Raw genomic sequence first — 72089 nt, 5'->3', positions numbered from 1 at the left:
ATATTATGAAAAGCACCTTGAACAACAACTTCTCAGCAAGAGTCCTCCATAAGCTCCATCCTTTGCTGAATGAGCCTATCACTCAGCTCAAGGGCATCTGAAGCTTGGTGCATCTCCCCGCACTGCATCTCAAAGTCTTGCAAGAACAGGGCAGTGACTCTGGGCACTATGTGGGAGATGAGTGCTGCCAAATCACAGAGTTATTACAAACAACAAGGGGCAATGCAAGGCAGCTCCTCCCTGCAGCCACACTCACCTGCCAGCCTGCAGCAGTACCTCATAGAAATACAGCTATTTAAGTTCACAACATGCTTCAGCACTGCCAAGTGAGCAGTGGTGCCCAAGCTGCTTCTGGGTCTCACTGAGGTTTTCAGGTATTGTTTCACTGTACCCTTCTTACATGCAATTGGGATGTGGTTTATCTTTTTCTTTCCCCAAATAAGGTTTTCCTGTTGAAACCTTTATTTTCTGGTCAATATAAAACTTAAGAGTTAGTTTTATTTTTAAGGAATTGTGAGAATAATTAGCACTGGCTATCCACCAAAAATGTACATATCTGCTAGTGTCCACAGAGATAATCTGTTGGGGTTTTTTTATAAAAAGCCTTTTCCTGTCCTAAAGTCTTTCCTTTCCAGTATTTCAACTCTTCTCACATGCCTGTCAAGGCTTTACCTGTCGTCTTCTTGTCTCCTCTGACACAGTGCCACGTTCCTTGTGTCTTCCCACCGTTTTTGCTTGGGAGAGTTGCATTCCCATCATCCTTCTGACTGCAGGCACACAAATCACAGCAACCAGGAGCAGGAGGACCAGTGGCCAGCAGAGACCATTAGATCATCTTGCTTGACCTCTCCCTGACACAGGGCTGAGTCTGGCATCCAATTACTCCTGTACTGAGCCTGGTAACTCCTGCTTGGCTAAAGAGAACAGTGCAGAAATGCATCCGGTCTGGGTCTAAATATATCAAAGGCAAGGGAATGTGCTGCTCTCCTGGGTAGTTTAATCTTTATTAACACTCACTTTTTAAAACGTCTGTTTGATTTCCAATTTGAATTTGTCTGGCTTCAGCTTCCAGGCATGGGGATGTGTGATGCCTTTCTCCTCTAGATTAAACAGCCCTTTAATACCTGCATTTCTCTCCCCGTGAAGGCACCTCACACAGCACAATTAAGTCACCTCTTGATCCTCTTTTTAATAAGCTAAACAGGCTGAGCTCCTTTGGTTTTGCACTGTAAGGCATTTCCCCTAGCATCTCCCAAGGATCAAGTCTCTAATACTGCCTGATTCTGTTGGGGGGATGTGTGGCAAAGCTGTCCTGTGCAGAAGATGAAATAAAGCAGCTTGCTGAGAGGCAAAATGCCTTTGCCCCTCACCTACTCCCTCAGCCAGCCCATATTTTTGACAAGGCTGCTTCGGGGTGTCTGGTGAGGTTTCACACATCTCCAGCCACCTCCGGTGTCCCACATCCCAAGCCACAGAGTGATGGGGAGGCAATACTGCAGCTGTCCCCACCTGTGCATACAAGATGCTCAAAGAATGACAACACTGAGGACTCCTTCCTAATGTGGGGATTTGGGTGTGCCCAGAGCTACCCTGTTGTTTCACAGCCACAGTGGGAGAGGAGCCAAAGTGCCACATCAAGTCATGCCCATTGACTTTAGCCATCCACAAAATTTGCAACTGCTTGTGGTTTTAAGTGCCATGAGTCCCTTTGCTTATCTCCAAGACATGGCTCAGGACACCTGGGTCCCGGATGGCAGGCAGCAGTGCCTCCCACCCAGGGCATTCATTGCATTTACTGACTGAAACAAGCAAAGGGACAAGGCCTCTTCTCATTCAAAATTTACCTGAAGAAACAATAAATTTCAGCATTAACAAACAAAACGGAAGTCAAAGCACATGCCATGCCACACACATCATTGGCGAGAGTCATCACTTTTGATCCAATTTTTAACACACTTCCTTCAGAACTGGAACCCGCGTGCCCCAGCCAACACATCAGCAATAGGCATGTTTTGGGTGACACGATTTTGCAGCCAGCCAGACCACAAGCTGGATTGTAGCCACAGGCTTCAGCAATACCATTTCACACCCCATTATAGTGGTTTAGCTGAGAGAGTGCGCAGAGCCCCTTGCACTCTCCGCCAGGTATTTGTCCTGCCTGCGAATCAGTTACAGCAGACACCGCATGCATTAGGATTGCTGCTTGGCGTGGATTTCAGCCATGATATATGTTGCTCTGCTCTGCAACAAATGACTTAGACCTCCAGGAGGTTGTGTCCGTCAGCAAAGATTTTATTAGGTGAGCTGTGTCCGTTCTCACAACGGCAGAAAATTGTAAGCTGTTTCCCTCAGAGGGGGCAAGCCCTAAATGAGTTTCCTGGTCTCACTTTGGGAACGTACTCAGATATTAAAGGGACCAGAGAGTGTCATTACTGCCAGGTGATAAAAACAACCACTGTTTGGGAAGACTGATGGCCTTTGTAAAACCTCCCAACAGAAGCTTCATTCTGCACAGTGGATAATAACAGTAGTCTTGGGCTGAAATCCCAAAGCAGCTGCATTTTCCAAGGCTACAAAAGTGACTTCAGGATTCCTGGCGCCACGTTGCTCAAGCATCACTTTTTGGCAGTCACAAAGCCTGAGATCAGTTAATATTCTTCAACAATGACATCTCAAAGATGTCATCTGCTCTTTCCTTGCTTGTCGCTCTGCTTTCTGTTTTGCCTCCTTGGCTCAGCAGGGTGAGATGCCAGTGAGAGCAGAGGCTACTTTGGGCAGGAGAAGCAGCAAGCAAAGTTCCTCCTTTTATCTTCCCCTTTACAACAGGATAGAAAGCCTTAAGATGCACTTTCTGACACTAAAATAACTGCCAGCTTGCATTATGACATCACGGAGACGTCATTGCATCACACTGCAGACATGACCTTGCAAGACAAGTCATTGTGCTCCAGGAGCAGCTGTACTTTCCAGCACTATCTCCAGCCCATTTTCATCACAGCTGGCAATCACAGGCCCCTAACAGACTGGGGCTGGCCCTGGGGCGAGGCACAGACTGAGACATTCTCATTCACCTGCTGCTTTCTTGGTCACAGCCACTCTCCCTGTCTCTGGGCCAGAGCTCCACACCAAGCACAGAGCTGCCACCAGCTCAGCTGGGATCCAGTCAGATCCCCATTCATCTATTGACCAGCTTTAAAGATTGTTACTATGAGAGGCCAGAGGGAAGGCAACATGGGGTTATGGTGAGGCTGTGACGTGCCATCACCCCATCCACGGGGCTGTCCACCGTGTCAGATCCAACAGGTCAGAGCAGGGTCTCCCCGCTCTAGAGCAGAGGCTGAGATAGTAGCACATTCACCAGAGAGCAAATAAAAAAACGGTAGTGCGTTTGAGCTCTGCTTTTTGCTTTAACACTGCCACTGTTAGTGGCCCCCACCTCACCAGCACAGGAGCTTCAAGCATGTGAGGACAGGGGGGCCAGCCAGCCCCTGGCACGCTTAGTGCTGGGGGCGAGGGCTGTGCATTGCAGTTACAGGCCAGCTCTGCACCAGAACTACTTACACAGGAGACAGGCTTCAGCTCGCCATCACAGCAAGGTGCCCTGCTGCTGGTGTCGCTCATATTCAGTCCTGACACCTATTCATCCAGCTCAAGTGCTTTTTTCTACACAGGTTTTCTTGGCTGTTTTCTCTAGATTAAGATTTTCTGAAGACTGCTGGTTCCCTTTGTAACCTTTCAAGAGTCCCCTCTGTATGAAGTTCTCTTCACATCATCTCCAACAGATGCAGGTAATAAAGTCACAGCAGATTTATGACTTTGAGAAGCTCATTATATCTATCTCCCCATCAGGAAACGGAGCTGTTTTTAAAAAGAGGAAGGAGATGGATTTTGCCATTATTTATTGTTTAAAAAGGAGAAGAAAAAAAAATAATTTCTTCAATCCTTCACAGCCCAATTGTGTGAAAACATCCTCAGAATTAACCAAGCACAGTGCCAGCTCACACCAACATCAGCAGAGAGTGCCATGGCTCTTTGGAGAGACTAGAGCACCCAGCTCCACATCTGTGCGTCTCAGTCAAAGTACCTCGGCTGGCATCAAATTCAGGTCCAGCTGTGGTGTTGCTGTGGGTGACAATCAGTCCAAGAGGGCTGTGCTGTTAGAGACTCATTGGAGACAGGTTAGGATGGCTCATGAAGGACTATGGCAGATCTTGCCTGCCCGTGAATGTTCTTAGTGAACAATGGAGTTGGACAAGGAGCTCCAAACATGGTGCCCATACCCTTGAGTACTCCCAAAGCCATTCTGCCATGCCCAGAAAGCACAGGTTTTGGTTGTGTAGCCCAAACAGGACCTACATCCATTCCAGTATAGACCTGATACCACAGCCCACCCACACTAATGGTGGTTTGCTACAAAGAACAAAGGCTGCTAGTGAAGGATTAGGCAGCAGAAAAAGAGCCAGAGGGACGGACAGCCCTCAGAAGCAGTCATATGTCAGGAAAAAGGTGACAATCTCATGCCCCACCCCAAGCAGTACCACTTCCATAGTGAGCATTTGCACCAAGCAATTGCTCTTGGGCTCTCTGCGAGAGCCGTGCAGCAAGCTCCTCACCCATTCCCATGCTCTTCACTTCTGCTTTCCCAGCAGCTGGGCCAGCTGTCCTCCAGGGAGCTCCCATCTGTCCGTGCCTGCAGGGATGTGAGAGTTTTGCACCAGGAAGTACTGGTGGTACTCAGAGGCAGAAGCTTCTGGGTGGTGTCAGAGAGGGTTAAACAAGCACACTAGCAAGATCCCGCCTCTTGGGTCGTAGTACTGGGTCATGTGTTTGCTATGTCCTTCAACCACATCAGTCAGGGATTCATAACTGCTGAAGTCCTCACTTGGGAAATACTTTTTCCAGGCATGGTTCCAGCCAAAAGGCAGCTTTGTAGGCCTATTGTCAGCATGACTTTGCAGCTTCCCAAATAGCCCAACAACTGCTGCTCTGCTCAGCCTTGAAGCAGAAGAAGCTCTTGGGTTCATCCAGCAGGAGAAGGGCTCAGCGCTGTGCTGAGTTACATTGACTATAGCAGCTCGGAGACTGGGACTGAGAGCGGGGACTGAGATGTTACATGCTTGGCATGAAATCATGGCTTCTGCAAGATCAACAGGACTTTGGTCACCATCTTACAGCCACAGCTTCAGCTCCAAAATGCTGGTGTCTGGGGCCTTCTGTCACTCCCTGCCTTGTTTTGCAGATAGGAAACCTCTTTCTCTACAAGAAAAAAAAAAAAAGTAAAAATCAGTTTTGATCTTTCCCATTGGCTTCTTTTACAAACACACATCCCATGCAACATCTCTGCTTTTGCATCGAAACATTTGGTGAAACAAAGCAGAAACTTGTTCTACTTGTCAGCTAAAACATTAATTAGGACAGAATACTGAAGCTGAACAAACAAACAAAAACTCCACCTCCCTCCAGCAATTTAAGCAAAAACCTTCAGGCAAGGATTAACTGATGGTGATCAGTCACAGTTACTTCATTTAAAAGGTGACTACTCTGTAGCTGAAATGTCAGAGTTTACTTTGCAAACACTTTCTGTCTATTGGGTTTTTGCTTTGTTTTGTTTGTTTGTTTACAAAAGAACAGGGGAAAAAAACCCCACTCTTAGCTTTTACTTTTACAAATCATCATGGTTGGCTGAAGCAAAACACCACATCCCATCTGAAAATGTTCGGTGGTGGTAAGGCTTTTGTCTCATGCTGATCTAATTTGCGAGCCATGGTGAGGCACAGCCTGGGTTAGAAGCATTTAATGAGGCTCTGTAAGCGTAACACTAAATTAAGGCCCTGTTCAAATGGAACATCCCTGTCCCCAGCACCCCTGGCTGGACGCTGGGATAGGCTGGGGATTCAGCCCTGCTTTTACACTACCCACATCCTGCTCCCAGTGCACCTGCCTGGCATTCAGGCTGTGTGCAGGTAGAGTGGCTGAGGGGTGGCCCTTCACAGGGGCTTTTACCCCTGCAAGCCTCTGGTTGACAGCAGCAGCTCAGGGAAGTGGCACTTTCACAAGGGATGGGCTTGGAAGGGGAGAAGCTGGTGTATGCCCAGCTGAATGGCAGCTGAGGAGTAGTTGTTGGTGTGCTGCAGGAAGGAGTGGTTTGTCCAGACCCCAAGAGCATTGCACCCCAGGTGCCCCCAAGCTACTGTGCCAGAAAAGGGCCCATGCCTGGGTGCAGGGCTCCATAATGCCCCCTTGGTCTCAGTGGGATGGGGCAGCATTGCCATCGATGGAGCATCTCATTGGCTCCAAGCTGGAAGAAGACAGGGAGCTCCAGCTCTACTGCAGGCTGGCACTGACCACCACCAGCTCCTCCCTCCTCCCATAGTGCAGCAAAAAATCAGCTGATTGAGGAGTTTTAATGCAATCTACAGACAAATTTCATTGCAAGAGTCAGCAAAAAATCTTTTTTCTTCTTCTTAAAAAAAAAAAAAAAACCAACAACAATCAGGAGCAAAGCCAGTCAGACAAGGTCTGATTTAGAAGGCAGGCAGTGGGGACACAACCAATCCACAGAGAAAAGAGACAATAGTTTGGCCAACACATCATGGTCTCCATTAAATAAAACAACCTGTCATTTGCATTCACTTGGCAAGTGACTAGACCTGCACTTGGCTGCACACTCAATGATCCACCATTACTTTCCAGGGAGGAGACTGAAATACTCTTATTCATATTCATTAGGCCAAAGTAATTCTCTTAATGCCACCAAACCAGCCATGGACAAGATCCTGCACATAATGTCATTGGCAGTGCTGCTAAATGAAATCCCTCTGCAAGCAGCCAAGGGAATCAATACTCACCATAATTTGTCCTCCCAAATTTTCCTCCCACATCACCTTGTGGCAGCAGTCTGTACCAGCTCCATCTGCCTCAGCCATGCGCAGGGCAAGAAGGGTCCTAGGGCAGGTGCCCTGGTGTGGTGCTCTACCTCTGCTCCCCTCCTCCATTTGGGTGTCAGCTTCCAGCCCTGTGGGCAGTATCTCTATACAGCCTTGGCACATTGCTGCAAGACAGGCAGGCTTTGCTTCAGGACTTGATTAGAAGCTCACAGAGAAGGATGAGATGCTCTTCCCCAGCTCCATAGAGTAAAAAGAGCTGATTTTGTAATACATAGCAAAAAGAATCATGGCCTTTTCCAGTAATTGGAAACATAGCAAAGCCTTCATTAAATTATTAGGCAGAAATTCAGCTTCTGTTAGGTGAGGCTGCCACACCACGGCCAACTCGTCAGGCCACCAGCTAGCATGGGGCCCAGGGACAGCCCAGCCATCACACATTAGCTGGAGTAAATCTTTATTGCTTCCTGAGCCCTTGATTTGGACTACATTAAACATCAATATCTCAACACTCAATGTCACCCAGTAATATATAAAATCATTAGTGGAGGGTTATTCATTACAAAAAGAAGAGGCCTTGGCTAACGATTCATTCATTTCCTACATGAAGCGCTATTATTGCCACAGCAGCACTCAGATTCAGGCTCAGCTGCACACTTTTGCTAACCAAATGCACCACCACAGCAAAGAGATTCATTACAGCAGTGGGGTGGAGGGAGAAGGTGACCCCATTTGTCCACAGCCAGAAGAAGGGATATGCTCAGAGGCTGAGCAAGTTCTACCCAAATCTCCATCCCTCCCCAGCCAGCAAGAGAAAGCCATGGAAACCAAAAGCTGCGTTTATGACCTTTGCCTGAAATAAGCCCCAAAGTGAGTTCTCAGTCACAGCTGCTGCCATCCCACGGTGCAGCGAGCCAGGCACCCTGCAGACCCAGGGAGATCCAGGTAGCAAGCTGGGAGGATCCCTTCAATGTTCTGGCCTGTCATTAAAAAAAAAAAAATACATATTATTAAGTTCAAATCCATGTGTTTCTTTTCCGCTGGTATAATAACTCTGAAATGTATTACTGCTGAGAGACTCACATCTCTTTGCCAGCAATTTCCCAGAGAGAAGCACTAGTAGAAAAAAATAACTTCTTACAGCTTCTTCATGAAAGAAGCTGGCAATCCTCTGGCCCTAATCAACTTTTCCTAGAGATGACGAGGACTGAGCCTCAGTTGCAGTAAACTGGTGTAACCTCATTGATATGCCATTGAGGTGTAGGGGGTTTTTTCACATTAGTAGACAATTTGATGTGCTAATTCAGGAGCAATGCACAAGAGGCAGCTCCAGATGTGCTCTTTATCTTTGCCATTCATTCTGTTTCACTGATGCAAAAATTTGTGTTGCTTTCTCCTCTACCAGCTGTGCTAGGAAAGGGTGGAGGACTGATACTGCAGTCTAGGAAGAACTAATAGCAAAAAGAAGACTAAGTAAAACCACTCACTAATGCTATAGATCTCTCCTGACTGGATCAGCCTGCCAATGCATCAGCACAGCTGGATGGTGTGCATAAAAAGAGCTCACAGCTGATTTAGGATAACAGCCTAAATCAGGTGGGTTTTAGGCTGCTCTTTGCACTCAGGCATAGAACACCAATGCCAAAAATTTCACTGAGAGCCACATTAGTGGATGATCTTTCCAGTGCCAGGGGCTGTGCCATCTACAGGAGAAGACTTCCATTTCAGGAAGCACCTCCCAGTCGCCAAGGTAATTTTCACTGCTACCAGAGATAAAAACAGCCACAGATGTGGTTACAACTTTGATATTTATTTTTTTTTAATCATTTGAGAAAGCACCTTGCCAGGGAACAGTTGGAAATGATAGCCCAAAGCAGAGGCAGCTCAGCTGGAAGTCTTCAAAATAAGGCACTTGCATTAAGCATTTAAACTGGAAAAGTTAATTGTTTGGCAATGAGGCAGTAGATTGAAAACTGATGCTGTCCTGAGGTTTTGCAAGTAGGCAAGGACCAAGAGCCTAAGGTGGGGCTGAGCTGGCCCAGGATGCGCTCAGCTCTGCAGGACAAGGGTTGATCTAAGCAGGGTGCTGCTGCCCCTGTTCCCTTCACACATAATCAGGCACACCACCACCTCTGCTATCCTGCAGTATATTCAGATGTGGAATGGGAGGGTATGCAGATGGTGGGTCAGAGATCTTGAGCCACACTGCAAAAACTGGATCCTAACACTGTTGTTTCTCAGGGTTTGTGCTGGCTGCAGCAGGCAGCTGCAGGCACCTGAGGAACCAAGTGGTGTGGGGCAGTAGTTTGAGGCAGACCACGGGGGACTAAATCTTCCCTTCCTTCAATTCCTAGCAGAGATATAGAAAGGCAAGTGCAATTAGTTTGGCATGTATCTATTTACTATGAGCACATACAAAAGACTCACAACAGATCTCCTCCTCCACCTTTGGCATCCAGCCTACTTGTTGGCAAGCAAAGGATGTTAAGGATACACTGCAATACCCTGAGTCATGCTGGAAGTCTGAATCTACCAGAACGCCTGATGAAGTCGGGACCTAGCACAGGGCTGCTGCCATCTTACATATTGCTTGTGGCGATGTTCACTGGGGCAAATCCTCCATGCTGCCCCCAGTAAGGTGGCTGACTGACAGCAACTTTTCACCTGCCTGTTCCAAAGGGTGGGAGATACAAGAGCCCAGTCCCAGCTCCAGGACTTAAATGAGAGCAGTGCTCCACCGAAGCTCTGCCCCAGCTGACTGGGCTTTAATTTGCATCTCCAGCTAAACCTCACCTTCCTATGCAGGGCCCAAGGGGGAAAGCAAGGTTTCTGCCTTAGGATGCCAGGCTGTGGGGAAATGGCATGAGCTGGGGGTATGTGATATAGAAGCAAATGCAGCAGAGCTAAACCAATTTACATCTGCTGAGGAACAACCACATGTTTGGGCAACAGCATAGTGATTCAAGGGAGGAATAGAAAATTCAAAGCACATCATCAACACAGTGCTCAGCTGAGCAACTTAAGGATCCCAAGGAAAAGAAATTCCAGCTGTGCAGCTTTCTTAAATCAGGATTTGGCAGGCAAGAAATTTAGGTTCCTGCCTCCCCACTAGGCAAATTTGGACTTGACCAATAGGAATCTGAACATTTCTTGAGGGCAAGAGAAGACTCCTTCTCCCAAGCTGTAAAGTTTTCTGTAAAATCAGGTATTGGTTCCCAACATTTCAGTGACAGGCACTTTACAGAGTAGCTAGAGCTCAGCAGAAATGCAGCCGTATGGACTCTGCAGATGATGTCGTATACCTTAGCAGTCCTCGGCAAAAAGCAGAACCCAAACCAAAAAACATGTTCACACCCAACTGCACAGCAGCACATCTTCAGCCATCCCTCGACAGAAAACTAGCACAGGGAAAATGCTGCACCACTGAAATCCACTTGAGTGAAAAAGGAAGATGCAGGGGCTCACTGATGTCTGCAATGGCACAGGTGTCCCACCTGTACATCAAGACTGTGTTTTCGGGTGGAGCAAACACAAAGTACCTCATGTCATGGTCATCTACAAACCACCAGATGGATTTAGTAGTTTTGCAGCAGCTGTTAGCTTTACAAGGAGATCTACAGATCTTAAGAGCAAAGGATTAGATAATTTAATATGAACTGCAAGACACAGGCCATGGAATCACAGGTCCATAATTTCTGCCTGACTGCACCCATGCCTTTCAGAAAGATGTTTAATCTGGATTAAAGTTACTGAAGGATGGAAACTCTACCATCCCCAAGTACATTAGTTGATAACTTGAAAGCATTAACAAGAGAGATGACCCTTCTTTTGCCCGTCTTCATATTTTAGGTACTGTATGTTGCTATGCCTTTGTCCTCCAAATTAAACAACTCTCTGCTTCCAGAACTCTCATTCCTAAATAAGTACTTAGAGATGATGGCCCAGTCACCTCTTAACCTTTCCTTTGTTATGCTAAATTAGTTTAAAATTCTTTCATGGCTCCCTTCAGGGAAAGTTTCCCAGCCTCTGAACCTTCTTCTTTGCCCTGGCAGGCAGCCCCTTGCCAGCCCTTCTGGCCCACTGGCAAATTGATCAGGAAGTCAGGGCTGGTTAAGCAATTCACTCTGGAAGGTAAGAAAACACGCTGCTGGTCACACTGCTGGTGCCTAGAGTCCTCCACAAAGCTTCCTTGTCCCAGCCTGGACACAGTGACAACACTAGTTGGTCCCTCTGTGAGTGTCCTACCAACATCTGGGTTTCCCTACTCTCCCAGCCTCATCAGCTTGGCTTTCCAAGCTGTGAGTGCACAATTGAGTCTGCAAAGCAATAATTAACAGTGATAACTAACCTATTACCTTTATGTGGTCCCATCAAAACTCTGGGGTGCTTTTGTTTACTTGCTGTGTGATAAATGCTTGATGTATGTATATGAAGTAAATTATGAAACAGACAGTATCAATTGCAAGAAACAATTAAGGAGGACTTAATGTAAGTGATTATCCATTCAAAGAACAAGAGTTCTAGCATAGCTTTTCTCTTTTCTCCTGCATCCACACATCAGGAGGTTGGTGCCTGCCAGGTCACCTTTCTGTCTGCCCTCACATCGCTTCCTAAATCTTATCTCTGCAACAGCACTTCAAAGACGTGTGGCAGTGGCTGACAGCAAGACTGACATTTTTCATGCTAACCTTCACCACCACATCATTTCCCTTTGCTGTCCCAACACCCATTTTCTGCCTGCTCCCTGGTGGATCCCACCCCAACCCCATTTTTGGCTCCTCAGAGCAGGGATTATCCATTCAGCTGAAGAGTTCAAGTCGCTGCCCAACCCTCGCAGGCGCCTATCCACCCTGGCTGGGTCTGGTTTTGGGGTCAGCCTGGCCACCGCCATCCCCAGCCTCCTGCAGGTTCCAGTGCCAGCCGCACGTGTGGCACAGCCAACGACCCTGCCAGGATGCCAGCAGCCCATGCCAGGGTGAGTGCCACTCTGGCAGTACCGGGCTCGCACCCACGCCCGTGCTCCATCCTCGTGTTCAGGAGGATGGAGCAGCCGCAGAGGGAGGACCACGCTGCGCCAGACCGACTCCCGCTGGCGGCTGGCGAGGCGCTGAGTCTGCGGCCGCTGAGTGAGCCCCGAGCGCCACCTAGCGGCGCCGCGCCGCGCCCTGCGCCGGGCCGGGCTGCGCTGAGCTGAGCTGAGGGGCATTGGGGGCCGAGCAGGTGGCAACAGACATTGGTGCTGCTGGCAGCAGCTTTCATCCCTCATCCCGACCTCTACGACACTGCTGTAAAGCAGGAGCCGCCTACATGGCCCGGTCTGGAAGATAAGACCAGAACCAGGCAGAGAGTTTGGGGGTTTCATCTCCAAAATGATCTCATAATTACAGGCATGAGAACCCATGCTGTCAAAAAGGGAGATGGGAGACACGGTGAAGGAGTTTTGTTCAAGATGATACATACTGTCCCTGCATGCACACCCACAAACATCCCAATAGCCTACAAAAAAAAAACCATCCACAAACATCACACTAGCCTCTGGGCACACATGCACAATGCACAAGTACCACACAGGGCCTTTCAGGGCAGAGCTGACACCAGGACTGGTGTAGCAAAGCATAAGGAGACCAACCCAGGTAGATCCTGTGCCTTGGGCAGAGCCAGAAATTCCCAGAGTTAGAGTTTGGCCAAGGAATCCAGCAGGTTGAAGAACACATGTATTTCCTCCTTCCTAAACCCCAGTGCATCAGTGACATAAAGCCAGCACTGACACCAGCTGGCACCAGCTTTGCACACTTTGCCTCTCTTCTCTCCAGCTTCTATCTTTCTTTTACAGATTCCTCATTTAAACAAAGATGGAAATGTCCGCAGGTTGCTTTCATGAATTCATATGTTACTTACTTGATGGCTCTGCAAGTATAGGTCCCTTAACGTCCTTAGATTCTGTTTTCTTTGTAAACGTGGAGAAAGAACATAGACAGATTCAAGACCTAGGTAACATTTTCAGACACTGTTCTGCTCCAGAAATCACTAGGTTTGAACTTTGCACTCCATTACCCATGGAGAATTAACATGTCCCTACCACAAGAAATAGTTACTTCTGACATTACTTCTTGCCCTGGAGGATCTGGAGTTCCTGTGGGGTTCTGAGTACACGATTTGCATGGACTGAGAGAAGCTGCTTCCCAAACCTAGTGCCCAGGATGGTGCTCCAAGCCCATGCTTCAGGTGGCCAATGAGAGAGGTGAGACAGCTGTCTTTCTGGTTGGGTCTCCTTCCCCCACCATCTACCAGAGCTTCAAGAAAGCAAGGTTCCAACCTAGAAAAATCACAATATTTGCCTTAACAAGAAAGCAACAGAAATTTGGTTTACTTACCCTCTTTATTTGAGTCTATGAGGCAAGAGTTTCTGCTTTTCTCTGCAGCACTAAGACCAGCCACAGTTCTACTTTGTAAAAGAGAGCACAGTTTCTTGCTGAGACTTTAGGGAAAGTCCAGCTGCTGGAAGGACTGGCAGCAGAGGGGCCTTGCTTCCTGCAGGATGGAGAAGAATTGCAACCAGCTTCTGTGTTTCCCCAGTTCTGTGTTGACATTTTTATTCTGCGCTGCTCTTTATCAGCTATGGGCCAGGCTGGCTCACAGGCAGCTGATGACATTTCCAGTCATCGGCATTTTTCCAGTTGAGCTGAGATTAAGCCAGAGTCTTCTCATAAGGACTTGTGCATTAGATGACTGAAAAAGCGCTAACAGCCTCATCAGCGACCATGGCATTCCTGCGGTCTCATAGTGCTCCTGCTGTCGTTTGCAGTGTGTTTCAGAGCTGGTGTTACAAGCTGCACCTGGAAAGGGCCCAGGAAGGGCTGATGGCCGAGCTAGCAGGGTGCTGCACTAGCACAGTCCTCAGGCATTGTGGAGTCTTTGACTGGCTGCTTCCACCTTGTGAATCACTTGAATCTAGACATCACCTACCTCCTCTGTGCACCTTTGTGCCAGGAAAGGCAAGTGTAAATCAGTCTTCAAGAGCTTCACTAATGGTGCTCCTGCCTGCACCTTGGCTGCCCAGTTGCCACAGCAGCATTGGTTCTGACATTGCTTTATGGAGGCTGCATCACGGATCCCTCCACCTGCATATATCTCCTGGCCTGCAGCTTAACCCCGTGCCAGCTAAGTCACTGCAGTATCTTGGCTTTGCTTCTAAGGGAGCTTAACCCCAGTTACCACTGACTGTGTGGTCTGGGTCTTGAATGTAAATGTACATTGACTTCCCCTGTGAATAACGTTGGGCATCTGATGCACAAATTCCTGTTACGCTTCAGAGCAAGAGTCTCACGCAGAGGACGCAAAATGGTCTTAATTTTTCTGCGCCTGAAAACACTTTAAAGTCTTGGCTTTGACTTTCCACAGATGCATCAGGAACTTGACACAAACGCACCCAACCTGCAGCCCTGTGAGGTGCCAAGGCTTGGGCAGCCAAAAGGGTACAGAGACAGAGAAATGCATTTCTTCACATACTGGAGCTCAGTTTTACCTGGTCTGGGCATTGCAATATGGAGGAAAGAGCAATTCAAGAAATGACAGTCAGTCTTACAGATGTGTACACACAGCCAGCCCAGTTCGTGACAAGGAACCCCTGTGAATGCCCCCACAACAGCATGCAGGCAAGGTGGGCTGTGACTTGCCCAGATATATGCCCATGGATTTATGGCTAACAAAATAGGTTACAACATTCAGGAAGGCAGAAAAAAATGGCCTGTGTGCTGTGGCCGGTGTCCATAATTACAAATAATAGTAATAATAATAACAATAATTGCATATAATAAAAATTATTAATAGACAGTAATAAGGGACCTTGTATACTGCTGGCTGGACCGATGTGCCTACGCAGAGCAGCCCATCAGCCCTCCCTGCTCCAATGGCAGAGGTGCTGCAGCACCAAAAGTTTCCTTACCTGGAGAGAGCTAATGAACTTGGGCTGCTCCCCCTGGTCACCTCACCCCAAAAAAGATCTTCTGCCAGCAGTGAACAAATCATTCACATTGCAGGCATTCACCAGAATTCAAAGCCCTGGCAAGCTGTTATTGTCCTGACACTCTTCCCAAAAGGAGACTAATGCTGAGCTCTTTATCCCTTCTGTGTTCCTGCTTTCCTTTGATTTTTTTAAAATTTATTTTATTTTGCATCCACAGGTGATTCCGCTCCATTTGATGACAGCTCACTCTCCTGTCTAACGTTACATCATCTGTCTGTTCTGCAGGGCAGTGGCCCCTATGGCAGCTCACTCTGTCCATCCCACCTGCACACTTCACCTGGTGCTTTCTTAGCAATCCAGCACAAAGGCTGAGTTTGAGGTTGTGAAAGCCAGCCTTGCCCAGGTCTGCCCACAGACAGAGGAGATGGCAGCCTCAGCTGAGGGTGAAGGAGCTGAGTGGGGGAGGAGGGCAGCTGGCATTCTGTGGCCAAGCATAGGTCTGCTTTGCTCTGGAAACATCACCAGCCTTAGCTGCAGGAGGAACTGCAGGTAGTACTTCAGCCATAATTATCCCTATGGGATGTAGGGCAGAGGGGCTTGGTGGTCAGACAGCTGCTCCAGGAAACAAATATTACAATTAAAATTAAGATTGGCTGTCTGTTGTTCTCCACGTGTTCATAACACTGAACAGGCAATGTTGGTCCCATGCCCTGCCAATCCCTGCACTGAACCCTGGAGACAGCTCAGCCCCTGGGGCTGCCAGCTCCCAGCAGGGCAGCGGACAGCCTGAAGGAACAAACAGTGCCAGAAGCTTTTGACTTTCCTGCCACCCACAAAGCAGCCTGGCAAATGAGGTGCCTAAAATCTCATTTTGAATTCAAAGAACACAATTTCCATTTTCCCAGAAAGTCCCTCTATGCTCTCACCCCAACAGCTCCATGTGTGAGAGCTCAGGGCTGCCATAGGCATGGCTGCACCAAGCTGTTGCCTCAGCTGGTGATTCAAACCCCTTCCCTGCCCCACTGCTGAAGCTCCCCTCTCCCCAGTCCTTGAGGAAGGAGCTGGTGTCTCTGTCCATCTCCAAGGGGCACATCACAGGATCACAGGAGGCCACAGGATCACAGGATGTCAGGGGTTGGAAGGGACCCAAAGAGATCATCAAGTCCAACCCCCGTGCCAGAGCAGGACCACACAATCTAGCTCAGGTCGCAGAGGCCTTGAGAGTCTCCAGAGAAGGAGACTCTGCAACCTCTCTGGGGAGCCTGTTCCAGTGGTTTCTGACCCTTACAGTAAAGAAGTTCCCCCTTGTGTTGAGGTGGAACCTCCTGTGCTGCAGCTTACATCCATTGCTCCTTGTCCTATCACAGGGAGCAAGTGAGAAGAACCTGTCCCCCCAGTCCTGACACCCAGCCCTCAGATATTTATAAACATTTATTAAATCCCCTCTAAGTCTTCTCTTTTCCAGACTAAAAAGCCCCAGGTCCCTCAGTCTCTCTTCATAAGACATGTGCTCCAGTCCCCTAATCATCCTTGTAGCCCTCTGCTGGACCCTCTCCAGCAGGTCCCTGTCCCTCCTAAACTGGGGAACCTAAAACTGAACACAGTACTCAAGATGAGGTCTCACCAGGGCAGAGTAGAGGGGGAGGAGAACCTCTCTTGATCTGCTGGACACACTCTTCTTAATACACCCTAGGATCCCATTGGCCTTCTTGGCCACAAGGGTACATTGCTGTCCCATGGATAACTTGTTATCCACCAGGACTCCCAGGTCCCTCTCCATGGGGCTGCATTCCAGCAGATCACCTCCCAAGCTGTATTGGTGCAGTTTATTATTCCTCCCCAGATGCAGGACTCTGCACTTATCCTTGCTGAACCTCATTAGGTTCCTCTGTGCCCAGCTCTCCAGTCTGTCCAAGTCTCACTGGATGGCCGCACAGTCTTCAGCTGTATCAGCCAAGCCTCCCAGTTCAGTGTCATCAGCAAACTTGCTGAGCAGACATTCTGTCCCCTCATCAACGTCATTGATAAGCCAGGAAGCAACCTCCATCCATATTCTCCAGCACAAGGTCCTGTTGGGCATGCTGTGAGGGTGTGGGAGCTGCCTTGAGCCCCCACCCGCCTGGGAACATCATGGGAGAGATCTGCCCAGTGCCCCAAGCCCCATGACATGACAAAAAGCCATATATGCTGATGGCTAATGCAGCAATGGTATTCCTCTGTGCTGCTGGGATGAGGGTTTGGAGCTGTTATGTTCTCTGTATACACAGAGAACAAAAGATGAGCTTTCAAAATGGCTTGAGGTTAACTGGAGGGAAGCAACAGAGAAAGGAAGAGCAGCATGTCTCTGCTCAATTTAACTGCTTGCACAGCATGCATATGCTGCCCTGCTGGACAGCTGAGGTGATGTAGAGGCTCCAGGAAACTGCTCCCAAGGCCAAGGGCATGTGGGTCCTCTTCATAAGTAGTCAAGGCTGTACTGGTCTCAGCAAGGGTGAGGCAGGTCTCTTGGGCCTAAACCTCACCTTCTGGCTCTGGTGCAGGATCTCAGGCAGGTTAGGGTTCCCTGGTGTGCAGCAATCAGACCATTCCCAAAGCCACTCAAGGACAGGGAAAGAGCAGGAGATGCTTTTTTGGCAGGAACCACAAACATCACATGCACAGTGCTGGACACACGTATGGGCTGTTACCACCAACACAGCTGTTACCACAACCATTCACAGCCACACCAATGTGCCTGCCTGCCAACACAAGCAAGTATTCTGAACAAATTCCAGATGTTTACATGCTCAAGATATACAGATGCACAAGGCACAAGCCTCAGATACCAAAATACCTGATTGTACTTGCAAATGAAGCAGCTCAGTATTTTAACATGCACAATTTGCAGGTGCCATTAATTTTCCTCACAATTTGGTGTCTGGTTTTAACTACAGATGAAAAAATTGTCAACAGGAGAGCACACCTGCAGGTTTGAGGCTGCCTTAAATGCAGCGACAAAGCAGCTATGAAAGCCAGGACCAAACTAAGGCAAGCTGGTGAAGCCTGCAGAAGAGCCATGCTAGCAGGACAGAGCAGCTGGTGCTGCTTGTGGAGCTGGACAGGCATAGTTGCTATGTCCTTAAAAGGGCCATGAGATCCACTTACCTGGCAGCTTGTTAACGCTGAAGCTGCTGCCAGCCAGGCTGTCTTCTCTCTTGAAGGACATCCCAGGTGATTAATACCCAACAGGAACTTTTTCATCACAAAAGAGGAAAAAAACAATCAGCAAGCAGTAGTCTCATTGAGTAAAGCTTCTTTCCCATCAGACCATCAGAGGAAATTGCCAGAAAATGTTGAGTTGAAGATGAGACAAGGAGAAGCTTAGAGAGGTTCATTGCACCTGAAAATGAGATACATGTTCAGAGCAACAGTTAGGAAGGGAGTAATATCAACGTGTGTCTGCAGATCCCCAGCAAATAAACATCTCTTACCCAGTGCCACCAGCAAAGCACTAGTTAAAGGAGGGATCACTCTGCCATACCCCATTCTCAGTGGGGAGCCAGGAGCCTTTTACTTCCCAAGAGAGGCTGGGGGGAGCCATGGACTGTCATTCTCCAGCTTGTCACCTACAGCTGATGGAAACTAAACCCAAGGAGAATCACTCTTCTTGCAGATGGCATTTCTGCAGCAGACAGATGACTTACCCGGTCAGGACAGTCCCTAGGATAGGTGGGGTGGTTTGCAGTCATGACCTTCATGTGGGTGAAGTGAAGCAGTTCTGAAGAAAAAACAGGCTCACTAAGGTCTAGGATTCAAATGCAAGATTGTCATTAAGTATAAATAGTCACATGTGTTGGTGTAGTGTTTTCTTCTTGTGAACTGGTCCAGATTTCCATCTGTGCTACCTCCTACCTCACATGGCATGGGAACTCCTCACAATCACATGTTTTCTCTGCAATATGTCCCCAAGAGGTAGGAAGGTGCTATTAGCAGCCTACAGCATCAAGAAGCACATGCAGAAGCACAGAATATTTCTGGTTTAGCTGTGAGATAATCAGGTGTCTCAGCAGAGGAGACACCTCCCATTCTGCATCCGAGGCTCCTGAGGCAACATCAGTGGACACCACAAAGCACTGGGAAAAAACACAGCCAGAAGTTGCTGGAGTTACTGAGTAAACCAGCACAGTGAGGGCCGTGCCAGCTCTCCTAGATGCCACCAGGAAGGGAGCTCAGGGACCACGAGGTGTCAGAAAGGGGATGCTCATCTTCCTACACGCACAAGCAATAGCAGTGTTCAGACCATCAAAGTCTGGGTTCGTCTGTGTTTGGTCATAACTGAAAGCTCTTGTGACAGCTCTGTGCAAGATAATCTGTATTTTTCCCTCCAGATAGGTTAAGTGGCTCTTAGATTAGAAAGCACTGAGGAGTGCTCCCTCAGTAGTTTATCTTTGCTAACGTTTTCCGTATGACCCTGTTCCAGACAATGCAAGTGATGGCTCTTTTTATAACACTTGGCCATAGAAGTTCTATTAGCACAGGAATGGGTAATACAAAGTCACCTGTGGAGATCTCTATGAGCCTGCAAAGCAACACATTACCTTGTCAGAGAGGTAAATCTTCAGAATCAGCATTGTAAATTGTATCCTGACACCTAGCCTCTATTGGCAGAGGTAAGAAAAGTCCCAGATTAAAGGTCCTCTCTAGGAAGGACATGATAGATGACAGACAGAGAAGTCTCAAGGAAAAAAAATGTTTGCAGAGACTGCAGGATCTTCACCCAGTGAGTCTGGAGCTGTCAAAATCCAGGTTGTCAGGATAATTGAAGAAAAAAAATTTCCTAGTGAGTAAAGAGGTAAAGTGAAGGAAACGTATTTCCTCAGCTCTGGAAAGGGGATATAATGAATTATCACATAGTCAAAGAACCTAGTGAGACATCTTGACATACGTCATTCAGACACTAAAAAGCTGCAGCCTCTTTAGGAAATTAAGTAACAAGGGCGAATAGGAATAAAGTACCTGTTTGGAGCAGATGAAAGGACTCCAGGGATGTGTACACAGCTGTGACTGCTTCATATTGTTTGGGACTTTCAGCTCTGAAAACAAAAGGGACAATCCTGATGAAATATGTAAGCCTTCACTTGAATGCTATCAAGCCAGAATCAAACCTAATGTTAAAACACAAATACAGAAAGGAAACACAAGAGGAAATGAAAAGTGAAAGAGAATCTCCCCCTGCAAAAAGTAATAAAGATATTCAACTTCCCCATGCTTTCCCTTATCTCACACTCGCTTGGGGAGCATCAGTTCTGCACATGTGAGATGCTGCACAGACTATACCACATATTGCAGGATGTAATTTCTGGGTTTGAATAGAACAATTGGAACTGAGGGCTCTGTCCTGCTCCTCAGCATCCCCTGCACAGTCCCAGCCTGCAGCTCACAAGCGTAATTTCCTCTGGGTGCTTGCTGGCAGCATCATTATGGCCACTCTGGAATAAACCCAGTGCAAAGCAGGAACAACTTTGGGCTGACTATTAAAAATACAGGTAATACTTACATTATAAAAACATCTTTCAATGGCCTACTGCTCCTTGCAGATTTTGGGCAATGAAATAAAGCCAGGAATACAAATCTAAAACTGGTAGACCAAGTAGGTCAAACCATCCCACATGGCAAGTTGTAACACCTTTGCCCTGCCCTTGGCCATTGCCTGGGTTCTCACTGCTTGCTTCTTCCCAGGGCCTGACACCATGTTCAGCAGTTCCCATATGCTTACTGGGAACTACATTTCTGACAGAGGTCCCTTCAAACAGCCCTGCCAGCCTGGCACAGGTTGGGGATAGTGTCAGTACCAGTGCTGGTATAGTTCAGACATGGTGGGAACTAAACAGGAGAGCCACATTGCACTGCCAGCAAGTGTTCATCAGTGAAGAAAAGAGAAAATGCAAACCTTTTGATTTGAAGCTTTCTGATCCAACAGGGAGGGAGTTTGATAGGCAGCTGTTGTGTTCTGGTGCTGTCTGAGACTCAAAGCAAACTACAGTTGTAAAGTGAAAATGATTAAAACCCATGGCTTTCAGGTCCCAGCCTTGCTTTGTAGAAAATAGCCTGAATCTCAAGCAAGCATATACTGCAGTCCTGCCTTAGCCATACTTGAATCTGCAGTGATAATGCTCTTCCCACCCCTGCCCATGTGTAGGCACAAGCAGGTCACTTCTACCTGGAGAGCCACCCAGGAGACATCCACCAAGTTCCCACTCTGCAGCTGGGACAAACAGACTTTTGCAGCATTAATGGTAGCTTTAAGAAACTGGGTCTCTGCTGACCAGTGCATGCCATGAAAGGAAGGAAAGAAGCAAAATGAGGCTGAGTTATATGAATGAGTGGATTTATTTTTATGGCATAAGAAATGATCAAAGTGAAAAGAGGATTTTCTTTTATAGTTTTGATGCGTTTAAGAATTATGCACCGCAATGGGAAAGCTGCACTTCCATTACAGAACCAGAGAGTAACTCGGAGGGGACACAATGTTTAAAACCCACTAGTTTTCCAGACAGGGAGTCTCACACTTGGATGACTGCCCACACAGGACATGGGCTAGGGGGGCTAATAAGGCAGCAAAAATATTAAAAACACTGCTTTGTCGTAGCTCCACAGACTGTAGACTGGAGTTTGGATAAGAGACAAATGCACACCAGAGAGAACTGCTAGCAAGAGCATTTGCAGGGTGTCCACCAACAGAGAGCCACTGGGCAGCACACAGACAAGGAGGAAGATGTGGAGGATGATACTATGCCAGGTGGCACAGGGACAGTGATCTGCATGGGACAGTGGAAAGCCTATGAGATGGGCTTCCAAAATGCATATAGGCACCAGAACTGAAAGATAAGGACAGTGTCTTTTTTGTGACCCACTGATGCTGAACACGTTCAATCACAAGGTCACTTGCACTTTTCTGCTGGTATCCTCCATCATTTTCTGTGTACTTTAGATTACCTTTAGACTGAGCTTAGAGCAGCCCAACAGAGTTCTGGCATTGGTTAACAGCACCAGTCATAAAATCAAGGAAAAAGCAGGAAGAGACAGGTGAAAAGCTTGCAGATATGTCCCATATTACTGGGGGGAAAGTAAGGAAAAAACAGTGTCTGCAAGTATTCAATTAATGAAGAGTCAAGCTGCCACCTACCAGCTCTGCTCTCTGTCACCTGGCAAAAGGAGCTGGCAGCAGTGCTGCTGTGGGCAAAGTCTGCCCCAAAGCAGGGACATTCTCAGAGACATAGCATGGTGGTTGTGAAACACTTTGCTTCCCATAGCACAGGGCTGTGTGAAAGCCCCTGACATCACAGCAAGTGGGGGACTGACAGGAGCAGCACTGCTAGCATTTTTAATGGGAAATGGTGTCTGATAAAGGCATCATCTTTCTAGTGTATCAGCACAGGAAATTTGCTTCAGGCAGTGAAATATTGCTGCAGGGCATGCAAAATATTACAACAGCTTTGCTGAATTTTTCTAAGACAAATTATTTGTCAAGATCCTCATCTCTATCATCCTTGAAAAGGTCTACTTCAGACAACATATATACTGGTACTAGACCTTGACTCATTTGAATTTCTTAATTAGAGGTATTAGGAGTAGCTCTGTCAAGCAAAGTTTTGTACCTGGGTAGAGATACCTGGGTAGAGACAGAGGAACTAAAAGAATCAAGAATCAAGAAGGTTGGAAGAGACCTCAAGGATCATCGAGTCCAACCTGTCACCCTAAACCTCATGACTATCTAAACCATGGCACCAAGTGCCACGTCCAATCCCCTCTTGAACACCTCCAGGGATGGTGACTCCACCACCTCCCTGGGCAGCACATTCCAATGGCCAACCACTCTCTCTGTGAAGAACTTTCTCCTCACCTCCAGCCTAAACCTCCCCTGGCGCAGCTTGAGACTGTGTCCTCTTGTTCTGGTGCTGGTTGCCTGGGAGAAGAGACCAACCCCCTCCTGGCTACAACCTCCCTTCAGGTAGTTGTAGACAGCAATGAGGTCACCCCTGAGCCTTCTCTTCTCCAGGCTAAACAGTCCCAGCTCCCTCAGCCTCTCCTCACAGGGCTTGTGCTCAAGGCCTCTCACCAGCCTCATTGCCCTTCTCTGGACATGCTCCAGCAATTCAACATCTTTCCTAACCTGAGGGGCCCAGAACTGGACACAGTACTCCAGGTGTGGCCTAACCAGTGCTGTGGACAGGGGTACAATGACCTCCCTGCTCCTGCTGGCCACACTATCCCTGATGCAGGCCAGGATGCCATTGGCTCTCTTGGCCACCTGGGCACACTGCTGGCTCGTGTTCAGCTGTCAACCAGTACCCCCAGGTCCCTTTCCACCTGGCTGCTCTCCAGCCACTCTGACCCCAGCCTGTAGCTCTGCATGGGGTTGTTGTGGCCGAAGTGCAGCACCTGGGACTTGGACTTGTTGAATGCCATCCTGTTGGACTCTGCCCATCTGTCCAGTCTGTCAAGGTCCCTCTGCAGAGCCCTTCTACCTTCTAACAGATCAACACCTGCTCCCAGCTTGGTGTCATCTGCAAATTTACTGATGATGGACTCAATCCCCTCATCCAGATCATCAATAAAGATATTGAACAGGATGGGGCCCAGCACTGATCCCTGGGGGACACCACTAGTGACAGGCTGCCAGAAGAGGGTAAGGTCTGACAAGGAACAGTTCTGAGTTCTAGGAATTTAATTTTGCTTACCAGAATCTCTTCAGTGATGACTTTAGTTGCAGTCTGAGGGGAAAATAGATGGAACAGGGAAAAAAAAAAAAAAAAAAAAAAAGAGGAGGAAGAAAACTGCAAAGCTGTATTAAACAATAGGACTCAAGGCAGAGCAGAAGAAAAATGGTATTACTAGAAGGGGTAACTATCTGGTTCCACTGAGCAAATGCTGGTTAACAGAAAAATTAAATCCACAGGATTAAACAAGGCATTAACCTAGTTAGGAAAAACTCCAAACCAAACCAAATAATAAAAACAACAACAACAACAAAACAAAAAAACCCAAACAAGTGCTCTCATAGATGTTGCGTCTTTAGTGACTTAGAACACTTAGCAGGACTACAAAAGCTCTTTACTGAAGCAGCCATAGCAAATGCATGCACATTGATGACAGTGCTAATTACAGACTACACTCTTTGGGACGTATTCTCTGCTGATGCTAATATGTGCTTTTTGATTCAGGCAGCATAAATGTGGACAGAAGGACCCCAGATGTCTCATGTGTCTTAGATATAACCTATCCCTATGCTTCTAGGCACTTAGAGAATCACCCTTCAAACCTCTGTCCTGATCCCAGTTAGGTTCATCCTAATAGAGTGATGGCAATCAACACTTTTCATTAGTGAATGGAAAATTAACTCCAATGAAGGCACTCTTTAGAAGACCTGTCCAAATATAGTCGTAAGATCTTCAAGGCTTCTGGATTCAGGCATCTCTCCCAGCACCGGAAGTGATCAGCATCACCATGAAGAGACACAGGGCAGCTGCAACCAGGTGCCATGTGCCCCACATAGAAATGGTGGCAATACCTCCAGGGTCCACATCTGCACTTGACAAACATGGATCAGCTCTGCCAGTGTGGCAGTATTGTAACCAAGACTCACAGCTCAACATCAAACTTTGGCAGAGTACTAGCCCAAACTGGACACAAATCAGCCTCTGCTCTTGCTGCTGCTTTGGCACCAGCTGGGTGCCAAATACATTTTTTTCATGAGCACTGCCCACTCCCAGCACATGCATAAATGCTCCAACACATTTAAACCCAAGAGAAACCAAGATGATTTTTTTCTTTTTTTTTCTTTTCTTGCATTTGTGAAGTTCTTCTTAGCATGAGCCATACCTTGTACCAGGTACCACAGAGATGTTCTGATGAAAGACAATGCAGACTAGAGAGGGTGCCACATCAGATGTCAGCTGTGCTTCCTGCAAGCCTTTCTGCTCTCTCTGGGGTCACAGCACAGGCTCATAGCACTGGTCTGAAGCTGAGAAGACCCTTTCTCCTACCTCTCACCACAGCACTTTGTCTCCTACTGCAAAGGGCCACCACTGCATCCAACACGGCTGCAACGGGGAAGCTGGGAGTGGATGAAGTTCTTGACACCCTCCCAATGGAAAAGGAAATGTGAGCTTGCTGTGAGAAAACATTGGTCAGCATGACAGCATTTACATCAGTATGAGCAGCCTAACCAGCATCAACTACCTGGTGGGCATCACAGCAGAGGGCCCTGCAGATCAGATTTGCAAAAGCCCCCTGGGACTGTTGCTGGCTGGTTGTAGGGGCATTCTTCCACCAAAAGTTGAACAGCATGAAAGTCAAGGCTTTAATTTTTAAATTTAAACAGGTAAGAAGGTAAGAAACTAAAGCTGTGCCTGAGCTGAGCAGAAACAGGCATCAGAGTCAGACTGAGTTCATGTTACACATGAAAGGACATACAAACCTTTTGGTCCGAAGGACATCTGTCGAGGGAGTTACTGGATGCAAGTATAGAAAGCTGCTTTGCCACTCCCCCACAGAAGCGTAAGAATGCCTCTGAATATCAAAAATACTTGCTTTCAGGGACAATTTTAGCACAACACTTCAATTTTCTTACTAGATGCAATGGCACCAAGACTCTTTGCCAGCACCTTCCACAAGTCATAAACTAGCAACAGCAGTAAAACAAGGCAGTCATTCCTGGGCTGAACATCAGGTCAGTAAACACAACACTCACCTCTTACCCAGTGAAAACAAATTCAAATTCAGACCTGACAGCTGCAGTGTACCAGCCATACACTTGGGGTGTAGGGTCCAGGGGGGAATGTAGAAGATGGCCTCCAATATTTCCTGCAGATGGGACAACTGCTTATGACTATGAAGGGAGTGAGAGAGGTTATCTTCACCTCCACAGGAAACCAGCTCACAAATTTAATAAAGGTTTCTCCTTCACCAAATATGAGAGCAACACTTACTCTTATAACAAGTGTTACTCTTGTAACAAAATGATACCTGCTTTTACAGTACAAACCAAATGAGCTTTCCTGAGAAAATAATTGCCAATTGTTAAAAGGCTATCGTTAGGAGCTAGAGCAGACTGTAAAGATACAAGGGAAGACGTGCCATCTTCTTCCTAAACTGATACTGCTAACAAAGCCTCTTTGTTTTTTGAAATGTGGCACTAGAAAAATGACAAATTGTTTTTGTCACGATTCAGACCCAGAGCCATGCAATCATTTTCTAAGAACAGCATTTCTTTGTTGTTCATGGAAATTCTGGAAAACAGCCCAGGTGATGCAGTTGGTTTCTGCCTTAGTCAGCAGAGGAGTTTCAGCCCATCTCTCCCCAAGTCAATGCCAGAGAACACCTAGCTCGGGACCAGGCAACTCTGCTTCTGCCAGGGATTCCTCACCAGGGAAGTGCTCCCATTTTCCCAGCTTCCACTTTCTTACTCCTCATTGTGGTCACAATGATCTTACACCAAACAGCAGCTTACTTTTGCAGTTTTGTTATAAGTAGATTTTTAACAACTATTTTCTCCATAAGAACAAATTCTTCCACCTTTTGCCAATTTTGACTTTCAGTACTACTTTGAAAGATCACCTCTGCAACCAACCATATACACAGCCAGAATTGCATCAATAACAGCCCAAAACTGCCTCGTCATGATTAACCTATAGTGTCCAAATGCATTAGGCCCATAACCTTGAAAATTCCCTAGAACAGACAAGCTCAGGGTAGATTTTCTGCAGTCATACTGCTTTGAATTTGTGCTGTTGCACTGTCCTTTTAAGTGTTTGATCTTTTCTGTCCTCACCCTGTCTTGACTAATGTCTGGATGCAGCATTTATCAGTGTACTCCCATCTCCCAAGAAGGTATTATAGCACAAATGAGTTTCATCCTTTGCCATAAAACCTTCGCAGCACATGTCAACATGGAAGCCTACATAATTCACTGATACTGCTTACCCTTCAGCCTGAATTACCACCAGGCACTGCAAAATGCTGCTCTAATTGTCTAGAATGGATAGGCCACTCTTCATTAAAAAGAAAAGTCAAATTACTGAGTCCCCTTCTCATCGATGTCTGCTGATAGATATTCTCATGATCAGGGCAGCATTAAGTGAGCCTGCTTATGAAAAACAACCTGGAAGATTGTCTCACCAAGGACACAAGTGATTTTCCCTTGCAAGTCTCAACCTCAAACACATTGGAAATGGAGACTAGCAAAGTAAACATCAGTTGAAGCACATACCTTCATGTAGGAAAGCAAAGGGGAGGACTTCACGAAATAAATGGTGAGAGGAAGAGGCAGCAGCCATCTACTTACTGCAACGTCTCCAAGGCATAGCTCTACAGAGAGAGGACGTCCTTCCAGCTGCAGTGGACATGCTGCTCTCGGAGAGCAAACCCAGCACTATAAGGCTGTGGTGCCAGCCATGGCAGTCTAGTTCACAACAGCTGCATGCAGCAAGGTGGCAGGAATGGCAGCTTTTCCCAAGTGCACAGCTCTGTGTCCCATCAAGGCAGTGGCGATTCCCAGGGTCTGACCAATCCAAGTAGTCATTACAAACATGTCTTTGCCTCACAATTCTGTCTGAACTGAGAGCAACCATCACTTTTCATACACATGCTAATCCCCAAAATAACTCCCAATTTAGCAGTTCCAGTGATAAAACTGGTATAATTTTTTTTTTTAATCTCACCCCTTGCCATCACCATATAAGACTATATTCTGTTCTATACCCCTTTAATTATATTTCAAGTACAGTGCTGCAAACTCAAACCAGAAAACATGATGAAGAGGCCACTGATCCAGAGCTAGAAAACACTGTAATTAGAATCATGACTTAAAGACCCCAGTTTGTTTGCAAAACTGATTAGCTAGTCTCATTAGAAACTAATAGAGAATAAGCAAGAGCAGAATCAGACCCTGCAGCTATCTAAACAAAGTACAATTTAATAACTGCACTTAGAACATGCTTTAAAAGAAAAATCTTCGACGGAATAGATTTGAGTCTGGGCAATATTCAGACATCTCAGAGTTAGCAAAATGGCTTGGAGAAGAGTTTCATCCTAGTAAACACAGCTACTTCACAGCAAGATTTATTAATACATCCAAAAGAAAGAAAGAAAATCATTTTGTCACACTATATACAGATAATACATACAGTGTTTTATACACATATTACATCAGTTTTTACACAAGAAAAATATACATAAAAATGTAAACTTTTGTATACAAAAACCCTTAAACAAATTAAACAAGGACCAGATAACAAAAGGAGACCAACCTATTATCATTTCATTTTTTTTTTCTTTTTTTCAATGGTAGTACAGTACATTCATTGAGAAGTATGAGGAGCATGTGAGCCGACCTTTCCTATTTAAAGGGAAAGTACAAAAATGAGCTTTCCTACCCGCCCTTGGAATGCTGTCCATGAGCCTCCAGCACCAGAAGCAGTAGTGTGAGTTACTATCACTGCCAGGGACCCTTCTTCTCAGGCATCCTCATGCACCACACTCTCTGAAAATGACAGATCCGCAGAAGCCACTGGGACTGGGCTTTTTGTGCGCATTAGCTCGCCTTCCAGCTAATATCATGAGACGGGATGCAGCAATGCAAGCTTGTATGTTCCCTTTAAGCAGTCATTAAGTGGATTTATTTTGCTGGAGTAAGTTATTTTTCTGAATGTACGGTATGCTGAACACATGTCAGGGGTGAGAGGGAAGAAGGAAGGGGTGTAAGAGACTGCTAATCCTTGCTACCATGCAGTTACTTCAAAATCAGGTACATTTGCAAGGTACAATTCACTGGTTCAAAATACACTGCCTCACTTTTGCTTTCCCACTGCAACTTGCTGACATTTTAAACTCTAGTGGCCAAACAACTGTACGAGGCTCTTTGTTACAAGGCTGTTTCTGATATCAAAGTGTGATCGAGATACCTTTAAAATGACACCAAGCATGAACTTCTCTGAGACAGCCTTAAAAAGAGTGGGCATTCCCTCTAAGCATTTTGGATTGTCCATTTGCCACCTTTTCTTTTATTACATCTAGGATAAAGATATTTACCCTTAACTGAAAAAAAAGGATATTGGTTCAGATTCTGACATCTGTTTTCTTCACTTGCAGATAAACATTTTGGGGAACTGGAGGAAAAACAAAACAAAACCCAAACCCACAATAAATCTAAACCCTGAATCCTCGGGCATCAAATACAAAACTACTTAATATGTTGGTGAAAAAACAGCTGCAGAAACTTGTGGGAAACAATAAATGATATATTCCACTGAAGACTTCTCACACTAAGTAAGTTAAATACTTGCTACAGACATCTTCGATAAAAGCGCCCATCCTCCCCAAAGCATGTTAAAATGTAACACTGGTAACAGTGATGCACTGGTATTTCTGCTGGAAAGGACACAAGGATACGAAATCTCCTCAGTGATATCAGTACTACCGAATGTAGGAGGTGAACAATGATTTACGAAAGCAATGAAGGAAAAAGCGGTGTGAAAGAAACCATGAATCATTAATTATAATTGGACAACAGCAGGGGTGGGGCAGAATGTAATTACAGTATGCCTCAGAACCCTCTGAAGGAAATAAATACCTAGGAACTTGTGTTTCCATTTCTTTCTTACGACCCGATAAGCAATGGTAGGAGTAAGGGCTTGTCTGCTTGCTTTTGTTTGTTTTTTTTTTTCTTTTTTACTTTTTTTTTTAAACAACCTTTCTAGTAACAATTCAAAAGACAATTACAAATGGCTTTAGACAATCAAGAGTCTCCTTTTTAAAATAAAACTCTGAAAACACATTTCTCCATTTCTTCTATATAATGCAGCTTCAGCGAAAATGTCATAAACGGACAGCAATTTGCAAGAAGTGGGGAAAAAATTGCCAACCAAGGTTCATAACATATACACATGTATATGCAGGACATCTACACTCTATATACATATTTAATATACGTATGCATGAGTATATATCAGGAGAGAACCAGCAGGTACGTTCTCCACATACATAAACTGAAATAGCGTAATATATGTGTGTGTATAAATCCGCATTATACGCACACTGTACACAGACATACCCATACACACGCCCAAATATATGTATTATAGAAACTGTCATGTATGATTGCATGAGAGCTCAGATGGAACAGTACACCAGTTACCCTTTTCTAATAGAAATGCAAGGAAGACAAAATTCGATGGCTGACTTGTGGCCAAGAAAAATCGTGCCATATCCATACTGAAAACATGGAATTCAGCATGGCTCAATGACAGAATGGGAACAGCATTCTCCATTCAAACAGAAGCTTACGTTAGCCAGGAGTTTCAACAGTGCTTAAGTGTGACTGAGCAGGTTTCTGATCGCTGCTTTCTGCTAAAAGGATACAGAAGCACCACTTAGCCAGAAAACAGAAAATAAAAACACAATTTACTTGCTTAAGTAAGACTATTCAATAGACAATTAGATGCAAAGTGTTAAGGGTCAACTCTGCAGCTTGTTTTAAAATCTGTTTAATGGTAAAACGTAATGAGCTGTTTCTCTTGGTATGTTTGATGACAACCCTACTGCTCAGAACAGAGCACAGGAATGCCTTCTGCTTCCTGCCTGCATTATGGGAAACACACACCAAACTCTCTTTTTCTCCCTGGGTCTGAAAATGTAAGATATTTTCAGTGAGCGCACTTTTCTCATTTGAACACTTATTCTAAAATACAATGATGGGTTCATCTTTTAATATGCTAGGCAGTTTTGGGTCCAGTTGTAAGAAAAATTCTTGTTTGCATGCTCAATTGAATAGTTGAGAAAATCTACAAGTTCAAGCAAGTGCTCAGGGCCCAATTTAGCTGCCAGTACAGTCACTAATGCTTAAAGCAGAGCTGGATTGGGTCATTAAAGCTGATTGCTGCTAGCAAGCAAAACTGTAGAGATGCAGGAGGAGGAGCTGGAATGGAGGCAATGGAGCAGAGAAGCAGAAGAGGTTGGCATTGCAAGAGGCCTCAAGGAGTATTAATACAGAATAAACAGAAGCAGAAATGTACCAAGGAAACTCCACTGTGAGGGCTGAGATAACACAAATTAATAGTGACCAAGCTCACATCACTCACTGATGTCATCGAAATCCACCAGCAGAATTAAAACAACCTGGTTTGGCACAAGTGCTTACCTGTTACCCATATGTTACATGGATAGTCTCTCTCTTTAGCTCACACACTTACTCATGTTACAATTAATGTACATGTGTGTGTTGTAATGTATATTCCATCTATACATCTGTACGCAGATATATATAGATTTAGATTGACTGCATTCATACGTATTTATTGTACATCATCAGGGCAAGTCCACATTCAGCAAAGTGCTACCAACATCTCATATACAGATATATCTCTCTGTACAGGTAGTATACACAAAAATGGCATAAAGATTTATGCTGCTAACTCCCATTATCACCAAATAAGCAGAAGGAAAGGCCTCTGACAACTTCCACCTCCCTGCCCTTTCACTAGTATGTGTATGTGCCAGAAATGAATTGTGGGGAGGGGGAAAGGGCAAGGGATGCCTGGGGGGCTATTGACATTGATAGAGAGTGGGATACAAAAAAAAAAAAATATTGCTTTGAAAATTAAAACTTGATTTGCAACTGATTTTAAAAAGCCCTCAAAAATCCAAATGTCTGAACAACACTGGAAACTCTGTTTTTCTAAACAGATTTTTAAAGTCACTAGGATCATCACCATTAAAAGTGATACTGCATGAATAAATAACAACTAGGTTACTTTGACCAGCCTAAGTAGAATAGTATGAAGAGTAAGCAGTATGTAAGAATGTTTCTGACGTCTCACAGTTTCAAGTGAGAATTCCCATAAAGAAATCTTCCTTCTCCAATTACAGGAGGGGTGGGGGGGTGGAAAGGAAGAGTTAAGTGGCCATAATTAAATTCAGAATTTCACAGCACAAGTGAAATTCCATGGACTGAAAGCATATTTTGTTCTGCAATCCCACAACACCAATTTTGAGGCAACATTAATATACACAAAGACCCTCAGGAAAGAAAAGAATCTACTTTCAAGACAGGATGCTTTTACAGATTGGAGATCACTCTACAAACAGTGCCCTTTACAACCTCATTTGAAAACACAAGTCCACTGATTGACAACATTTTCCAAGTCATACCATAGGAGATCTGGGTATTAATTTGCAAAGATACAGCAACTCCCATGTCTTCCCATCCCACTGAATACAAACCCTCCATTTCACCTGAAAAGCATTACTCATTTCTCCCATCTCTCCTCCTTCCCCATTTGTTTTATTTAAAGGCTGTCTTTGGGAGCTTGGTATTTTCATGGCATTTTAAACAGGGCTCTATGCGACTCATTTAAAAAAAACAGTAAAATTGACATGATATCAGAGTTAGCCTTATAACAGAAGATTATGTAGTAGAGAGTTTCAGTTATTTATACAACAGTGAGGACATAACAACCCCCTACTAAATAATCACATTTCTACAATACATTCCATCACCTCTCAACTACTTTTCTCTTTACAAAACTATGACCTACATACAATATACACATTCGTATCACACATACATCCCCCCCAATGCATATTTTTTGTGTGTATATATAATACATACATGCACACAAGCAGTCTAATTCTATTTATAAGTCACAGTGGGAATTCCTTTGTGAGGAAAGGAGGGGAAAAATTCCTGAATAAGACATTGTAGATTCCTAACGTTCTGACTTTTCAAATTCCAATTCACAGAGCTAACTGGAAATAAATACATTAAAAAAAAAAAAAGAAGTCATACAAACTTGGTTCACAACTTCTAGCTACAGTAGTTGGATTGTTTTAATTTGATCTATTTACCCTGTAACTAAATTTCTAATCATAGGTACAAACCATGGATAAATTATTGCAGAATGTAACACTCAAAATAAAATTTAAAAAGAGTTATAGGAATAGTAATACAAGGGTTAAAAAGAGTTCTATGCTTGTTGATACAGGTTATCATTTTATTTATATATATATATCTATATATTGATATAGATATCTGCAAGGTAGCAAAGAATAGCTGTACACCTTGACACGGCAAAGATCCAGTGTAAAAAGGTGCTTCACTAGTTTGTTTTTCAAAAAAAGCTTGTATATAATTTTATAGCTATTAAAAACACATATGCAACATAATTCATTACACTTAATACAGCTTTAGTATAAAACTTATAATTTATGAGGTGATGTTAATAGCATAAATTAATATACCATTTCTCTTAAAATCTACACTAAGTATTCTGAAAGCTCATTGGGGAAGGGTATCTTTAAATAAAAAGTTTAAAGCTGAGCGTGATGAAAAGGTTCTGTATGTTGAACTTGAGATGAGAGCCCCGAGAAGAGAAAGGGTCCTTAACCCAGATACCATGGACTATAAAACTGACAAAGATTTCTCCTTCTTGCGCTCTCATTTAGGTGACACTCTACCTTAAATTATTATTTACTTTTAAAACTATTTACTTTGTGTGTGTGTGTGTTAACTGCCCTTATTTCCACAAGGAATCCCTGAGACATACCCAAAACTGTACAGTGAAGGTCATCACTGTTCAGAGAAACTGATTCAACTCCTCCTGGTAGGATGTAGCTATTTTGTATGAGAATCAAACTGTCCTTCACTTCAGAATGAATCTGTTTGCACCAAAGCCAACTACACTGTTTAAGATGCAGGTTATTCAGGGTAAATCAGTACACTCCAAGGTAGACGCCATCACAGTTAGCTACATCAGAGCACTCTGCACTGAAGATAAAGTTTTCCAGAGGATATCTGGGAACATTACCTATCTAGAGTTCACCTCCATGGGCACCTGCAGACAATGAGAGAAAGCAGGTAAAGCATTAGCGTTACTGGACCAAGTTCAATACATGCAGGCGTCCGATACACGGATACTCTGGACGCCTCATGCTGTGTGTGTGTTTGGGGGACTAGCAAGGAGAAAGAGTGAGAAGAATGCATTTTTCTACACTAAGTACAGTTTTAAGGTCAAAAGGCCAAGTTTCATCCTGTTCACTTCCAAATCAAATTCTATGAGCCAGAGTAGACTGAAAAGGTGCCAACACTCACTTCAGGGAGACAGGAAAAGAAAGCCTTCTACAACTATTGCTGTCAATCTATAGCCATGCCCACTTCCTCCTTTCATGCTCCACTACCTTATTCCATAGTAACCAGAGAAAGAGTACATGAAAGCTGAATACAACAGGGGAAAGTGAAGAACCCAGCAACCATGAGAAGCAGCAGAGTAGCAAAGGAAAAAGCTCCCAAAACGGTCACTATTATTGTGGTGGTTTTTTGGTTTTGTTTTTGTGTTGTTTTTTTTAAAGAGTAAAGACATGAGTGAGAAAATTGTTCTAATACATCTTTTGCAACTTCTCCTCCTACATCAAACTTTTCTTTCCCAGCAACAGTGGTTTTGCAAAGTTTTAAAGATAAAATAAAAACTTTACCTGATAGAGCTAAGGTCTCACATGACCAGACCTCTGCTAAAGTCCATATTTAAGTTTAGCAAACACGAATGTAGATTTTTTTGACTTGGGCCTGTGGGTATTAAGAAGAAATTTTTCTTTTTTGACTTTCTACTGATGCACTTCCCATAAAAAAAAAAAAAAGGAACTTGTGAGAAGGTAAACTCTTGCTAAAAATTGCCTGCACATTCAGCACCAGTGTGTGCACTCCCGTGATGTTGTACCCTCAGCATTCAGTCATGACGTATCAGCATGCTGTGAAACCTCATCTTGCTCACTGATCTGAGCATCTTACTCACTGTTCTAGCATCCAAAATGTATATTATGAACTGCAGGTATCTCTTTTCCTTTTCATTTTACAGTCAGATTCACTTAGGACCATGGAAGACTTCCCAGTTGGCATTAAATTGGAGAAGTATCTTAGAATGGGAGAATTAAAGAAAGAATGACTAATACAGAGAGGAAGGAAATAAAGGAGGTACAAGTGGCAACCAACAACAGCCCATCATTAAATGTTACCCAAGAGATCAAAAAGCCCTAAAGATCTAATCATCACATTAGCCCAAAACAATTCTGTTAATATTTCCACCACCACTGGACCTTGCTACAGGCCTGCACAGGAGACTCCTTTAAGTGTAGTTCTAAAAACACAAAGGCAAAAATAAACACCCCACTAGGAAGCTGCCCAGACACACCTATGCCTCACGGCAGAAGATCACTGCGGGTGATCTATTGTTTCTATTGTTCAGCTGCTGAAAGCACCTCCTGTCACTGTCCCCGCATCCTGGAAGTGTTGCAAGATTCAACTGTAGGTAGTTGGCTCTTCTAAAATCTTTTTCTTCCTCCCTGCCCAAAGGCTCATACTGTTGGAGAATTCATCAATGGATTCAGCTTGTTAAGGCAGAGACAGGGAGAAATACCCCTGAAGCCTTACCAATGCCTGCGAGTATTGTGGCATAGATTTGCAGGAGCTGAGGGGGGAACTGGAATTTAACAGACTAAGAACATGTGTATGTAATCACAATAGCCAGGCTTGTCAGGGAAGAGATCTGTCCCCTGGTTATTGTGCTTCTGCATGAGACTTTTCTTTCTTGGCAAGCAGATTTAATACCAGGCTTTATTTAGATGCGGTTATAACAAGACAAATCTTCAAACTGAATTTGGCTACAGACTTGCAGTTTCAGTCCTAGGCTCTTCACCTTGGCTGTACCCCTGAAGCCAGGAGAATCCCACTGTGCCTCAAATCTCACACTCAGAATTCCCAAATTTTCAATACCCATCTCCCTCTAAAATAAACAAATTGACACTTCCCTTGGCTTCTCTGTTTCACTAATCTGCTGAATGAAGTGGGAAATCTACGTCTTGCCATCTTTTCCACTGTGTCTGAAGCAGACCTGCAACTGTGGTACCTCAAGATTATGAATCTAAAGCCTTTATGCCAAATCAAAGAGAGAAGCATGCTGCTATTAAGAAGGAAACTAAGAACCTGGAGGAACTGCAAGGCAGGAAGAGGCAAAATGATGCAACTTTTGCATCATGCATACATCTTGTATGATAGTAACAATGAGGCCAAAGAACAAATCAACTTTGAAGTATATGTGCATATGGCTCTCCTCAAAGCTGGCATAAAGTTTTCCTAAGCAAAAGGAACTATTGAAGTGAGTCTCACAGAATGCCTTATGCAACAGGCCAGCACGAGGCTGCTCCTGATGAGCTTCTGCACACTGTCAAAGTTCATCTTGTCTTAAGTACTTTCATACAAAGACTAATTGAGGTGTTATTATTCCCCAAAATTATGTTACTGGTATTTTATATTTTTTTTTCAATTCTTTAAAAATCAGACCTTATGTAAGGAAATTAACTTTTAGGTTCAACTAGCTTTATTCCATTTGTTAACACATAAAGGGCACAACAGGTATCGATCGTCTAAAATCAATGGACTGAAATTGCTACAGTGGCTTGGCTCTTTGGTGAAAGGGCAATTAGAGTGCTAATTGGTATATGAGGAGATGATACTCAAAAACCTTTGTGACAAAGCATGGATTCTACTTAGGAACCACATAAATAACAGCCTCAAGGATTACCTTAGTCAGACCTGCAGTACTTCCCAGAGGAAGAGGCATGAAACGTCTCTGGCTGTACATGCTTCTCAGACTGGATCTCTCATGTCCAAGAGTAAGACACTGATTCACTGAAGTCAACAAGTTCTGTGGCTGTACAAGCCCACCTGGAATGATCCACCTTGTAAAGCTAAGATCAAGACCCGTAACTGCTTGGTAGGCTGCTAACACAAAATCAGTGGCAGTGAAAAACAGGAGGTGAACCAACAAAAGGCAAAAGTAGTGGCCTGTTTCAGAACTCTTTGTCAGACAGGACAGAGGGATTCCTGTTTCAAATGTATAAGGTTTATTTTTAAAAGTGCAGCTTTATTGCAGACTTAAGTTTCCTCACTGAAAAATGTTATGTAGTCACTTTTCAGGGAAGAGTCACCAAGGGATATATAAAGACTGAAGTCTAAGAAGGGGAAGAGAGTTGATATCCTAGGCTGTCTTAAAGAAATGCAGATACATAATGGTCATTGATTTCAAACAGGAATTATGGGCCTGCATAGCTGTGATCAGTACAAGCATACAGTGACCACACGACCAAAAAGCTCCTCCACAATTTATATCAATGCAATCAAGCAGAACTTCACTCTCAGTTCCTCTCCTCCCTTCCTCGCTGGCATTTGCTAAGAAAGAGAAATTGTGATGTGGGGCAAATACACTCTGCACTAGCTGCAGCTTCATTAAAAAGTCTGATGGGCACAAGAATAATTCCAAGACCAAACTCCTGAAACCAATTTATAGAAATTAACATCCTCTAAAATTACATGAACACACAAGTAGATTGAAGAATTAATCATTTGGTATACTAGTTCTCCACCTTTTTTTCAGCCAGTCATCCAAACACATTGAAGGAGGTATGTGGACATGACGAAAATCATTTGCAAATCAAACAGTTGTCTCCTCAACAAAGTATGGGGAACAATATACAAAAATAAATAAATGCCTTGTCAGATTTGCCTCATTTCACAATACCACCGGGCATTCTTCAATCAGCAGGACAATCACAAGCAGGATTTCATAGGTTTCAGTTCAACTTTTTACATGATTTAAAAACACTTAAATGTTACAAACATATTTAAATCACCACTTAAAAATATTCGGCTTATATTATTAAGATCTATTTTACCAAGTATGAAATAAGGACTTCATAACAACAGAAGCATGAAAATAATTTTTGTTTCCTCCACCCACACACATTTGCTATTTCAGAAAAGGACAAACACATCATCCATACTCCTTTTTATTGAAGGAGGACAAATCTTTCAAGAAAAAGAGGGATAGTATAATTGCTATGATAGTAAAAAGACACAAGACCTATCCTGTTTAAATTCTGTTCCTTAGCAAGACGGAAGGAGAGGTTTGGGTTAGAGTGGGCCTGATTACTAATAAAATGAGTTTCTGTAACAACTAAACTTTGTTCAATGATGCCTTGTTCAAACAATTCATTAGGCCTCTCTATTATATGTGCTTGGTATCTCTTTAATTTCCTGAATTAAACTAGACTACATGCAGGTAGGACATTTTACCATTAGGTAGAATGAAATCTGTCTTCTACAGTAAGAGACTGAAATGTGGGATTTTCTCTTCTCTCTCAGAAACAAATCAAGAAGAGCAGAGAGTTAATTAATTAATTAGGAGCTACTTTTACAGTCAGAGTACAGTAGCAAGTTTGAGCCCTATAAAGTCATGAGCAAATTCCTTTCTTCCCTTCCTCATAAAGAGATGCAAGTAAACACATCAGAATTTCTGCTGCTGGATTAAAAAAAAAAAAAAAAAACAACCGACACAACAACACAAAATTAAATTCATTCTTTTAAAAAATGAAAGCTAGCGGAGTCATTTCTTTAAGAACGGAAATTACTGTCAAAGAATCTGAATACTGTATTTAGCAGGTGGGCAGTAAATGTAAAAATGTCCTGCAGATGGAAAGAATTCTTATGTACTTTGCTTTAGTGATTTCTCTTTTGGTTAGCCGTGACTGTTGATAGGTGCCTGCCTGACATACATTCAGCTTGCCGTACAGAGCATCAAACCCCAACATACATCAAAAAGGCTACATGGCTCCCATCGGGGGGAAAAAAATATCTAAGAAAGTCTCACTAGCTAAATTAAGAAATGCATCCATTTGAAACTTACCAAAGGGTCTGACCTAGACTTGTGTGGATGGGCAGAATACCAACCAAATTCTTGCAGTTTCAGCTCAGAAATACCTGTCGGCCTGTCAGGCAAGGAGTTCTGGACAAAGCCACATTCAAAAAGGCAAATCATCAATGCTACAAGGCCACAGTAATTCATTAAGGAAGGGAATTTCTGCATGGGATTCTTCACTAATCCATGATCTCCTGCAATCCTTCTGGTTTTATTTAGGGTGGGGGGAAGGTGTTACCTTTTTTTTTTTAATTTTCCCCCTGGCCTAACTTTGTATCAGCCTTCAGATTTCTGGGCAACCAGTCAAATGATCCCCTTACTGCTCAGTGAATTAGAATTCATCATAATTAAAAAAAAAAAAAAAAGGCAACAACAAAACAAAACAAAAATCAGCATGCAGTAAGAACAGTGACCAGTTCTGGGAAGGTACAACCCCCACTTCTTTACCAAAAGAAGAAAAGGAACTGCTGCTCCCTGCACCCCAAACACACACACGCACACATAGGAGGTCAAGAGACCATTTTAAGAAACTGTCAGACTCATCCTTGAACCATGATCTTGATTTAGGACTTCAGTGCACCATTCTCAAATCAATGCGTGCAGTCAATTTTTCCATGCCAGATCCTACCTTTGGAAAAAAATAAATAAAAATATACTAAAAAAAAAAATCAAGAGACTTCTGCCCACTGAAAACTTTCTAGCAGATGCTAACAGGATGGCAAGCACTGATCCAAACCCTAGGAAACAGTAACATGCATCAGTAATCTGAGGTATCTTCCCATTTCTAGGTCTTACTGCTAAGATCAACAATATCCAGTAACTGTGCTGTATCCTTAAGAAATTATTGGGGAACAGTGAACCTGCCTGCAATAAATGAGCACCGGTGCATAACAAGCACGTGTGAACACTACAGCAAGGTTCGCAGAGGGCTAACCCTGGTCAGTACTGAAACAGGGGTTTTTTTCTGAACCCCTTCCTGAAAAAATGGGAAGGAGGACAGAAAAAATAAAGAAAAAGGAAAAAAAAAGGAAAGATAGAAAACACAGGTCCCCCATCTACCCGCAGAGAGCCAGGCAGACAAGCTCAGTTGGAGGTGGTGAAGGGCGCAGATGCATTATTGGTACTGGTAGCGGTGGCACCGGTCACTGCGAAGCCCGTGGGAGGAGCTATGGAGCTGTGGCTGGGCTGCAGGTCCTTGGGGATGCCACTGTGGGAGCTCAGCTGGTGCCCAAAGGCTGCGCTGAACTGAGGGAGCTGTTGTTTAGGGGAGGTGGAGGCCATGAGTTCAGCGGAGGCAGGACCCATGCCACTAAAACTGGTCTGTGGTAACCCCGGAAGCACACTGGAGCTGTTGGGGGTCACAGTGGCGAAGGCAGGCTGTGTGGTCTCTGAGTGCGAGGTGGTAGGTGGTGTGGACAGGGAAGTGGACAGGAGGTGTCCATCTGCACCAAGAAGGTTGCTAAACGGAGAGGGGTCCCCAAGATTGACAGGAAGATTTCCCCAGTGAGTTCTGGGGTTGACCACCCCGCTAAGTGGCACATCCAGCTGAGTTGGGAGCAAGTGCTGTGCCATCATGGGCATCTCTGCTGAGAAGGTAGCTGCCAAATTATCACCAGAAAAGGATGTGGTGTGAGGGGATGTGATATGGTCACTGTAGGGAGACGGCACATGCTCACTATCATAATGGCTTCCATGGGGTGAGGAGTGTGAATGGTCACTGCTGTATTGCTGTCGTGAGGTGATCAGGTCATCTGCCTTGCTCAGCAGCTGGGCAGGGTGGGGCCTCTGGGAGGCATGGCTGCCATCATGAAGTCCATGAAACTGTCCTGGGAAGGCTCTCTCCCCAAGACCACTCTGGCTTATCAGAGTGGCAGAAGTAAGGCTGACGTTGGCTGGGGCTGAGAATTGCCCCTGGATCTGCCCTGCCAGGGGCGTGGGTGGGTTGGACAAGGTAGCAGAACGGAGCAAGTTCTCATCCAGCTCCAGACCGGAGAAATTATCATGTACTATACGCCCATTCAACAGCTCCCCCAGATCCGTGTTAACCTCTCGACTCAAGGACTGCATTCCTGGAGCTGCAGCACCTGTAGAGAACACCCCTATCCCTCTATCTGACAGCTCCTGAACTGGCACACCATCTGTCTGTGTAAGTACTCCAATAGTACTCAGGCACTCAAGAGAAGTTACAGCCTGCAGGGCCCGTTCCAATTCTTCAGCCTCTTCTGTAGTCGGAAGGAGATCTCCATTTTTACCTGCAGAAACAGGGACACCAGAAGTTAGCACGCTCCTCTCAGGAGAGCCTGGCACCTGCACTCTAAGGATGCTGATGTACAGACAGCTCAGTACAGAGCTGCACTGTATGATAACTTTCCAGACTGGCTTACAGAAAACATTCACCAGCGTTTGCCAGGTAAGCAAAGTAAGAAAACCAATTCCTCTTCAATGGAATTCCCTCTCTCCCTCTTTCACATACTAAATACAAAATACCTCCCAAACTTACTAGACCTAAAGTAAAAATGCTTAAATAAATTTTCTTCAATGCTGTAATAACATAAATCGACCACAAACACTCTTCTTCTCATGACACTACAGTTTGGACCTAAAAATCTATACAGTCAGTATAATTTAGGTTAATTTCAACTCAAACACAGTCTGATGTCACGTCATATCAGAAAATTACCAAATAAATCACATACCCCAGTTCCAGGCTGTTCTAATTTCTTTGTTATATGTGATAGCTACTGAGCTTTAGAATCAAGAAATTCAGCACAGTTGTGATCAAAAGCTAATTTCAAAAACATATTTAAAGATTTTATTCTCATGTTCTTCTTTTATCAAAGGCCGAGACTGACTGTGATTCCAGCCCCACTCAATGGCAGAAAGATGCCATTACTGAGAATACTCTTGATTAAACTTCAACACTGTCAGGCAGTAAAATGAATTATTAAAATACTAAACCAATTACAATTTTCAGAGCAGTAATTATAAGACCAAGCACAGAACTACATACACCATCCTTCTTAAAGTCTGCTTTACTTTAGAGCTCACAAACAATAGAGCTAATGCACACTTCTTTGTCTAGAGTTTATTACCTCTGCAGGAAAGCAACGAGCCCCTCAAAATGCATTTTCAAAACACTGACTTCTTCAGTTCACTCATGATGTTCATATCAGCGTAAAATAAAATAAAATGGTACCTTCAAAGAAATCAAAATCTTGCAAGTCATCAGGCAGCCGTGGCAGGACATCAGAGAAGTCCTCCTGATTCAATTCCAAGTCATGTGGAATGTCTGTGATTTCATTGGCGATATCATCAGGCAGCTCATCAGCACTCAGCTCTGGTGTGGAGGGGCTCCTGGACAGAAAGCACCATTAGTCACTGATGTTCAACCCTGGATCCTCCAAATGACAACTCTGAATGCATACCCATCTACAGTGGATCTTTCCCCACGTATTTTTTCCCATCATCTAGGAAAAAAAAATCTAGAAAGTTTCTTTAGGAAGCTTACACTTAACTTATTGATTAAATACGTAAGATGTGGCATCAGAAGCAAGCCATTTTATACATCAAATCCAGTAGTTGCTCAAATCTGGAACAGCCCATTCTAAGGTATGTTTTCAACAGTCATATGGAGATGCAACTTCTAGCCCTGCTCTAGTTGCTTATCAGCACAGCAATTATCAGACCTTTCTATGGTGCTCATTGACAACATTCAAGTTAGCAGTGGGAAACTGAGGCAGGGCTACCACTGACCGTATGTGAGGCATTTCTACTGGCAGTGAAACACTAGCAGGCATGGTGAGGTTCCCTTGGGGCACTGCAGGAGGAATGGGTTTCTGGGGCCGGCGTGGGCCTCGCCTTCTCTTTTTCTTGTGTTTTTTGGTAAGTGCAGGTGGCTTCGTTTTTTTCCTGGGTTTCCTCTGCTGCTGGTGCTGAACTTTACGGGAGCTGTCCCCTCTCAAGAAATTGTCCTTTGGGAATAAAACAATAGCAATGGGAGCATGCTAACAATTACTTTCCTTGATTTTTTTCCCAACTGTCATTCCACACTTATTGACACGTAATGAAAGACAGACTGGTAACTTACAGCCAGGCAAGGGTGTAAAAAATTAAAAATATTAAAATTACAAAAATTAAGCTCTTTCATTTCTCATTGATCCCAGTGGCAAAAATCACACAGACCAAATTATGAGGTATGCTAAACAGGAGATCACGCAGTGTCACTTTAAAAATCAATATAGCAAACTCTAATTAAATCAGTTTAAAATTATAACCTGGTAATAATGGGAATAGCATGCAACAGCTGAATCCAGCGTCCTCAAGTGCCCACTGCCATAGAAGGGAGATGGCATTGAGGAAACAGAATTAATATTGTAAGGCTAGGGTAAGGATGTGGGTAAACAGCTAAGACTACATTGCCCTTGAACAGCAGTCATTGACCAATTAAAAAATAAATCAGACCATCATCAGTTTTCAGTTGCCATCATACTGGGAAGAGCAAAGGATTTTGTGCTACAGAAGTAAACCTTGAGAGACACATTGAAGATTGCCTGGGACAGGGGGAAAATCCCATACAAATCTGTGTAGTGCAGACCCTCATATTTTAATCCATCAAACTCCGTACTTCACAAGCATTGGAGAGGCTGCATAGAAATAGCAATAAAAAACCCACAACAACCCAACAACAGAACAAAAATTAAGGCAGTTTTATGCCTAATGCCTCAAAGGAAAGGCAAGATAGAAGTAGGTTTGCGAATTATCCTATCAGTTTTGTTCTGAAAAAGAGGAGGGAAATATAATCAGGGGAATACAAGCAGAGGATATAATCTTAATTTCTGCATTCTCTAAATTTGTAGTAGACCACTGCTTTTCCTCTGGGATCCACAGATCCCTGAAGGAGCTTAAATTCTGTTAGTCACCAGCAGGTAAATAAAATAGCAAACCCATTATTTGTATGCTCTTAATTGCTATGTACATGTCCTCTAGAAACTATTTTGGTGTCCATGTACTGAAGGTGGTTGAGATGTGGTATTCTTACCATACCATACCCATACTACATTCAGATTCAAGGGCCAGGACTGAGCCCAGATAAAATGACCACAGGATTTCTCACAATGATTTCCGCTTTCTTGATTCAAGACATGAATCAAATTTCTTCCCATGAAGGATATTCTCATGCACTCTTTATGATACCCTCAAAAGTATATAGAAGATTTTCACAACATACTAGTTGGGAATGTTTGGCATGTTTTACCCTCTTAAGAAAAATAAAAGGATACAAGGTTTTAAGTTCATAAACTTGCTAGTTGTCAGCGCAAGAGTTCATATAAAGACTGGGGTTAAAACTTCTGATCATCCCAACAGACAAATAATTACAGTTTTGGCTTTGTACTTACCATTTTTTTGGCATGTTCTTCGCACAGAGGTGTCTGATGTGTAATGTCAAAAACTGGCACAGAGCACTGCTGACCATCTGCAAACTTGGCTGTGCAACTTGAGAAAAGCTGCTGAGAACGGTTCAGTAAGATATCTGCACATTTCTGCATCAGGAATAATACAAGGCAAAGATGGAGGAAGGCCCTTTGATTTATCAACCTGATTAAGATCAAAGCTTTGAATTCTATCTGTCCATAGATGCTATTTTTAATGAGCACCTTTGTTACTCAAGTTCAAATCTAGGTAAGGCTCAAACTCAACTTTTAAAGTGAAAAACTGCATTCATGCAGAATCCCTAATGACTTTATTATATATTGAGATAGTTTCATAGAAGCAGCCATTTCACTAATGAGTTCTTAGCAAAAAGAAGCCTTTTCCTGGAGTCCTAATCAATAGATCACTAGTAGCAGTTGGAACAGTGTAGTCAACAGGACTATTTCCTTACAGACTAATGACAATCCACACTGAAACATTAAAGAGAGTATTTCTTAATTCAATCTTTTAAGGTACATTCTTGGCATTTATCTATAGAGCACAAAGAAGTTTCAAGATCCTTCCTGCTCCTCTGAAAAAAAGATGTGCAATCAGACAGAAAGGTCAAGTAAATCCAAACGTAAGCTTGCTGAGATTTCCTTCAGAAAAATTCCCTGCAGGAGTGAAAATGTTTCCAGGCTTACAGCAAATCAAACACATATTTCATTGTGTTTTCTCAAGCAACATTAGAAGCACTCCTTCCATCCTGAACAGTTCGCAGACCTCAACATCACTATGTATGTTCATAGAATGCAAAATAAAGGACAAAGAAAATGGAAAACCTGCACAACAGTCCAGACAGCAGACCTGAAGAGATAGGTCAGAACCAAGAGCCTATTCATCTTAGGAGAGACTTTTTCCATCGAGGAGAAAGTGCAGAAGGTAAAGATGGGCACAAATGCAAAATCACTAGTCTTGGCTTCTCTGTTGTGTTCTACACCAACAAAACCACTTGAACTCTAAAAAAAATAATTTAAAAAAATCGTAAGCATGAATCAAATCCAAATGCAGCTGCACACCATCATGTTTTCTCAGAGAGGTTTTCAACTGCTCTTCAGAATACTTTTAAGGGTCCTGCAAAAATCAACCAAGAAAAACAAAGCATCTGCAAACCAAAAAGTTGGAAAAGGGGCTGCAGTTTGTTAGCAACTGTAATAGATTGGTACTAGTCATTTAAAATACCTCCATCAAAATATACAAAATATACAAAAAATACCTCCGTCACTTAAAAGCTCCATCAAAAGAAGTCACTCTAACAAACATGCCAACGACTCCTCAGCTAAAAACCAAAAAGACAAAATCTGCAGAATTCTTAAGTATTCCAGGGCAGAATTCTGCCTGCATATAGTCTTCAGAATCAAATGTATAATATGCTCCCTCCTTTCTGTGGTCTTCATTCACTGACTCTTAATACCCTTTTCAGGCTTTGCTTGAAATCCCAAGCACTAGGAATTCTTCCTCATCTAGAACATGGATTCTGTAACTTCTTCTATTTTGCTTCTTTAAAGAGTGTAAAGTATTAGATTTTCATCTTTCTAGTCAGTGTAAGCCATGTTTTTACACTACATGTAAAAACTTGTTCCCATAAACCACTGATAGTAGTTGGTCTCTTGGAACCTACCAAGAACTGTATGAAAGCCTCATTAATTGGCCTATTGGAACCTACCAAGAACTATATGAAAGCCATGAGGCTGAAAGCCATGATTTGGACCCAATCATTAGTGAAAGATAATAGCTTTTGTAAAGGCTTCTTGCTCCCACTAAATGCAGCTTACAGTGTAAAAATGATGTGACTATGACAGATGCCAGTAGCAAACTACTTATCTTTACTGTCTACAGACACAAATCACACAGATGAATTAAAAGCAAGTAGTTGATGAGACACTACCAATATGTATTTCTTTGTTGAAAACCTACTTGCCAATGCAAAATCTAACGAACAAGCAGAAAACCCTGAAACGGAACAGCTTCCATGCCTGAATGCAAGAGAGTTAAGAGGATACGCTGAAAACAATGCCTGGTGAATGGAAGGGCCTTGTTAGCACACTGTTCTCCCTTCGAAGTCCCACTACAGGTTGTTGGCTCTGCATTTCTCTGCCTCACTTGGCTTGAGCTGAAAAAAAAGCATAAAAGAGTTAAGAGACAAAATTTCCGTCTCAAGTGGTTATTAGCACAACTACTGCGCTGCATATTGCACAGTAGGATGAAAAATAATAACACACATGTGTGTGTTATGATCCAGATGGGTGCACACTACTACCAGACTCTACACAGGGATACAGAATAGATGTCAATGACAGGTGAAAGTGTGGCTGCCATAACAGGTTGTTTATTTCACAGGACCTTAATTGTAATGAGAGGTGCTGTGTGCTACTACCATGTAAATATTAGAATGCCCTGCAACAGAGCCAAGGACAGCATGATGTGAGTGTCAACACAGGTGACCCTTAAAATGAGGTCAATCTTTAGAATACAATGTATTGGGTATGCCTACATGGGCAGTCAAGTGCATGTCCAAGCCTGTTCATAAATCAAAACATGCCGAGCATCCCCAGAGCTTACATGCAAGCATGTGTTCAGACAAACTTAGACTGAGCTCTGGAGTGGCAGAACCTGAGCGTGCTCAACATGGGTAAAAGCTCTCCTTCATCAACGTGCTACAGCCCAATCCACCAGCAGGTGCCCGGAGCTGAGTGCTTCCTCAGCACAGCCTCAATGCTTTGAGCCTGAGCTGCAAGCAGGCGACCAGACAGCAATGTGGATGAGTACTGCAAGCATTACACAGCTCGCTTGGTGTTAGCCTGCTCTTGAGGCATTTGTCACCTTCATGTAGATAAAGCTGGCGATTCCAGGGCTTTCACCTCTGTACACGTTGTTTTCTAGGTTGACAAAAAGCTGTCTGTAGCCTGACTCTTTTCCTTCAGCCATTTTTGTCATCGACTGCACTTTGACTGAGCAAAGTTTTAGTTAGCAATATTACCCTTGTGACAAATTTCATAACTGAAAAGACCCTGTAGTTACTTAAATTAACTGGAGCACTGACAATGGGCATACCTGGCTTTGCCAGTCTACCCAAAACAACATAGTATTTTTTGCTTAATAAAAGGCAAAAATCATGGGAAAAAAACAGCAAGAGCTTGCCACTTCTGGCAAGGTTTTGCTGTAATTTAAATATGGACACATTAACACGTTACACGTAAACGAGTAATGTACCTCTGCATAACACCACTGAGCAGCTCTTCAGCATCTCTCCACCTCCCCAACAATAAACCCTCCAGCCACAGCCCACTGTACATGAACAAAAGCATCCCATAACCAGAATACACTCTCAGTGTCCTACTCTAGCTTCTCATGGTAGCCCCTCTTACCCCCACAGTCATACATCCTGTAAAGCAAAACCACAACAGCAAAAGGGTGCTGCTGACACCCCAGACAATGCCACGGTTCAGGCTTACTCTGTTTCTGCACAAATATGAATCAACCAACTGTCAGTATGCCAGGAGCTGGAGGGATGTTGACATTATCTAAAAAGAATTCCCACAGAAGGTAACCTTCAGAGCTGTTAGAAGATATTTGTTTTGTTGCCAAGTTTCATTTCATGTTAGATTGAGTTAAATCTAATAAAAAGCATGAGCTAAGTTTGATTTGCTTCGAAGATAATTAAGAGGAAGTACAGACTTCTCAGAGAAAGCTGTCTGAAAAATGAAATCTGAATAGAAGCAGAGAACGGCAGACTAGATTGCACACCTTCTAAAGAACTGGACTTAGTAAAGCATCAGATACACAGACAAACTATTAAGGAAAACTTGTAGTAGTCCACTAACTTCTTTTGTGACACTTAAGAAATTAGGCCCAGATAGTGCTAAACAAACAATTCACATCTTGCAAAGCTGAAGAATGCCTGCCTTCACAGAAAACAATGTGTGCCATCTTTATTTTATTCTACTGATAGGTATTTGCAGGTCATGGGTTTTCTGCCTCGTGTACACCTACCAGCTTCAGAGCTCAGCATTCCACCCTGTCCAGACCCTGAGTTACTACTGCAGTCAGAGGGGAAGGTCTAACCTGGTACGAGCACAAGTAGCTCTTCGAAGCTCTTGTATCAGTTGCCCAGCACGCTCCGGCTCTCTACTGGCCGCCTGCAGCAAGGCTTTCCGGAGTGTGTGCCGGCATTTCTTCTGACGAGATTCTGCCCGCTCCAGGCGGCAGAGGTGCTTGTATTTCTGCCGGAAGTAAGTGCAAAGTCTGGTCACCCTGGAACTCCTGTCATCTTCATTGTCCTCATCCGACCTGAAGGAGAGAAAATAAATCAAACAGATTTTGATTTTTTGGTTGGGGTTTTTCTGTCTTTGTTTCTTTTGGTTTATTTGTTTGGTGTGGGGTTGGGTTTTTGTTCGGCTGTTTGTGTCTTTTTGGGGTTTTGCTTGTCTTCTTGTAGGTTTTGGTTGGTTGGTTGGTTGTTTTTTCTCTCTAAGGAAGCTAATTTTTTACTTTCATACTTTCACAATTTTTAAGTTGGCATCCATCTTCTAGTCCCACAAACATCCAAAGACTGCAATCAAGCAGGGATGCTTGAGAAATGGCAGAAAACAGAAACCTTTTGAACTCTAAAGGTACTTTCCCTCCTTATTATGTCATCATTAGAGATTACGTCAACTTATCAAGTCTAACTTAAATGCCCGGAGTCTGTTATTCAAAAGAAAATAACCTATAATGCTAACCTTTATTTAGTGTAAATGCCTCAGCAAACAAGATAAACTCTTAGACCAAAGTGCAATAAACAGAGAGGACAAGGGTGGGGAACTATGTAGTGGAAATTTATTGAAGAAAGGTCATGATGGAAAGATGGTCAAATTCTAACAGATACCAAATCTGATGACTGTTTCCAGTTCCTTTCACTCTGCCAGGTGGTGTATTCCTTCCTAAACCAAAATACACACTCTTGCAGTGAGCAGTTGATACTGCTTTTCCCTTGTTTGCAGAGTTAAAGTTGAGCTGCTATGCAGCCATGGAGAAGAAATTCACATTTAACTTCAAGTTATGGAGGGAAAAATCAGACCAGGGCTAAGCAATGACCAGATGAAGGACTGATTTAATTCTTTGTTTGCTTGAGGAAGCCTTTTCCCATTTATCTTGGCTTGTCTAAACAAATGAAGCAGGACAAAAGCTCCCAAGGTTCAGACTGTAGCACTTGGCCAGTGAGACTGGAGTGAATTGATATCTAAACCTGTGCAAAGGAGAGCTGAAACAGCTCATGATAGAAGGGATGCAAGAAATGAGCCATGGCGCTTACTAAATAAAGTAAGATACAGAAATGCAGGCAGAATAGCTGTCCCTGAAAGGCAATATGACTAAGACCTGCTTTCCTTTCTGGAAACTCTTATTCCATTCACACACAAGCCAAATTTAAGAGGTTGCATTCATCTCCACTAAGGCTGTCCATAAAAATTCCACAGAAGCAAACACTGTCTTGACACAAATGCACGTTTTTATAAAGCATTATGTAAAACAAACCATAATATGTATTTTGTTTGTTAAAACAGATTACAATTATTTTCTAGTAGCATGAATTACATGTAATTAACCTCTGCAATTAAATGCTTAGTAACAAATACAACTTATTAAAAGCAGTTAATATATGTAATGTTTAAAATGTCACATTGAAAAGGAAAATATCTTAAAAAATCTCTTAGGAAAGAATGCCTATTGGGAAAAACAATCCATTTAGATAAAATTAATTTTGTGCTATTTAATAGAGATTTTCCTCTTTCTGATGTATTAATAGAATAGAGAAATGCATAGGGGATGAGGTAGATACAGGTAAGTTTAAGGTCTTAGATATTTCATTACTGCTCTGGGCCAAGATATTTAAACAAAACTGTAGACATACTGATTTAATTTTAAATACAGTTACAAATAAGAAATATTTCTTAGGGGAAAAATAAAGTGTTTATTTTAGGTAGAATGAATGCTTTCTAATGCAAATGTCTTTATATTTGAGACTTTTAACTTCCCTCTCTACTGAAATAAACAGAAGGATGTTAAAATGTCTTAATTGCAGTTTGAGATTATTTTTAAGTAGAGGAAGGCATGTATCCAAGACAAAGAATCATAACTGCAGTGGATGAAGGCTTATTCTGAGGCAAAGAGTTTTTAAAACCCTATTCAGAATTTTTTTTCCAGGCTAGTAAGATTAATCATATTTTTATGTCCAAAAATGCCTAAAAATTAACAGTAACACCTCCTGGGTTGTTTTTCTTCTTTTTTTTTTCCTTCTTTTCTTTCCCACTAGGCAAGAACTGAAAAGGTACTTTTGTTTTCCCTTCATAGACAAGCTTACCAGCATCTGTTTCGTTCATTCTCTTAAGCTGCATACATAAGTAACTTCTGAAGTTTAACTGAATACGTGGCATTTCATTTTTTAAAAGATGTCTGAGAAAGCACACAAACCATCTGATAATCCAAAATGCTTCTTCCCTCTAAGACTGTCATGCATAAATACCAGGGGAAATTTTGTTGAGTGTTCCTGAAGAAAACAAAAGGAGCACGGAGCACCAGAAAGGAAAAGCAAAAGGGTAGCGTGAGCAGCCAGGCACCATGAGGGCACCAGCAGAACATGCTCTCTACTCTGAGACACCACAGTAACTGTACTTCAAAACCCTCAGTAAGGAGGGATTTGAATAATGTTCCCTTTTTCCTTTTAGTTCTTCTAGTTCTTTGGTGTTACTAAATTCCACTCTAGCAATACAGTGCTCGTGTCTGCTCCTTGAGTGAGCTACTATGAGGAGGGACTCCAATCTTTACACGCCCTTTTCAAATAACCTGAAACATTATCTGTATTCCAGGGTAGGAAAAGAAAATCAGCTTTGTTTTAAAGTAATTTGTTTATCTTTCTAAGCTACAAGGCCCAGTAATTGAGTCATCTAGGGGAGAAGCTTCACTAATCTACAGCAGGGAACAGCCCCTGCTTTCCCTCAGAACTGCTGCTCCTATCAGCCTCCCTCCAGCTGCCCTGTCTGCGCTGTGCCCAGTGCCAACTCCTGCACTATTATTTGAACTCAAACACTTGTGTCTGCCTTAAAGTACTGCTTCCTGGAATGCTGTGACCACTGGAACTCAATCATTCAAAACTAAAGCAGAGAATAAAAGCAAACATCTGGCTTGTGTTTCCATAGGTGATTGCAACAGCATGAATTTTACAGATTAAAAGGCTTGAAGTGAACACAAAAATGTATTACTGTTTAGACATTAATTTTAAACCCATCTGCTGATTTTTTCAAAGTTTAAGATCAGCTAGAGTATCACAGAAGAGGATGAACAGAAAGATAAAGGATTAGTCCCACAATCACACAACCAGAAATACTAAGAACAAGTTGTCCAGTAATGCAGAAATTAACTATTTGCTTTTACTGATCTGCTCCAAGAAGCATCCCACCCACTGTCTTCCACAGAGTCAAATGAAAAAGGACAGAATAGAGGTAGCTGGTGGAGTAACCCCTTTCACACAGGAACCACAAGCCCAGATACAAACGACCAGAAAAACATTAGCTTTAATTTTACTATGAAAAACAGTTAAGTAAATTTCCATTGATTTAGGTAAGTTATTTCAGAAACTAAAGGTTTGGGAAGACAATCTTCACTGGTTTCCTGGTAAAATTAGCCTCCAAAATTCAGGCAACAAGTCATTGGCTGACTAAGAAGTTAGTAGCTAGCTACCAGTCTGCACAACCATAATAGCAAAACAGTCATTTTGACAAATCGCCCAAGAAATAGTCTGAACTGATTAATCTTCATCAGCACACAGACCATGTTGCAAAAGTATCAGCAGCAAACAGTTCAGATAATAAAAACCTCTAAAGAAGCTTGCAGAATAGGAATTAAAAGTTTTCAAAGACTGACGTCAAGTGAATGTATCAATGTTTATCCATCAACAAAATTAAGGAAGTTGTTGAAGAGGTAGCAATGGGCAGGATGATGGAATTACAAAAGCATGCAGTACCATACTAAAATTTATCCATTGTGAGTTAGTTAAGACAGTGTTTAACTGAAGTGCATAAAATGCTAGAATGTAACAGAAAATGTGAAGACAAGGTGTTACTTTCTCTCACTATGTGAAAAGGGGAGGAAGAATCTAAAGAAAGTTAAGACAAATAGAAGACAAAAAAACCCCAGTGATCTATCGAAGAACCAGATCAGATGTCGAAGAGCGAAGAGTGTAAGGGAAGTTAATGAACATATCTGCTTCAAGAATTACATATGATGACTGAAAGTCTGTTCATATTTTCCCAGACCAGATTATTTTAAAATTGCCTTTTAAGTTAAAACTACTGTTTGTGAAAGCTCACTCTCTCTTGGACTCCTGATGCCGTAAAAATGATCGTCACTCATTACAGAAATCATTAAGCTTTGATTCACTGAAGGCTCTCAGTATTTAGCATCCTGCTGTCTGCCCTGATGACTGATACTTTGTTGTTCACCTTGTGGACAATCTTTCAAGACAGTAAGAAGTCCTGGTAAGTTTCAGAGTCTCCATGTAACAACAAAATAACATTTCATTAACACCACTACTCTAACTGTGATATTCAAAAATTTAAACAAACAGGAAAGAGTTGTAGTATCATCAAAATACCCAGGTGCATAAGAAAAGAGAATCATGTAAGAAGCTACAATCAAGTGCTACTGAGGCCTCAATTTCCTTTTGTTAGCAATGTGCTTCAGGTTCATAACAATACTATGCTTGGAATGCTTTGCTTCAACTTTGCACCTTAAAATTTACATTAATAGACATATATTATCATATCCTGCTGCCAGTTCAGATTCATGACTTAGCAGCATATGGAGAATACCGTAAGGCTTTGTGCACCAGCAGCTAATACCTGCTCTATTTATCCCTTCAATCACATCACTTCCTTTCAATACTCCCAATTACTTGACAAAGGTTTATTCAACACAATTATGAAAAGAAATACCATAAAAAACACATCAAAACAACATCCTACACAATTACCATAAAGATTAATGAGTAGAATGTAGCAAGTTTACTAGCAAAGTTATTCACACATAGTAGGAACAAGAAGCCAATAGTAAATCCCTACTGGATCTGATTCAGGAAATAACTACTTAGTCAGGCACACAAGTTCATGAATAAATTACACTAAACTCAATTACATTTAGGTAAATAAACTTGAATTCTTTCCTGATGCATCATTCTGATAGAGACCTTTATGCAGTTGGCTAAGTTAGGCAGAAACCAGGATAGAAGGTGACAAACTGTTTCATAGCTCTTACAAGCAAATGAGTTCAAACAATTCTTTGTTTCATCAAAGCACTCCAAAAAGTGCCTAAGTTCCACTGACTCCACTTGAAGTGAAGCTCATATTTACTTTGTTTACTCCCTCAAGGCTACCATGAATACTAAAGGTCTCATACTCACTCATGTCTCTCATAGCCAAGGGTTTCTCGGATAGACCATGCAACCTGGTAGGGGGAGGTTTGCTCTGAATCTTCCAACTCTTCTCCACTGTCTTCAGACCAATCCAGCCCTAATGGAATAGAAAACACGAAATCTGAATGAAAAGTGTATCTATTTCATACAAGTCTCTGAGCAACCTACAGCACAAAAGATGAATGTGTAGTATAGCACAACTAAATTGTGTAGTAGCATCAATTACAGCAGCTCTAATACAGTGTGCAAATCACATGCACCGATTTTTGTAAGATCTAAGTTTTTCTTTCAAAAACATGATTGGCTTCTTTATCTGTAAGCAGTGAAAGAAACACCACCAGATTTCTTAGCCTCAGAAAAAGATTATCGCTTTCATACCAAGCACATGGAATCTAGAAAGAAGGCCCTGCCATGAAGAACTGACTACCTGCTAAGTTGTAATAGTATACAATCTAAATTCTGTTTATATTCTGACCCCTGCTCTGCACCAGAACACAGGAAGAACAGAGAAACTGTAAGTTAGAGCAGCATGGGCAGAGATACACAGCTAACACAGGATGTTCCTCTGTTTAGTCTCTGTACTTGCCTGCCAAATTCATATTAGCATGAAAAGAGAGCTAAAGGGACCCATGCAAATACTCCCAAACTTTTACTGAGCAGCTTTTGCTTAATGATGATGCAATAGAATCAATTTATTGTATGAACCAGCAGCCTCAGTTAGTAAAACTAAACACAATCATTAAACAGGATAGCCATAAAGAGTCCAGTAAGTTCTCAAGTGGAACATTTTATCTGGGGCTTCATCTTTTGCAGTTTTTCCTACTCTCTCTCCCACATGCAGTGGAGTTCTTGTCCATTTCTTGCAGCAGGCAGATAAAATCCAGTAGCTGTATTTACAAGCCAGCATTATTACTTTTTCACTTTCTTGTGTGCTCCTTGAAAATGGAGCAGCAATTTAGACAGAGTTAAGGAACGTTTTATTTTTGTTAAAAATAAACTAACTAACTATATCTGAGATGATTCTGAAGTTAGATGCTTTTAATTTGGAAAACGCATCAGTAATTGGTCACCTACTTCCACAATTACAGACACACAGACACACTTGGAATACGATCGTCCCAAGTGCCTCCATCATTTAGAAGCAGTATTTTAACGTGAACCAGAAATATCAGAAACCTTTTGCTTATTTTTTCAGCATTTCTATTTTTAAGATATGTGTTTGAACTAAACTAAGATATCTTAGGACATTTGATAAAATGCTAGAATGATACTTTCAAATTAAATATTTTTTTTACTGTCATCTCTTCCATAACAGAATGAAAAAACAACTTAATCAATGGATAAAGATGCCCACAATTGATAGCCTGTAACCAATTATTTACCCAAAGTTTAAAAATAAAATCTGAGGATGCATTTTTTTGCTTCCAATGGTTACTGCAGAAAGGAAGAAATAAAATCTAATCCACATTATAGCTATACTCCTACTTAAAATGGCAGTTACATTAACATCCAATTATATGGCTGTGCTGTAGATACACATCCTGGTTGTATCTTTAATTTCATGCAGTCACCTCTAATGTTAATCTATCATAAACCAGATATCCTGAAATTCTCTGAACTGCAATAGCTAGCTTTTAACATTAAGGTATATTATGAATAAATAACTAATACCAAATACATTTTCCACTCTCACATGATTCATATGTGAATTCTGTAACTTTGGCAATACAAAATGTTCTGATTCTGTACACATTTATGCATCTGCATAACTGTACATTTACAGGTCTAATCAGTTTTTTACTATGCCTCTTTTTTGTGAAAATGTTTTCTCTCCACCACTTAATGTAATTATTAAACACAGAAAGTCATCCTTCTGCAGTCTATCCAACTGTGATACTCAGAAGTGCCTCTGGAGTCGGCATTTCTCAAAAGACTTGCATTATATATAGGACCATCAAAGCAATTTTCTGAAGAACAACATGCTTTGGAGACATGCTATGGGATGCCAATTATCTTCTGAACAAATAGGCAAATTATCCCATGAGTGCCAAAGGGCAGATCTTAATGACAAATTAGAAAGGTTAATTGAAATAGCAAAAAATACAGATGCTTGCAATTAAATAAGATGTTATATGAAGAACAATCGGATTTATTTGAAGTCTTTTTTTTTAACGTCATAAATGACATTCCTGCTCTAATATCACACACTGACTCCTGTTTCACTTTTACCCCTTGGTATTTTATTTATTAGGAAAGTACAATCTAAAACTAAGTAGAAAAGTCATTTTGGAGGGTGAGGGTGGTAACAAGGACAGCTAGGTCTACCTAGGCCTGCATTCATAATCGGTCCCAAGCCACAATGTCAGCTACCTTTTTTAAGCTTTACAAAGCACTACTACTACCATAGCAGCAAGTTGGGTTCTATTTCCTTACATTTTCTCAGGCAGAAATTGATTACAGATTCTAAATAACAAGTAAGAAGAACGCTATTACTGCACTGGTATGTGGACAAGCCTCCACCCCTCCAAATAGCTCCCCACTGCAGTAGCCTTGTGCTTGTACATTCTGTACACAAATAGACCCAGTCAGAAAAAATTCTCTTGTGCTCCAATTTTCCCAGACAAGTCAACTCGAAATTTGGACCTGCACTAATTCTGTAATGTGCACTTGTCACGTATCTAACACTCAACCTAAACCTGTCCGCTCACGTAGGTACAGCTGATACCACTCTTAATAATCAAGTTGCAAATCTTCTATATGATGTCTGTATCACCCAAGCAATGATTTCTGTGCTTCATTTTGATTTCTTAAATGGTTAACAGAACATTAACAAGAACAAGCAACCAAAACGCCACAAAATATATGTAACAGCTTCAGGCATTCCCTTCATAGAGAACAGGGCTAGAGATTACCTAGTTCAAGGTTATTTTGCAAGGACCACACACAAATGTAGGACACGGTTAGGAAGACATTCCCCTTTTGTCTTTTGGTTTCAGGTTAAAAAAGTACGGTTTCAGTGCATCTATTCTCTACCCACCTAAATGTGGAAACAGATCAGTGTCCAGCTGCTGTTTTCGAGTGCACAGTTTCACCAGTCTCTGTAGCCGGCTCATGCAAGATGAGTGCGGAGAGAAGGCTGTGGCTTTCATGAGGACCCGATCAGTCCTTGGAGGGTCCGTGACAGGTGCCCTAGCGGGTGGCAGGAGAGGCAGAGGTCTCTTGTTAGACAACTGCCGGGCTTGTGCTATAGTGTGTGTGGTGGGTGCCACTCCCTGCATTGGTAGGCTGGTGTTCGGAGGTTGAGGTGACTTGCAGACTACGCCTTGCGGTAGCCCTGTCGGCTTTAACGAAGCTGATGAAGGCGGCAGATGGGAGTGCTGCTGCTGCAGAGGCTGCTGCTGCTGCAAAGGTGCAGGAAGAGGGCTAAAGTGCTCTTGGCGAACTTTTAAAATCTCTGTCTCTCTCTGGCGCTGCCGGTTTTGAGCCAACTTGCTCTGCAACTTTTTCCTCACTGTTGCCCCTTTCTTTAGATCATCATCCTCCTCATTGAAAGCAAAGGGGTCTTCTAATTCTGCCTCCAGGTAGTGGAGAGGAAGCCTAGCCCCTGGAGGGGAGAGGGACATCCCATCCAGTCCATTGGGCATCTTCAAGGCCAGGGTGGGCACTGTCAGACTGAAGGCCACAGCATCCATCTGATGCCTGACCTTTACATCCTCTATGGGATCATTCTTTTTCTTCCTCTCCTTTTTCGGTATAAAGCCAAGTACCTGCAGGTGGCTGTTGCAGTACCTTTGAAAAGTAAAAGCAGACAGTTACTAATTCAATGCCTCTCTGAAGAAAACAGACATCACTAAAAGGAAACCTACAGACACCCATCTCATGGGAATATAGATCAAAACACAAGAGGTTTTACAAGTGTACACAACTGCTTCTAACACAGCAGATAACTGTGGTGTTCACAACTACAGCAGAAAACAACCCTTACATGTGACAATTTGTAATTTGAAGATAGTCTTCATTCATTACTCATAGGAGATTCACACGCAACCATTCAAAATATTTACTATCTAATAGGGTAAAAACTCACAAAACCAAGCAAACAAAACAAATGGACTGTCTGTTAAATAAACCAGTAAGAATTCAAGCCATTAACTCTAATTATTTCAAAAGTTCCCAAGAAAAAAATACACTGAAGGCTACTTCCCTTCATTTGGCTGTACTTTCACAGGAAGTAGTTAAGGTTTTCTTCAACGTCCACATTATTATTATGAATTTTACTGTAGCAGAGAGAAGATTCTTATATGGACAAACTCACCAGAGACACCTGCTGAGAAGGGTTGCTATTTGCACTTAAAGAATAAGTAGCATAAAGTCTGGTTTAGTAGTTTAACATGATGAATTTTGAAGCCATAGGATTAGCTGAATGTTCTTCAAACAAAAATCTAGGTTAAAAGAAATTCTCTGCTGCTAGAAAACGTTTACTCAATGCCATGAACATGCATTACATAAAATCCACAAACATGGAGTTTAAGCTCTTCTCACATAAAAAAGCTTTTAAAGTCATGCTATAGTAATAAATTAAAAAGAAAAAAAAAGGGAAAAAGCGTTTGAAAATTTTGTCATGAAAATTAAAAGGAGAAGAGTTACTATTTATGCTTACAGGCAACATGCTATGAAGTAAACAATTTTTGTTTGATTAAAACAAGCAGATGATAGAAATGTAGAACTATGATCTGATCCTGTTCCACACAGGCAGGCTTTCCTGCCTCTGTAGAATGCCACTAGCAGTTGGACTCCAGCCCTTGCAGGATCCATCTATAACCTGCAATTCATAGAAGAAAGCCACAATACTAAGAAACAGTGACATCTACATCAACGTATTTATGGACAAGATAATCTGAGAAAACTAAGTTTTATTGAACAAATAGGTTAAAATTAATTTAGTCCTGGTCTTTCGGGGTGGGGGGGGGAAGAAGGCAAAAATGCCCAAACCAAACCCCCAAAAAAGTTTACCACTGCAGTCCAGTGACCCTCTCCTAAAGACACAGTGTGAACTGCTTCTAGAGGGTCCATAAAAGGTAAAAAAGAAAAAGCAACTTCATATCATATGTTCCTTGATGATCTCCATATATGTAGTTTGTCAAGGGAACCACATCCATAACAACTCACAACTCAGAAAAGGCTGAAAAGTACTTCTACTCATTGTTGTCTAAATAACCCCTCTATTACATTAAGTTGTAAGTAATAACTAAATCCAGATGAGGCAAGTCTTTAGTAGAATACACTGGAATATTGTAAATTCCTACTGGGATGTCATTCTAAAAATAAAATTATACAATGAGGGCTCAATAAGGCTTCCCTTAAAGTCAAGAATACTACTCCCATAATTAAAATTAAGAACTTTTTAAAGACTTTGTTTGAACAAGACTGGGATCAGTTACAACAGCACTTTTAGTATGACAGAAGAAAAAATAATAGAAACAGACAGGAAAAAAAGAACAAGGGACATTTCTCCCCTCATTCCAATATAAAGAGAGTTTCGCTCAATGTGAATGCTTCCTTTATATCGTTCATAACTTAAATATTGCTACTTTATGCTTGTGCCAATGTGAGGAGGTAAGACTGGCTAGGCTGTTTTCATTGTGAAAAACAAAGAGAAAGCAAAAATTTAAAAAGGTGAACAAATCTATAAAAATGTAAAAGCTTGCTAACATTTTGTGAGTTTTAGGCTATTAAGGGTTTTGTTTGTTCATTTAACTCTAACAGAATAATTTTTATATGGTAGAGAATAAAGCTTTGGTCTTGCAACTGACCATACTGCTCCACTGAAAGCCAAGACTATCTTACACAGGCATCACCTCTGAACACAAACCTGCAGATGCTAGGCTACAACATAATGAAAATAGAGATCACATCAACTTGCAGACTTGGCTCTGCACGTTAGGCTTTGTCTATCAACTTTCTGTCTTTCAGCACAACCAAAACTGATACACTTTGGAATAAAACAAACGACAGACTTTAGTCTTCTCTGGGTAGAGAAGATTATACGCAGTCAGTTTTGGCTAAGCATAATTTATTAGCATCAACTCAACCTTGGCCTTGTCAGACTCTAGCCAGTCCCATGTGGAGCCAGACATGTACTCCCACTTCCCTATCCTTCAGGTACCAGGATGACTTTTTAGTTGGCCATGGTTGGCTCGGACTTTACATGGTGCCACAGAGCCTGGTGCAGAGGCTGACTCTGCTAGAACCAGTTCATAACTAGTTGATTAAAGGCAATAAAATCTTTGGATCAAAAGTAATGCCAGAGAAAGCATTCATAGTTCACGTTCCATGGAAGACAGATTACTGGGAAGACTGGAATAGTACCTGCAAGTAGCACAGTCCCTTCCACATAGCTCTGAGCATGAAAACCATTTAGGGTCAAGCTGGCCCTACAAGAGCCAATTCTAATGTTCCTGTCTTGGTGGCTCTGTTTACCACTCTGTCACCTGCCTCTGAGTTATTCTCAGCTGACAGTTAATCAAATTGAGTATCTAATATAGGCTTTTCCCCCCCTTCCTTAGTGCCAAAGACACTTATTTTGTGCAAGCAAAGCTGAATGCAGTCAGGACATACAGGTAAGAGCACTAGATTGACAGCCATTAAAAATATCATAACATGAAGCACACAAAAGGTGATGAGTTCTGAAGGTTTCAGGTGGACAGTTTCCCATATCACTTGGAGGCCAACAATGCAGATAGTGAGATTTTCCACCTTCAACTGCATTCTGTTTCCCAGTACATCCCAGACGTGTATCAGGTTCTGTCACTTAAAGGAAGATGCAAATAAACTGGAGAGCATCTTGCATATTAACAAAATATTTAAAGATTCTCTTGAAAGAGAAGAATTAGGTAAAATGGTGCTTAACCCAACTAAACTGTAATAACCATATACTTAAAAATTAAGTTTAACCTCATTAACTATAGGGGGATTTGGATAAAAAAGGATTAGGAGATACATTCAAAGGAAATACAGACAGGGAACCCCTGTCTGTATCATCCCATATATATTCTTTACGAAAACAGGACAGAGAAACTAGACTTCAAATAAAACAGTGAAGACATGCACTATTAAATTATTTCATTTGTAGAATGCTAATGGTTAATAAGAAATCCAATAATGTGGCAACATATTAAACATCTTTGTGGCTGGTAACACCTCGCTTGTCTGAGGTCAAGTGGTAATTTTTTTAAAATTATCTGTAGGCAGACTACAAAGCCTTTGGCATATAATGTGTGTATTCAGTTAAGACATTTTATTTTTTATGATCCTTAAAACCATATTAAGAAGATAGCTGTCAGAACACGACACAGCCTGCTTACACGTGTAACGCTGTGACAAAATGACCATCTGACAGTAATTTTGTACAGAGAAAACTAAAACCTACAAGTGAAGAACTCAGACATAGCAAACATCTTTATATTGAACAGAGTGTGAAAAAAGTCTCCTAAGAGATACAGGTTTGCCTGTCAAAACCCCCACAAGTTTAGAGCAGGCATAGTCTTATCATTAGCACTAATTAAATTTTACTGTTAAACTCTGCCCTGAGAAGCCTTTTAAAATATTCTTTCAAACTATCACATCCTCTCATTTGAAATTAAAAGTTTATTTTCTCCTTCAGACACCTGCTGTCCTCTTCAAGTACTGTAATATGACACTCAATACGCAACTGAATTATTCTAATATAACATACACCAGATGTCATGACCACACTTCACTTCAACTTGAGAAAAATCAAAAAGAACAAAAGTGTGAACTCAATTCAAGGTGTAAAGAAAAATCTCAAATTCCACGGGAACATATGAGACCTAAAACTGTGTCATTAAGTACCTATCATTTCTATTGTTTTTAAGTATGACCCCTGGTGAAAAAAACTCTGGCTCAGTCAGCTCTTGCATCTGAAATTACAGCATACCATTGGCACTAGCAATTTCTATGATCATTTCTGTAAGCTTATTTCCAAAGAGCCTCAATTGTTCAGTAGCAAAGAAACAGTCACCGACTGTCAAATCACAGCTTATAGTTATTCATCTTGTGCCATTTGAGCATTTGCCCTAGAGCTTTTGACAAACATTCATGGTTTTTTTCTCACTTCATCAGTCTCCTCAACTGAAATGGCAGGTGAACTGCAAGTTAATTTAGAGCACAGTCCAACTGTTGTTTCAGACAAGCAAGAGCTGTGAGCTGGGAAGGAAGTTATATGTAGGGCACAGTGGGAACACTGCTAATAATGCAAAAGGTTAGTGAATGGTAGCTAATAACATGAAAGGTCAATGAATAGTAGTTTGATTATTTTTTGGCATATTCTCTTTGTATTTTAGGTTAAAAAAAATCTTTTCTAACAGAACAAGCCTTGGATAGTTAACACACATGAATTAAATGCTGTGTGCAGGCAAAATCTCCAACAATGATTCTAAAACATGTAAGTCATATATACCTGGCAACTAAGATTAGACCAATTCTGCTGTTTCACCAATGCAACACCAATGAGACTGGTGTTCACAAAGTCTTGAAGAGCAAGGAAAAATGTTCTCATGGTTACAGGATGGACTGCAATTCAGGAAATTTGATTTGAATTCCCAGCTTCGAGCACGAGCTCTTGCAAGGCATTTAGTATCTGGGTACCTTGAGCAACTTCATTTGGGCAAGAGGAAGGAAAGAAAACAAAGAAGAAAGGGAGTGGACAGCACTTTCCCAGCTGGTTTATCTGTTGTCAAGTAATCATTATTTTATGCCAGTAATACAACACCATGGATCAATACCAAATCACAAACACCAAATTGTAATTCTGGATTGATCCCTGTGTGTCACTGCTTCCTAAGCCCAAAAGGTAGCATTTTCAACTGTTTGTCCTGAAAAATCAGACAGGAATGTGCTTTTGTCCAAACAAGCAGGCTTTTTTAAGAGCATATACAGTGAGTTGACAAAGCAATTTAAATAGAACAGCAGGTATTGTGTAACAAGTTTGATATGCAAAGTGAATTTGAGAAAAGCAAGGAACCCTCCCAAAAACTGCCCCATTCTGCATACTTGACTTCCATAGGAAATAAATTTTACTGGTCTTAAAACAAAACCCTCAAAGGAACATCCTGGAATTCAATCCACACGGGCCAGTTCCTCTCTCACCCTGAAACCACACAGTATCTTAAAAGAAAACTCATGACTCATGTCTATGTCCCATTAAATTCCCACTTTGCAGATGGGTAACCACAACTCACCTACGGTCCTCAGATTTGGGGATGGGGTTGGTGCAGCGTTGGCTGTTATACTTGGCCACATATTCACATTGCTTGAAGGGGGCAGTCTTGTCCTCCAGAACGTGTCTGATACAGAAGGCGTAGCCGTTAAGTCGCCTCTGCTTGCACAGTTTGGGGCTATATGAGCACAAGGGCTTATTGTCAACCTCAGAGAAGTGTATGTGTTTGCCTTCATACATCACGTGACTCTATTCCTTGTGAACATCAGCTGAAAGAACCAAAATATAAACACAAATCATGTAAGAGAAAGAAAAAAATAATGCTTTCAGTTCTAGATCGTGTATTTCACCTTAGCAGGAAAGAGGGACCCAAAACAATACCTGATTTTAAATCTTCTGTACCATATCAGTGTCAAGAGAGAGACCCAAGGACACCACTATCCTGGAATGATGATGAATCAAGATGAAGCAGATTGTCTAAAGAAAATATCAAAAAGGTCAAAGTCAGTCACAACAAAGTAAGTATTTTAACTGCTTAATAAGTAAGTAGTCAGATGCAGTCACTAAATTTGTGCTTCAGCTAGTATCTAATAAGCCAAATCCACTAGCACAAGAGTTTTCAATGAGTAGGCACAGATCTTTGCAAATTGTGAAAGGAAATCATTGGGAGGAAAAAATTCTACTGACACTGCACTTAAAGCTGTTAAACAAAACTCCACTCTTCTACCAGAAAGTGATTAGGAGCTACAAGTTGAGAAAGGTTAAGTGTCAGATTAGATCACTTGCTTTCAGGAATCAAGTTGAATGATGATTAACTTATCTGATTGCAGAGGTTTTACTGCGAGTATGTTTGCTTACAAAACACTGGTGGCTATCCTTGCTCTGCCAAATTTTAATTTCATCAGGCATTGCAAGAAAACATATTTCTTTTTATAAAAAAAGCTTTCTTTATCAAACTGACAGTCTTCAGATCTTGTAGCTGTCCACAGCTTTTGCAAGCATGAATATGCAGTCCTTCCTGAAGTCATCATAGTTCTTCAGAACTCTTCTCACCTTATTGCACTTAATTTTAGGTAAATGCAGCCTTTAACATCAGAAGCAGTACTTCCATGAATGCCAGGAGGGACGTAGTATATTCAATACTCAGTTCAGTTTCCTATGTGTTACATACCAAGCAAAAACATGTACATAGAGCTGGTGTTCAGGAAATAAGTAATAAATTAGAGGCATGTAACAAATGTATAATTATTGCCTCGACCAACTTACTATTACCAAGGCCCAAAACAACAAGAACAGGATTGCAAAGAGGGAGCCTATACCGACTTTGCTGGAAAGATGCAGTTGCCTTTCGTGGAGGTAAAAGCCTTCACTTTCTACACTATAAAATCACCTTGAGAAAATTACAAGCACTACGGCACTAGGAGACCTAGAAAAGTCACTAGGGCAAAACAAAGCACCCTCTCACGCACCTCCCTCTAATAATAAAGTATATAAACCACACCTTTCATTAGCATATATCTATCTGTAGAAGCAGAAGAACAGAAGACTACTAAAATTTTTTAAAACACCCTTGACATTTTTGAAACGGTTGTATAGGCACAGGTGTACCATACAGAACAGAGATGCATTACAAAATGTAACTAGCACAAGTGACCTTAATAATCATTGGACAATAATAAGGATCATTTGTATTTCCTCTTTATACACAGTCCCCTTTCCATGAACAAGTGCAAGCACAGACCCCCAGGGGCATGGGCCTTGTGCTTTGTTTATACCAGATAGCCACAACACAAGCATGGACATCTAATCCAGTTCCAATCAAGGTGATGGAATGCATGGAAGCACATGAGAATACAGAGCACATTTTACGTATGTTTGACACCAATCATTGGTTCTCAACACATCAGCCTTAAGAACAAAAACAGTTCATTGTTGGCTGTGCCCTCAAAAGCCACAAAATGGGAAGGGGGCACTGTCTCTTCTTTAGCATGCTGAGAACCAAATAATCCTTTCAGACACCTTTGTTAAGGCAGATACTGACATATAATTCAATATCTAGTCAGATTTAGACTAGATCTTAGGAAAATGTTTTTCATTACAAGGGTGGTGAGACTCTGGAATAGGCTGCCAAAGAGTGGTTGTGCATGCCCCTTCCCTGGAGGTCTTCAAGGCCAGACTGGATGAGGCCTTGGACAACCAAGTCTAGTTGAGAGGCGTCCATGCCCATGGCAGGAGGAGTTGGAGCAGATGATCTCCAAGGTCCCTTCCAACATGAGCCATCCTATGATTCTATGCTTATCCAGCAACAATGTTAAAGAAAAACATAAATGCCATGGAGACATTCCCAGTACAGGAGTCATGATCTAGGTTTGGGTCCCATACATTTGAGAGACATCCTCCTCCATTATTGTGGCAGCAAAAGTAATCCACTGAGTCTTAATTGTACCTGATACACACAACAAAGCTGGAAGAAAGCCTTTTGTTCTGGAGTTTTCTTCTCTACAGTTAATCAAAGCTTCTATTTGGTAGTATACTGGACAGATGAAAAACTTTATCTTGTAGTTGGGATGACTCACATGCTACTCTATTTCTTTCTGGTTTATTTACAAACTTCTTTTAAGCTACTACTATGATGTTTTGCAAAGTTTTTTACATATCAATGACCTTCTCTTTTGCACAACCCAGCAACATTTAATTTCTGAAGGTTATGAAACAAACAGAAAAAGAGTTCCTCAGAACAGTTCCAAAGTAAACAGCGAGAAATGCATACCCAGTGTGTCTCTATTAAGCTTCTGTAAAGAAATTGCTCCATAGTTTCCAGCCCCTATAATCCTAGATTTATTCTTGTGCCCCTAGTCCTTTGTTTGTTTATTTGCTTTGGTTTGATTTAACTAATAATTAAGTCTTATTTTTGCATTTCAATTGACTATGTCAAAGCTGGCAAAGTATTTTACTTCTCACTTGTCTGAAAGATACAGGGCACAAGTACAATGCTATATGAAACATTTACGTGAAAATACCAACAAAAGTCCTCAGGAAAACCAATGAGCTTGAACATGAATTTTTGGGTCGATATATACACCCTAAGAGAAGCTCATGCAAATACAAACATGTTAAAAATCCTGATAGCAATAAATTAGTACAACTACAATAGAATGAAAAAAACCCAAAGTTATTATATATTTTTTATATATGTAACAGCCAATTTTCTTTATTGGTAGATTCCTACACAGACTCCCCAAGTTCAGTGGCACTATGTGGATATACTGCCAAGATCAGAGGCTGAAGTTGTACTTAGTCTAAAAATAGCTTTTTTCTTTTCACTATCATAGCATACCAGACAGATAGATGGATAGACAGAAGAATAACAAAGACTTCTCGATCTATTGATTCTGATTTAATCTGATGGAGTATACTATTTTGAACGGAGCTCTTTGCTGCTACATAAAAGTAGCACATACATGGAATAGGCACATGTCACTTAACTGAAGAGAACTGAAACTACACTTAGCTAAATAGTGGGTGGGGGAGAAATTATTTTTGTCCCAGAGGATTCAGTAAGAGATGACGGAAACATGGACTTCCCCTGGAAAAACAAAATGCTTCAGCAGCTGTACTTCACTGCAAAAATATCAGGGTACAAAACTTTCTGGAAGCTGTTTTGGGGTTTGTATTTATACCTTACATTGAAGATATAGAATGGTTCAACAGAACCATAATTTATCCCTGCACACGCTCAAACTAGCTTTAGCCACAACCCATAAATGAGAAATCAGAAACTGCTTCTTGAGGAACCTAGATTTTCCTTCAAAATTGCATCTAAATAAAAGATTTTGAGCTAGGGCAAAGAACAGAAGAGAATGCAAAAACATGTGCCACTGTGAAATGATGTAAGGCAGAAGGGAGGTTTAAAAAAATCATGGTGAAGGATAAGGTGAATATAGAATGGGTTTATACTGTATCACAGTGTCAGAACTAGGGGTACTTAATGAAGATGGTAAGAGATTGACTCAAAACATATTAAAGAACTTCCTTTGTTACTGCTCAAATGGAACTTGATGTCATAGGGGGCTATGGAAGCAGGCAGTATCATCAGGTTCAGAAAGACAACAGAAAAATTCTTAAACTGTGGGATCGTAAGTGAGGTACCTGCTAGCACACCTAAGTTATGGATGGTGGAGGAGTAAGAGAAGAAAACACTAAAAGGCTTTCATGCTGCGGTAGACAGCAGCACTCTACTGCTCAAGACAGAACACTAGGTTGGACTGACCCCTGATCTGACCCAACAGGGTATTTCTTGTATTCTTAAATGAATGTGTTATCAAGTTGCAAATGTTAGTGGTAACCTCACTATTCCTGAGCAGTTAACTGGTGAAAGCCCTATATGGATATGTGAAGAGCAACAAACTTAGCATCCCAATAAGGGATAGCAAAGACTGGCAAGAGACAGAGTAAAGTGACAGCATCACTTTGAGCTGAGCTATTTGCCCTGCTGAGTCCTGCCACTAGTGGTCCATAAGACAACAGAAGGCATTTTACAAAGTGCCAGTAAAAAGGAGAAATAAAAGACTTAAATACACACGGGTACACACCTGCACAACCATCAGTACCTGCTGTCAGGAAGAAGCCAGCTCCCAACTCCTTTTAGTACAAGCAATCAGGTATGAACAGCTCTCTCAAAGTGCCCATCAGCTCTGCAACAGCAAAGCTGTACCTCTCTGCTCTGTATATGCTATCCCAAAACAGTTAAAACTGTTCTGCAGAGAGGCTGGGAAGCAACGTAGTAGAAAACTTTGGGGAGCAGTCTCCACAAGACCATCCTGAGTATCCGCATAATGTCATGCAGAAGTTTGGTACCTGACATCATCTGTAGTCTACAGAGAAGTTAGTGGCCTAGTCACTACAAGAAAGCCCAAACTATTACAGCCTCAAAAATCAATTGGTAACTTTGTAAAAACTCTGTGCTGAAAATACTAGAATATTTTAAACTGTGTGAGTTGGATACATTCTTAACTGTATGCCAGAACTTGACATTCAATATACATAAGACCCTTTTAGGTAATGGAATCCCCAAATGCAGCATAAATTGCAAGGCAATTACACATTAGTGGTTAAAAGATGTATAATTAAGAGGACTGAGCTCAGAGCTTCAAGCATTGAATCCAAACAAAATCCACGATTAAAGAGGTCTTAACTTTGTTGTTTTGCATTTGCTAATACTAGAGCAGATCTCAATGTTAAAGTGGTGTATTCATGACATCTCACAGCCAAGGTACAAACAGCGTATGTATGCTTTCAAAACCATCAGCCTGGGGTCAGAAGTGGAACACGGATCTCCAAAAACCTCAGCTTTCCCACAAATAGTAGTTTTTGCTGATTACTCAGTTTTACCAAGAAAGAACAATTCCCTGCATCTCCACTGCCTGACCATTTTGCTGAGACTAACAGCAAATACATATATTCTAAAATGTTCGGGCAACGTGGAATTTCACACTCAGAGATGTAGAGAGACCAGAAAAATAATTACAAAAAGACATGCTTTTAAAGCTATCTCCCAGTAAAACCTTTCAGTCACTACTAGTAAAACAATATTATTAGAGATAAAACAAAACCATGCTTTTCTTGTATTTCATAGTAAGAAACTTCAGACAACTATTACCTCTCAGTGAAGTGCTCTCTTCTATCAAGAGAAGCTGTACCACATCTAATTGTGGTTGACTTGAACACCACAAAGTTGTAACTTTTGTCCCTGTGCTGTGATCTAACCATAACTTTGGCTTAATTCTGGTCACTTAACAGCTCAGTTCTCTACTACATTCATCTACCAAATCAAGACTGCTGCAATTCTGGAAATAAGAAGGTTTTTTTAGTAAAAGCATCCAAACCAAGACAGAAAACACAGGGAAGCAACCAGAATCAACTACTACAGTTCATGTAGGGAACACTTTTTATTAGAGTACAATTCTTACTCAAAAAGACCTCTGAAGAGCCCTGCAAATCCAGGAACTGCACATACATGCAAGTACACTGACAGATCAAGGCACTTAACATGTTAAGATCTTACTAGACATTTTTAATTACCACCTGGAATCACACTTTCATATGTTTCATATTTTTTTTCACATGTTAAAATCTGCCTTTTTAGGAAGGTAGTTTATATTGCATATGGATGTTCAATACATTAATAGAAAAGCAGCAATATTTTGGCCAGTATTGGTAATGCAGGTTATGCTTCAGAATATAATGCAATAAATACAGAATTTAACGTATTATTATTCCAAATAATAATAATAATGGCTAGAGAAATTAAAGAATTGCAACAAGTTTTGATCAACAGAGAAAAAAATAATAACTAAGAGGAGGAGAAAAAATAATAACTAAGAGGAGGGAAAAAACATTCAAAACTGAATGGGTTCTTCTTCTTGTGTTCTTACACAAAATTAACCTAAGCAGGGATCTTAATTTCAGCTGAGCCAGTCATCTGACAAATAGCACCTTAAAGAAAACATGGCAAAGACAGCCTAAGCCTAAAAAACAACAAACACTTAAGATTCTAGGAATTTTAGAAACTTCAAAGGATTTCTAAAGAGAAAAGATGTTAAGTAGGAAGATTCATAACTGCCACTAAGAGCACATTCCTACAGATTTCCGTACAAGAATTTCCTAAAATTGACTATCCTGACCTAAGGTTCAGGACAGGCTCTGTATCTTTGGAGGTCTTTTGAACAAGGATTTCTCTATTTGAGCAGAAGGTCCCAGGCCCTAATCCTGCAACAGCATACTCACAGGTAGGTTCTCATGCTCACGCAGAAGTACACTTATTTCAACATGACTATGAACAGACCCAAGTTTTGCCAAGGCAAGTGGGGGTGTAGAAAGGTGCCCTACAGATGCAGCAAAATGGAACATTTAGGACACTGCAACATCACAGAAATGCACTTTGTAACATCTTGAAATATCAAAAACACAATTTCAGAGACAGTAGAAACAAAACATAGCACAGCATGGCTTGCATCTGTACTTGATACACTTTTTGAACTAAGAAAGACTATAAGTCCAAGTCTTTTATTTATTCAAATAAATGATAACCTACACTTGCATATGAGGTTAAACAAAATAATACAGCCTTATTTTTCCTCCCAACACTAAAAAAACAAGTAAGTCTATTTTCACACAAGAGTGTAATTCTTGCTTAAGGAATACTCAATAAATAAAATAAAGCTCCCAGAGTAGCCTTTTGGCAGTTACAAGCTACTGAAGTTTTAATATGGTATTATAATAAATTTGTACCTTCTGAGGACTTATCATAGTGCAAGAACACAGTACATGCAACTCTGTAGAACTAGATCCTACATACAAATTCATTCATTCATCATAAAAATACTGAAACATCAAAATAACCTCCATTAAGTAAATTCCAGGTTGCTTCCTGTAGATAATTTAGCTTTGCAATTAATAAAAGTTGTCTGGTGTACATATATATTACAAACAAATCACACAAAATACTGAGGAGGGCTACGAAAACGTCACCAGGTTGTAAGTGACAGCTTCACACAAAACATGAGCGCTCCTGTTCAGCAATCAGCAGCTGGGTGAGAATGGCCTTAGCGTGCAATACTGCCAGTACAGAAACACTGCCCATAGGAGAAGGCACTCAACTACAGGCAAACGATGCATTGCCCTAAATTTGCCAGTTTTCTTTTTAAGTCTACCAATCCTTAAAAATTGAGAACATTCTTAAAATAAACCTTCATCGTATGCTGTTAAGTAACAAAGTTAGAACTAACTATAGATCTACATATTTTAATCAGACTATATAAGGTTTTAAGGTAAGCGCCACTTCAATTTCCAAAATTCATTTGAGGTTACCTGTACAAAAATTATTACCATTTTGAGCTAAGGAATATTCGACCAAAACTAGACACCTCTCGCATTGGAAGCCAAAGCTGTTTCACCTGTGCAGGGTGAAGCATGTTGGTTTTTCCAGTGCTCACTTCATAACTACCAGTTGTTCTTTTTCCTGAAAAAATGATCCTTTCATTTCTAGTCCTGGGGTGCAGAGGCACTTCACAGGGATCCCTCGCCCCAGCAGGACCCTGGCCCATGATGTCCCCAGCAGGGACATGACATGGGGCAACAGCCCACGTCCAAACATGGCCCTTGCTCCCTTGCTGTGTGAGGGCCCCAGAGGTGATCCCCTGGCTGCGGGGCGAGTGAGCTGATGCCACTTCCCACTGATGCCAACTGGTATGGGGCAGCAAGGACACCTAAGGGATCCCGGCCCAGGCCCCGGAGGGACTGAGGTGGCTGCCAGACCCAGAATATGGTGGGGCACGAAGGCGAAGCTGAGTCTGCTCCCGACTCAGAGCCTCGGGGACCGGACCGAAACGCCTATGTGCCAGTGTGTGATGGGGGACCGTGGGGACTTGGACGGCTTCTCCACGTCCCCCAAACCGCCCCCCATACCCTCCCAAAAACTTGTGAGGCGATCAGCTTGCCGACGGGTCTGTCGAGGGGGACACTGGCGGAGGGGAAGCGGAGAACGGGATGGGGTGGGCCGCGGCCGCGTACCGGGGCGTACTCGCCCGCCGGCCCCGTCCCCACTACTGCGGGCGCAAAGCGGGCGACGGTGTAGAGATGGGGAAGCACCCTAAAAACGCCGCGAAACTTTCCAGGCCGCGGCCGGCGCGGCCCCGCACGCCCCGCGGGACCGGCACCGCCTCCGCCACGGCGGCCCAAGACCAGGCAAGGGGAGGGGGCGCGCCCCCCCCCCCCCCCGCCAGCCCCCCTGGGCACCGCCACCGCCGCTCATTAAAAGTCATTTCAGCAAATTAATGCCGCCCCCAGCCCCCACCCCGTCCCGCGGCCCCCCTCGCCCCATCGCCCCGCGCGGGGAGGGGGGGGTGGGGGGGGGAATGGGGGGGTGGGGGTGGGGAGCAGCCCCGGCCGAAGCGCCCCCGCCGCCTCCCCCCGGCCGCCAAGCTCCGGCGACGGCGGAGCTCGACCCGCTTTGGGCCCGGGGCCCGGCGCGGGGGGCCCGGCCCGGCGGGGCGGGGAGCGGAGCTGCCGGGCCGCGCCGCGCTGCGCTGAGGCCTAGCGCCCCCCCCGCCCCCGTTCTCCCCCGCCGCCCTTCACCTCCCGGGCAAAGGCGCCGAGGTGCCGCACCCTGATCCTCCCGCTGGGCCCCGGCGATCGTCTCACCCCCCCTTTGGCGCTTCTCTCGGCGCCCAAAACCCTCAAAACCTCCCCCGGACCCCCTCACCCCCTGCTGCGGCCTACACGGCCCCGACCGATCCCCGGCCTCGCG

At 42.6% G+C, this 72089-nt stretch overlaps 1 protein-coding gene across 1 annotated transcript; it reads right to left on the bottom strand.

Moving 5' to 3' along the window:
- Window positions 1-39713: 39713 nt before the first annotated feature.
- INO80D (INO80 complex subunit D) lies at window positions 39714-63022 on the bottom strand. Its single transcript, XM_054381329.1, has 9 exons — window positions 62805-63022; window positions 56582-57333; window positions 53533-53641; window positions 48165-48389; window positions 46103-46212; window positions 44027-44160; window positions 42384-42601; window positions 41827-41984; window positions 39714-40882 (listed from the first exon to the last, which is right to left on the bottom strand). The coding sequence occupies exons 1-9, from the start codon at window positions 63020-63022 to the stop codon at window positions 39714-39716; spliced, it is 3093 nt and encodes a 1030-aa protein (XP_054237304.1).
- Window positions 63023-72089: the final 9067 nt, after the last annotated feature.

Source organism: Indicator indicator, chromosome 5 (genome assembly GCF_027791375.1).
Source record: "Indicator indicator isolate 239-I01 chromosome 5, UM_Iind_1.1, whole genome shotgun sequence".
Classification (NCBI taxonomy): domain Eukaryota; kingdom Metazoa; phylum Chordata; class Aves; order Piciformes; family Indicatoridae; genus Indicator; species Indicator indicator.
The sequence above is the reverse complement of the archived record's forward strand: the minus strand, read 5'-3'. Positions and strand labels throughout refer to the sequence as shown.

What these genes read in the sequence shown, in the direction of transcription:
- INO80D (XM_054381329.1), bottom strand. Translation starts at nt 63,022, where the DNA reads ATGTATGAAGGCAAACACATACACTTCTCTGAGGTTGACAATAAGCCC. An exon ending in TGATCTGTTTCCACATTTAG is followed by an intron (nt 53,642 to 56,581) that starts GTGGGTAGAGAA and finishes CTATTCCATTAG; the next exon opens with GGCTGGATTGGTCTGAAGAC. An exon ending in GTAGAAATGCCTCACATACG is followed by an intron (nt 41,985 to 42,383) that starts GTCAGTGGTAGC and finishes CTTTCTGTCCAG; the next exon opens with GAGCCCCTCCACACCAGAGC.